A 60,534-nucleotide genomic window follows, 5' to 3' on the forward strand; every position below is an offset into this window, starting at 1 on the left:
AAAAACACAGATTTAAAGCATCTTTAGGCAGATTGAAGCAGGCGATGCAAAAGAAGCTCAAACTAAAAGTGACAGAACAACATGAATGCACTGTAAGTGTCAGTGCTGTCGTAAAAACCCACACTGAATTGCACAATGTCATCCAGGCCTTTTTCACATGAATAAAAACAACTCTGAGTCACTGAATTACAGGAAAAACCCTCTGAAAGCAGGATTCATCGTGTGGAAGCAAAAGAAAAGCAGCAAAGAGAGAAACGAGGCACCTTCTCAGGTCAAATGTAGTTGATTGGTCGGAAAACACACACAGCTACACTTAAGACTTATTATCTGAAACAATGATGTGTGAACACAGAAACCAGCAGTAATCATGGAACAGCTTGTGGCTGAGATTCCTACATAACAACAAAATGTTCACCAACATCTGCAGTTACATCTTATGTTAGCCAGAGAATGGACTGGAATGAAAGATGTGCCCAGTGGGAGAATTAAATTACAGGTCAGGTTCAATGGAAGACCATCAAAGAGCTGAAATCAGTTCCGATCAGCCAGTGGTAAACAACTGATGGGATGTTGTAGAGGTGGCTCCATCCAGGATGATGACCACTAAATGTAATAATGTGCTGACCTCAGGGATTGTAGAAACCAGTCCATTATTAAGCATCCTAACTTGGTCTCAGATGAAATCCACCACAGTGAACTTTTAAGGAGGAGTGGAGAGTTCGTGCCACATTATTGGATTATTGGACATGAATGACCAAGAACAATAGGGCTGGTAGTCAATGTTGTGACAAGCCCGTATGAAAACAACTTATCTCCATTCGGCCCCTGAGATGAACAGCCTGCTGTCAAGGTCTGTTTTTTCTCCAAAATCTTCTATGGACGGTGTGTTGATTCGACGCTCTGACCTTTCCCTCACTTTCCATGAACACCTGGGATCCTCGTCTAACGAACTCTCGAGGTCATCTCTACGGCAACGCCATCCCACATCATCGGCACTGAGACAAACTTGTGAGAGACTGCGGCAGTGTCTCGGAAAACAGGCACACGCTCACATGATCACTCCCACACTTTCACACACAACCCGTTTTTTTTCACCGTCTCCTCCGGCCCCAACCCCTCCTCCTTCCCTGCAGATGGCAGCAGGACGCGAAGCGCCATAAGGGCAGCAATATGAACTACCCATCCTAAAAATCCATCCTCCTGGTGCTCGTGTGCTGCTGTATTGAATTGAATGTTATTTTTGTTGGTTTTTGTCGCAATGTTTGCTGAGGAGTTTTTTCATGCCAAACTCCGCCCCTTTCTGCAAGGGCCTAGTTTGGGTGTGTCTTTTTTACTTCATCCTCTTACCCATTGTTCCATATTTCTCATCTAAGAAACAGCGCACCACCCTGCTGCTGGCTGCTCCACAGTTCTCCAGTTGCTGTCCCCCCATGTTATATGTGATTGTCTTGGTCGGGATGTAACTAAAACTGAATTCCCCCTCTGGGATTAATGAAGTATAATCAATCAATAATCGATCAATCAAATGTCATTTTGACATGACAATTTTGAGGATTTATATCTATTTCACCTGTGTGTCTATTACTGTATTTAATCTCGTATTTTCTTTTAACTGTGAGAACTTTTGTTTGATCTTAAATAGGTCAAATTTGTGTGTGTTTTTTTCAGCATTTCTAAAAGTCGCATAGAGGGCTGGACTCCAACAGCTCCTCTTATTTCATCCATCAAGATATTTAATTGGAAATTGATTTTTTTTTTTTTAACAGATAGTTAATATTAGATGGTAGAACAGCTGCTGTGGAAATCCTGCATTGTAGTCCAAGTTTTTAGACATTTACATTATAGCAGAGGTAAACAACTTCTATCACAGCGGGGCCACAAACATGTGTTTGTTTGATCGGAGGGCCACATGATCATTATACATGTCAGCATTTAGAATAATAAGCGATCTGAGCATTAATACAAGAGTTTTTATAGTAATTTTGTGTTTTTCGCTAATTCTGTGTATGTTTGTTGTTGTCTTGCTCGTTGTGAGGGATTTTGTGCATTTCTGTTCTCCTTTTGTGTATTTTTCCTGAAATATCTATCTTTTTTGGAGTCACATTGTGTATTTGTGCTGTTATTTTACCTTTTTTTGAGTAGTTTTTGTGTTTTTCTGTTGACGTTAACTTGTTTGTTAGTACTGTGGGTTAACAGAGTTTCTTTTTTGTGTTTTTCTTGTCTTTTGTTGTGATTTTTGATATTTTTCTGAGTCATTTTGTGTAGTACTGTTGTTGATGTTTTGTTCATTATTGTAGTAGTTTTGTGTGTTTTCCAGTATTTTCTGTGTTTTTCTTTTGTCTTTGACTGTATTTTGCTGCAATATTGTAATTCTTTGTGTTTTTTAATGTATTCTGCTCTGGTTTTGTGTGTTTTTCTGTTGTTTTGTATATTTCTTTTGGGGCCCGAATAAAATTAGATCAAGGGCCGAATGTGGCCCCCGGGCCGCCAGTTGCCTACAGCTTCCACTCTTCTCTGAAGGATTTCTATAAGAGTGTTTTTGTGAGAATCTGTGCCCATTCATTCTGTAGAGCACTAATGATGTCAGGCACTGATGTTGGATGAGAAGACCTGGTTCCAGTTTATCCCAAAGGTGCTGGATGGGTTTGAGGTCCTTTATAGTCCCAGCTTCAGGTTGGAATAACAAAGCCCCTCCCCCAATCTGAGCATCACATTGTGCAAAATGTCCTGGTTTGTTCTTTACTGTATATAAGAACCTCAAAACATGAAGAACAGGTGTGTCCAAATACTTCTGTCTATGTAGCATAGTTTGATTAGCTGTGATTAGAACATTAAAACATTTAGGGAAGTATGTGTCCACCTTATCCATGGAGACGCTACTTCCTGATTATGGGTGCAACTTCCTGTACGTGTTTAAAACAGATACACACATAGAATGCAATCACAGACATACAGAAGCTTTGTAGGTTGAACAGTCTTTACAACGGAACCAAACACACACACACACGTTGTGCACACTCAAAACTACAGCAGTGATCCCAGGAATAAGGTGGATACATTTTTGCACCTTTCCATCTTAACCAAACGTATTAAACATGATTAAAGGTTTATTTTTTACACTCTGTAAGATTAAAAACTTATAAAGGGAAAGTTTGAAACTGTGCCGCACTGTGTCCTGATGTCACGTTTTAATGTTTCACATTGAAATTTGTGTCTAATCATCAAAATGTTTTCTTTGCTTTAAATATACATATATATATATATATACTGGTACCTGTACCTGTACGTGTACCAGGGTTGGTGTCAATTAAAATCATAATTGAGTAATTGATAATTAATTACAATTATGGTGCAACTATAATTGTATTTTTTAAAAATTTGTTGCTGTTATAACCGTAATTAAATTGTAATTGAGTTTAGATAATTGACTTTGTAGTTGTATTTGCCGGGAAAAGTCAATAAAAATTGTCATTTATTATCTAACGCAAAACTGGGGAACCATGTTACAGTTCCATGTACAGTTCTACACACATGTAGTTAACAATTTTTAAAATATGTTTCATATCAAGCTTTCAAACAGTTTATCATTTTTTTTAAAAAAAATGGAAATCAAGGGTAAACTGACACAAAATAGGCTCAGACGCCCACACCAAAAATATTAAAATCATATATTTTCTTTGATTAGGAAGCCTAACAAGGTAACAATAGATAGGAAATAAGAAATGATATGATAAATAATAGTTTTTAGTGTATTTTACAGCTGATTTAGGACTCGTTATCGTCAAAGATGCTAACAGAAAGCTAACACAAGAGGAAGGTTCACTTTTATTAGGTTATTTATTTCAGGTTCAGTAATTGTGATTGAAATTTAGTAATTGAAAACGTAATTGTAATTGGCTTTCTGAGGATTAAAGATTAATTGTAATTGGAATAATGCTGGTCACTGTAATCGTAATTGAATTGTAATTGAACATGGGTAATTGTAACTGACCCCAACCCTGACGTGTACGGAGGTAAATCTGTGCCATCTGATTCTGAATCTAAATCTTTTGCACTTAATTTTGATACAAAAAAAATATCTTTGATTAAAATTTAGATTCTTTTTTTTCTTTTTTGTTTGGCTTTGCTTTGTGTGAAAAATACATGATTCTGTGAGTTTTTGTGTCCTTTTGTCTCATTTTCCATTGTCATGTTTCCGTGTTATCGCTGTGTCGATTGTCTTTGGTTGTGTTTTTGGTCGTTTGTCAGCATTTCATTGGTTTCCTGACCCTTGAATGTCATTACTGTAACAGGAGGGTTTGACTTTGTGCACACTGATGCTCCTTTTGTATTAAATATCAATGATTAAAATGTAATCAGGCCTTTAGAGCGACACGGACACTGCACAAACCCTGAATCCTGAAGGTTGTTTTAACGTCTGTATTCTACATAAATATCTATCATCTCTGTTGATAAACGTATCACTATATGATCAGTAATAAGTACAGATGCTGGAACTATGTCGCTATCATCCATCCACAGAAGGAAATGATGGAGAACCTGGCTGTGATGATGGCTGCGGTCCAGGATAGAGGAATTCCTTCATGCAAAGTGCTCTGACCAGGGTCACGTCATGGGTCCACATGCACAAAGTGAGGGTTCAGTTTGCAGATGGAGCTGTCACTCAATGAAGATGTCTTCAGTGGGACAGGAGTAGCCAATGTGCTCCTTGTAATACAGCTGGAACGCCCTCCTGTGGTTAACAAAGGTAAAACAAACAGAAGAGGAAATTAATGTGTTAATTGTGTAATTTAAAAAAATCTGTTGCTGTCCCAATCATAGTTAAATTGTAATTGAGTTTAAGTAATTGACTTTGTAATTGAAATTGCCATAAAAAATTCTTTAAAAATTGTCAATTATGATTTAACGCAAAACTGGTGAACCCTGTTACATTTTACCATTTAACCATTTAAAACTTATATTTTCATTGATTATGAAGCCAAACAACATAACCAATAGATAGGAAACAAATTTGATAATGGACATTTGTTTTTACTGTATTTTGCAGCGCAAAGACATGTTAACAGAAAGCTGACACAAGAGGCAGAGGATTAGGTTATTTATTTCAGGCTCAGTAATTGTGATTTATTGTAAAGAACAGAATTGTAATTGACTTTTGGAGGATAAAAAAAAGTAATTGTAATTGTAGTTGGATAGTGTTCAATCACAGGTATCTTGTGCTGAACAAGAACATTTTTACTTTTAACTTAAAACATCTAGAAATAATTTAATATTTAGACATTTACAGCTGTGTTTCCATCAATAAACTGTCAAAAATTCAATACAATTTGACCTAAACCCCCACCTTCAGACACTAACCCAACCTGGCAACGCAACGGCTTTCCTCTCTTCGCTGTTTTGTGACTTTTCTCACGTCTTATTTCCACCATAAAGGGAAATTAAAAGACGTTTATTTATTATTTACAGTTTCTTTTTAAGTAAGTAAGTAAGTAAGTAATATTTATTTATATAGCACCTTTTACAGACAGGAGTCACAAAGTGCTTCACAATGCATACAGTGCATACAATACAATACAAATTACAGTTGCAGTCACAAAAATATGATGGTCATAAAACAACCCTTTATCACTGGAATTTTTAAAATGCTTTCTGAAACAGATAGGTTTTCAGTTGGCTCTTAAAAGCATCAACGGAATCAAGCAGACGCAGCGAAAACGGAAGATCGTTCCAGAGCGTTGGCGCGACCGCCTGGAAGGAGCGATCTCCTCTGGTCTTGTAACGGGTACGGGGGACCATGAGCAGGTTCTGATCCTGGGACCTCAGCCTCCGGGAGGGGGTATAAGGACACAACAAGTCTCTAATGTAGGAGGGAGCCTGACCATGCAAGGCTCTGAAGGTCAGCACCAGAATTTTAAAATTGAAACGGAAAGTGACTGGAAGCCAATGAAGGGCTTTTAGAATGGGAGTAATATGGGCCCTTTTGTTTGTGCGAGTCAGTAACCTCGCTGCAGAGTTTTGTACCTGCAAAGTGAAAATAACTAGACTATGCCTAATTTTAAACAAAAAGATACTTGTCATTTTCATCAAGTAATAAAAATGTAATGCTCACATGAGGAAAAACCTAATAGTTTCTTTTTTGGAGGGTTTCCAATGAAAACTGCGTTTGTTACGAGGAAGGTGGGACAATCCTTCGTTAACACCATCATAAATAATCCGAAGAAAAGTACGGAGCAGGCCTTACCCAACAGACTCAGCCAGAGGATGAAGTGTCGTCTGTGACATCACCACGTGGCAGGCAAAGCGCTGCTGGTCGGGATGTTTGGTGATAAACCCAAAATACCTGCACAGACACATGCAAACATCATTTTTCTTATCAACTCCAGTTACCCAAAGATACACACATTTTATTGACACTTGAGTAAAAAGATGCACATGTAGGATAAAGATGGAACCATCTTCAGAAATGTTCAGGTCAGGGTTCAAACTGGAGTCACACTCACACAATGTGTATATTTTGGTCTAAGGCCCTGTACTGTATGTCATGCACTGGTATTTCACCAATTCCATCCCAACAGACAAACGTTGGTCAGTCTTACTTGCTGTGTTTGGGATGGCAGCCACAGAACGAGATGTTTTTCAGTTGGAAGAAATTGAAACACTGGTCGCCCTGAAATCACAGAAAAACATCAACATGTAAATTTGATTGATTAACGTCTTGTTTAGTCATTAACTCTTTCATATTTCAAAACTGTGAGTCACAACATACCGGCTTATGCAGTATATAAATCCTGCAATAACACCGCACTGTGCTATCTACTGACACCTACTGGGTACAAGGTCAACTGCATTATCCATCCTAACCTTCATTTATACAGGGGGCCGGACTATAAAAGTGCGTTCACACCGAATGCGACTCTAACGACTAGATTACATTCAAAATCAATGTAAATAAAGCAATGTCAAGCGACCTCCCTTCAAATGACACGACTCGTGCGATCTGAGTCACTGGAAGTTGCTCTAAGTTGAAAATGTTCAACTTTTCAAGCGACTTCAAGTGACGCTGTGTCGTGACATCCAATCAGCAATGAGCTTTTCCCTACATCACTCCCCCAGTTGTCAATGGGGTAGATGAAGCGAAGAAAAAACACGACTATGGTCAAGCGACTCATCACGGACGATTTAAGCTACTACAGTCGCTGAAGTCACGTTTGGTGTGAACGCAGCTTTAGAGGCTAGATTAAAACAATAAAAAACACACATAAATAACCAACAATGACAATTTATCACCAGTTTGAGCCATTGGGACTAAATTATGTCAAATGCAGACTAAAGAAAAAAAGCTAGATAACTGGGTTTGCACGACAGTAAACAACTGTCATCAGCGTAAAGATGTAAACAAGCATCTAGAATATTTTTGACCCACATCATTGATGTAAACTGATAAAAGCATGGGTGATAAAACCTTTGCACCTGATGATGGACTTGGACTTGATTTATATAGCGCTTTATCTCCACACTGAAGCAGTCTCAAAGTGCTGTACATATCAGCTCATTCACCCAATCACTCTCACACTCACACACCAATGGAACAGGACTGCCATGCAAGGCGCTAGTCGACCACTGGGAGCAACTTAGGGTTCAGTGTCTTGCCCAAGGACACTTCGAAACATAGGTACTGGGATCGAACCCCAAACCTCTCGATCAGAAGACGATCCTCTACCTGAGCCACGGTCGCCCCATTGATGGAGACAATCCCCACTGACTGAAGGGAAAAAGCAGGCCACACCCTGGACATGTAGCCAGTCTATCATACACACCAAACGATGCAGTTTACCATATTTAGTACTGACAGTACAAATAAATGCTTCCAATACCTTTAATGGGATTTACTTTCCAACAGTGGAAAAAAAAATGTCACAGTTTGTGTGTTTCAATATCCCTAAAATTTGTCAATCATTTGTCCGGAGAACTCTGAGGTAAAAATGGAACTCTTTGAATGGTCAAAAGTATCACTGATGAAACGAGGTGAATACATCCAAACGTCCTTTTCACATTTTCTATGACATTCTATGACTAACTCTATGTTTGCTTCAGAGTGATATAAGGACCAGTCAAACTATAAGTTATGTATAGATGTTAAAAGGGAGTTTTCTCTCCCCACTGTAGCTGATGCATGTTCATGTGGACTTGTTGGGTTTTCATTTTGACTATTGTTGTAATTTACGCCATATGAATTGGATTGAATATACATGAATGAATATTAGATATATACAGTAGACTAAATGTTTTAAACATGTTAGTGTTGATTTTTTATGGATTTTCTTTCAGTATAGAGCAGCTGGCTGCTGTCTGGCCTTGACATGTATGATCTATTACTACTACTATAGCGAGCTTGATCTTTGCACAACGAGAAAGCAATGCCAACCATTGCACCACCAAGCTGCCCAATCTCTTTATTTCTAAACCTGTTATTCTTTTAGAATTATTGCAGAATAACTCTGTCCCCCAAACAATGTTTTCTTTGATTTTGGGACTTGATCTTCATGTCATTGTGTGTAGAATTTGTGCTTCCCTGTCTTTTCTACCACAGAGCAGAAACAACCCTTTACATATAAGCCCATGTGAAGTTAACAATAGTTTACTAGTTTATTTATTTCTGTCCTTTCTATGTGTAAATAATGTGTGTAGTTTCCATACCCTGTTTGCAGACTGACACTGGTCCTGGACGCTGATCTTCACACCCTTCAGGCTGACCTCCAGCAGACAGGTGGAGGGAGGCTGACCTGATGAGCGCCTGTTACATGCCACCTGGCAACACAAAACCAAGTCAGAAATCACATTTGTAGAACATCTGGGTGATAGCACGCTAAGAAATAGTCCCAAATGAAATCTACTTTTTTGAGCTTTTAACCTTGTTACAATGTTAATTCCTTAGTCCTTAGTCAGACTTTTGGACTTTTGTGACATCATAAATGTCTGAACTGCCTCCTCCAGGAAGTGCCTGCTGCCGGCTGAGCCTCCACAGTGAACATACACGCCCACTCTCTCGAAGCTACAGGAATGCGAGCTACATACACAAAATGTGTTCTCTGCATTTAACCCCTCCCCGAGGAGCAGTGGGCGGCAACGGTGTAGAACCAAGAGAGCAGTTCCATTTTTAGCATCCGTTATATCGCCTCGTACCGTCTTTCACTTGATATGATGTGTTTGTGACACAATGCGACGCAGCGGTTGGACAAAACAAGTGATTATTACCTCAAATGCACTATTCCAGTAACAGAGAAGAAAATGATTTAACAGCTTATCACTCCGGTGAATGAAGCAGCTGAATTACTCTCTGCTGCTGCTACGATAAACACACACAGCCTGAAGCACTGACAGACTCACAATCACAATAGCCACTTAAATATTCATGTGTTTTACTGTAATGTGCCGTTTTTTTGGCTGAAAACAATAACAACAGTGTGTGGATATCAAAAAGAAAATCGCTTTGGTGATCACTTATCTCCCTCGCAATAGCAAAGCAGTCAGTGTCTACAGACACGCCTACTCATGAATATGCATAAGTAGGCTCCAAAACAGCCCGTTTTTAGAACTGCTCAGAAAGTCACTTTTTAGAGGACAAAAACTGGCGAGTTTGGGAAAATAAACCTCAAATACTAAGTTGTTGGAATTCTTAAAACAATTGGAGATGAGTGAAAAATAGCTAGAAGTTAAAGATAGTATATACTGTGGTATTTAAGATGGTATTTTACTTTTTGTACCTCAAGTGGACATTTAATAAAAATTGTGATTTGTAGTTCAGGCATCAAAAAGGCAGAATATGACCATAAAGATACCTTTTTTGTCTTGTTTTGCAGGAATTTTTAGTTTTATTTCTAAAAATTCTGATTTAAATATGTGCATCTGTACCTTCTGCATAGCTGCGCACAGCACGTCATTCCCTGTGTGAATAGGAACTTGAACAGACCCCAAGAACCGCACCAGGAACTGGTCCCCTGATCCTTCTTTGTAGACTGAAATAAACAAAAAACCCAAAGGCACGGTTCAGGAATGGACTGCTAATGTCTGATGTCTGATCAGCCTCAGCTCACCCTGGGTCAGCTCCTTGGACACCCTGACAGCATAGAAGGCGGGGAAGATGCCTGTAGCTCCGGTCCTCATGTTGTAGCCCTGACACCACAGGTCCTCAGACTGCTTCAGCATCAGCACCGGGTCGTCTGTCTCCAGGTGCAGCTCGTCTGCATGACGAGGGACGAACCTGGAATGGAACACAGACTTCAGTCTCAGGTCTGTGTGTGTGTGTGTGTGTGTGTGTGTGTGCGTGAGTGTGTGTGTGTGGGGGGTGGGGGGTTAGGTTTGTTCACCTGTAGGCAGCTCGGTGGCTCTGTTGACGCTCCACACCGTTCAGAACACAGGAGAACATCCCAAAGGAACCGGCTCCTGGAACACACAAATTAAATTATTTTTAGGCTGCCGGACTCAAAACGCCACTCATTTTGTTCTTCTTCTTCTTCTTCTTCTTCTTCTTCTTCTTCTTCTTCTTCTTCTTCTTCTTCTTCTTCTTCTTCTTCTTCTTCTTCTTCTTCTTCTTCTTCTTCTTCTTCTTCTTCTTCTTCTTCTTCTTCTTCTTCTTCTTCTTCTTCTTCTTCTTCTTCTTCTTCTTCTTCTTCTTTTTGTGTACACTATTTCAAATTGCCACTCCTTTGTTATACGTGAACGGATCGGGCTGAAATTTGGTAGTTATGATCTATAGATGTATAGGCATCGATGCTCGGAGCCCAATTTTTGTACACCTTCATGAGAACATTATGTATGAAATATATTTTATTGGCACATTTTACACTCAAATCATTGGCTTTAACACGCCATGTGCCAACAACTTCAAATAAAACAATAAACAACATACAATCTGCCTGTGGCTTTTAAACCAATTTTGACTTTAGTGCAACATGACTTTAACTGAAGTATATGCCTAGAACAACAAATAAATGCAGAAAGTTAGTACTTTCTTTTTAGATTTTTTTGAAAAAACACAAGCTGGTCGACATATCCAGGTTTGCCAGGTTCACTTCTTTGTGTAGTTACAATGTCTCCTGCAGTGGAAAACACTTTCCTGGTTAAATAAAGGTAAAAATAATAATAATATTTTTTTCAACACCCCTACAGTGTTGCATTCCTACCTTTTCAAACATTAGATTGAGTGTAATCTCACCAGTGGCACTGTAAGGGCTGCTGCTTCCTGCGAACAGATTGAGAAACTTTTTGCTCTTGGGCGCTCCGGCTCTTCCTCCATTGGACTCGCCGTCCTCTGATGCAGCGTTGGACTGTCCTTTATAGTGTTTAGGAATCCTCAGGCCCACCACCTCTCTCCTCCTCTTCACCTCCTCCTCCCTCCTCCTCTTTAGGTCCTCTTCCTTCCTTCTCTTTGCCTCCTCCTCTTTTTTTTTTCTTTTCTCTGCTTCTTTTCTCTCCTCTGTGCACAGAAAAACAATCAGCTCCTCATCTGAATACACAGAGGTGAAAGTACTCACGTTACTGTAATTGAGTTGCTTTCATGGGTACTTGTACTTTTTGGAGTATATTTCGAAATCAGTAATTTAACTTGTACTTAAGTACGTTTTAAAATAATTAAAATAATTACTTACATTTCTACACCCAACCATTACTGTGTAAATTATTGTTGTTTTTTTTTGTTTTGTTTTGTTTTTTGAAACTACAAAAAATTAAATGACCCGACAACAACAAAATGCATCACATCATAGCCGACCAATCAGATTAAACGTAATGCACTGCACCAAAATAGCATTAAATGGAGGTTATTTTAGAGTTTTGGAGTTCATAAATGTAGCTACAGCTTGATAAATGCTTTATTTTTAATTTAATGAATTAGTTATTTTATTTGTACAGTTTGACACACCTTTCATTTTATACAGATGCCTTTGTGGAAAATAAATAAAATTATTAATTATATTGTGCAAGATTTGGTCTCTTCCTTTTTAAATTTATACATGAAATGTTTACTGTATGTAAGGGAACCGTGGCAAAATGTATTACTAAAAATAAACAAGGGGAGTGAAAGTAACTAGTCACTTTCACTTTGAGTACTATTTAATTCAGCTACTTTTTACTTGAATATTTTATGTATGACTTACTTTTACTTGTACTTGGGTACAATTTCAATCAAGTAATAGTACTTGTTCTTGAGTTGGACATATCAGTACCGTATTTTTCGGACTATAAGGCGCACCGGTTCGTTTTTATTATTATTATTAAGACGCATTAAGCAAAATAAAATAGTCAGATAAGTCAAACTTTATTCAACTCATTAACAATAACTCTCAACATTGTTCCGGTTTAACACATAAAATACAGAACAATACACTCACTTTTTCAGTTCAGTATGTTGAAGCACAGTAGTTCATTTCACACATAAGGCGCACCAGATTATAAGGCGCACTGTCGATTTTTGAGAAAATTAAAGGATTTTAAGTGCGCCTTATAGTCAGAAAAATACGGTCTATACAACTCTGATTAATACTTTGCACTCTGTTGATTGGCCTTGAAAACTCATGGTTCTTCCTTGTTACATCAAGCCCTAGAAGAAGATTCTACAGATAAATTCAAACAATAAGATTAATTTATCCCCTAAAAAAGTTAAAACTTTGGTCCTCACCTCGTTTTCGTGCTTCCTCGCTCTTCCTTCTCTCCTCCTCGCACTCGGGGTCTTCGTCCTCATTGGCCGACTGGTAAACAGTCTCTGTGTCGCTGTCGTTCTTGTGCTCGTTGTATCCGTGCAGGCAGTCCTTCAGGTTCCCCAGCTCCAGCTGAGCATATTCATCCACCACCAGTGTGTATTTAACAGAGTCATAACTCAAGCCAGCGGCAGCTTCACACTCTGGCTCAGTCTGAGCAGACACTGAGTCTTCCAACGTGTCCCCCCCTGCACTAACCTCTGAAACTGTTTGTGGGGCCATTGTTTGGTTCTTACTATTATCAAGGAGGTCAGTCATAGCGTTGTGGATGAAGAGGGACGGGGTCGGATCTCCCTCCCCATCCTCCTCACTGATGTCAGGGTTGGTGAGGTGGGACAAGGAGGGGTGTTCAGGTCCTGGAGGAGGCCCTTCAGTGTCGGAGCTGATGGACATCCTGTTGGATCCACCTTCACTGCTGGATCGGGACAGGACTGGGGGGGCGTCCTGGCTCCTGTCGTGGTTTTGGCCTACAACACAAAATGTTAGGGAAACTTCCTCAGTGCTAAATCTCATATTTAAATAATAATGCATTGGATTTTATATAGTGCTTTTTCACAGACACTTAAATCGCTTTTACATTGATGTGCATTATTCTTTCACTCCACACACAGTGGTGGTAAGCTACTAATGTAGCCACAGCTGCCCTGGGGCAGACTGACAGTTACATGGCTGCCATAGTGAACCATCAGTCCATGGTTGGGGTAAATTACATTTTTCAGTTACAATTACGTTTTCAATAATCCATGTTCAATTACAATTCAATTATGATTACACTGACCAGCATTTTTTCCAAATACAATTAAATTAAAATTATCACTTGTCCTCAGAAAGTCAATTACAACTACTTTCTCAATTACTAAAGTTTAATTACAATTAATCACAATTACTGAGGCTGAAATGAATAACCTAATAAAAGTTAACTTTCCTCTTGTGTTAGCTTTCTGTTAGCATTTCTTATAATAACGGGTCTTAAATCAGCTGTAAAATACACTAAAAACAAATATCTATATGATCTATTTTCTTTCCTATTTATTGTTTACCTTGTTAGGCTTCATAATCAATTAAAATATGGGTTTTTATATTTTTGGTGTGGGCGTCTGAGCCTTTATTTGTGTCAGTATACCCCTAGATTTATATTATTTTAAATGGTAAAATGTGAGAAAGCTTGATATGAAACACATTTTAATAATTGTTAAATACATATGTGTAGAACTGTACCTATAGCTGTAACATGTTATCCCAGCTTAGTGTTAAATTATAATTGACAATTTTTTTAGAATTTTCATGGAAATTACAATTACAAAATCAATTATCAGGACTCAGTTACAATTTCATTACGATTACGACAGCAAGATATTTTTAAAAATACCCCATAATTGTAATCAATTGCAACTATAATTGACCCCTACCCTGACACTCACTCACACACCACATTCATACAAGGCAATGTAGCTGAAGTGCCTTGCCCAAGGACACAACAACAATGACTTAGAGCAGGATTCAAACCCCCAATCCTTTGGATGACCAACTCTACCACTGAGCCACGGTCGCCCCATGTTTGATATTAAGAGCAACAAAATAGGCTTCTGCCAGAATACTGTTTGAAATAAGTCAGCCCTTACTTTTCTCAGCATCTAACAAAAACCACACTAAGTAAATGGATACGTCTTCTGTCTGCTTTTACCTCAGCCAGACTCTATAATAGAGATTTTACACGAAATGACACATGCGTATAAAACACTGTGTATGACTTTGGCTGCATCATCTGACCTGCTTTTATGGATGTCCTGGATTATCCTTCTATTTGTTTTCTATACATATTTTTACTGTGGGCTTCAAAGTGATACATTTTCAACTATACTCATACTTACAAAGCAATTCAGGGGCAGGGATTACTAATTTGCCCAGACTAGAAACTACTTTGTATGTACCAGTATATCTTATGATGCAATTTAACAAGCATTTGTTCCTGTAAAAAAGATTACATTTAAAAAAAACTTGATCCTATTTAACTGACATAAATTCAGCTTTAAATTCCACTCGTTTTAAATTTATAGATTAAGCATTAGGGAACCAATGTTCGAGACACATTTAGGGGTTTAGGAGAGCCCACTGTTCCACAAATGAAAAAGCATCTGAAGAGGGTTATGATATGAAGAGGTGGTACATAATGCAAAGGGGGTACACGGGACAAAATGGTATAAAACATGTACTTTTACTATATTTTATCTTTATTCAGGGTTCAGGGAGGGTGGGGGTGGGAGTTGTTTCTTACCTTGGTCCTTATTCTTCTCCTGCTTCCTCATGATGACAGGTGTGCGTGGGACCACCATGGCAGGTACCAGGACTTCCTGAATAGATGGTGCATTGTTGATCTTGTGTCCGCCTCCTCCTCCTCCTGCTTTGTTTCCTCCTTTGGCCGCTCCTCTTCCTTTCCCATCAGCCACTTTGCCCTTTGGTCTGTTGGCTTCTCTTGGCCTCTGATGTCCATTCTTGTCTCTGTCCTTCAGTCTGGAGTCCTCACACAGTCGTCCTTTTCTTTCCATCGCCCCATCCTTCCCTCTGAGGTCAACCTGACTCCTGTCTCTCATGGCTGAGGCTCCTTGTCCTCCTCCTCCTCTTCCAGCAGCTGCTGCTCGACGCTGACTCTTCGGTGTGCTGGAGGACTGAAGGGCCCCGGACGTGGGCCGCTCTCGTGGTTTGGCTCTTGTTTCAGCAGCAGAGGCAGGCGCCTGAGAGCTGGATCTGAAACCGTTGCCTGTTGGAGGTTTCGGTGCCGGCCGGCGCTGTGAGCCCTGCCGGACTTTGCCCTCTGCCTTTGGTTGGCCATCTGATGGAGCAAGATCTCCTTGTTACACACACATAAACAAAAGCATGGGATTATGTGTTAGGTAACCAGATGTACAACACTCAGACGGATTATTAGGAAGCCTGCAGAAAGCAGCTACGATCAGAGGTGACAAGTGACGAAGTACAAATACTTCATTACTTTACTTAAGTAGTTTTTTTCCGGTATCTGTCCTTTACTTGAGTATTTATTAAATGAGCTAGTTACTTTGAAGACCTTTGAAGATGACGTCACGCATTTTATTTAGGCAGTGGCTATCCGTACGTAGCCGTATCAATATACCGACATTCTATTCGTACATAGCGCCCCTCATTGGCCAGTTTAGGTGACGTGAAAGGTCACGTGATTAAGACGCTACGTACTTGTACTTCTGTTTGCTATTAATAGGTAGATTCATAAACTTTGTGATGGACTAACCCTAACAATAAATTACGTTACAGACTAACTAACCCAAGCCCTAACTGAAGTGGATTTGAATTTCTTGCATTTTTTCTTCTGATTTGAATGTACCAAATAGTCCTGTAACGTCATAAGCCACGTACGAAAAGCACCGGGGGTTGTCCGTACGGCTACAGGGGTTACTTGAGAGAGAGGAAAATTAACAAATGAAAGCATTAGAAAAAGGGCAAAAACTCAATCACTAAGAAAAAAATAATTGCGCGTTTCTCATTTTCGAACTCTATCAAGGTATTGATACCGTGAAGCCACCCATCGAATTTAGTTATCCTATCTTAAACAGTTTCTGAGAAAAGCTGTCCCATTTAACTTGGACGGACGGACGGATGGAACACAAACCTATATCCTCCTTCACACTTTGTGGCGGGGGATAAAAAATATGGGGTTTTATAATGTTTTTAGTTAAAAATGATAATCATACTAAATATTACCAGCAACTCACAAAACGACAACAAAAACACAAAATAAGAGAAAAATATGCTGAATAATAAAAAGAACAAATAACAAAATAAACAAAATGACACCAAAATCCCGCTAAATGAGAGAAAAATACACAAGATCACAACAAAACGTACAGAAATAACAGAAGCATACAAAACAACATAAGAAAGAACCAAACGAGACCAAAAACACACACACTGAGAGAGAATAATTTAAATAATACCAACAACACACAAAAATGACAACAAAAACACAAAATAAGAGAAAAATATACTGAATAATGAAAAGAACGGAAAGAACAACAAGGGGGTAAGGGGGTACTTAGATTCAGAAATTAGAGTAAGGGAGTACTCCAGCCAAAAAAGATTGAAAACCACTGGTTTAAAGCATCCCTAGAACCTTCAGAATAAAAAAGCAAACAGGTTCCGTTTCTTTTTGCTTAATCAACACTTATCCATGAGCATTTGAGGATTAATTACTTCAAAGCTTTCAAATTTACCACAAACATGCAGACCTCAGATAAATATGTTTCTTTGGAGAGTAAAAACAAACAGCAGAATGCTCAAGGTATGATTTACTATTAATGTTGATATAAAACTAAAAAGTAAAATTACAAAGACTCATCGACCTTTGACCAGCCAATCCAGTTACATCATCATCACTAATCTTGGGTTACCCTTGAGTTAATCTTCATACAACCAATCCGGTTCATTCTTAAGGTTTTGTTGTTGTTCTTGTTTGTCCGTTTTATACTTAAAGACTCAGTCGATGAAAAGAAAAGTGATTATTTATTCACAGATGTTTTTTATTCCTTATAAACAACAAAAGTATTTACATGTTCTGAGAGGCAGTGCAGCGATTAGTATAACCTCATAGTCTTATAACAAAAACATTTTTTTTCTGTACTGTTGTCTTGACCAATATCTATTATTATCTCCAGCCACAAAGTGTGGGAGGGGGATATAGGTTTGAGCTCCATTCGTTTGTCTGTGTGTCCGTCTGAGTTAAAGGGGACAGTTTTTCTCAGAAACTGTTTAAGATAGGACAACCAAATTTGGTGTGTGGCTTCAGGGTATCAATACCTTGATGGAGTTAGAAAATGAGAAATGCATACTTATTGTTTCCGGAGTTATTGCCTTTGTTCCTTTTCTCTTTACTCTGAAGTATCTTCAAAGAGGACAGCATTCCTTAGAAATCGTTTAAGATAAGATAACCAAATTTGGTGTGTGGCTTCAGGGTATCAATACCTTGATGGAGTTCGAAAATGAGAAGTGCGCAAATATTGTTTCCACAGTTATTGCCCTTGTGCCGTTTCTTTTACTTTGTTCGAGATATTTTCAAATGGTATAGCTTTTCTTAGAACCGTTTAAGATAGTTAATAATTTTATATTCTGATGTGATAATATTTTCTTATGTACTGTATACATCTAAGTTCTTAGATTTAAGACATTTAGGAAAAGATTGTGAGTTATAATGACAATGAATCTGGTGGGGGATGTTGATGAATCTGAATCAGAATCAGAATCAGAATCAGAATCAACTTTATTGACCAAGAGTGTATGAATACACACGAGGAATTTGTTTTGGTGACCTGTGCTCTCTCAGATAGTGTAACATTAAATAATAACAATCAACTAGAATAAAGAAAAATAAATTAAAAAAAAGAAGTATAAACATAAATATAAGAGTAGTTAGACTTTTTTCCGTCGCCCTTTCCGGCATGCAAAAGGACAAAAAAAAAAAAAAAAAAAAAAGGATTTCTCCTGAAGTCCACTGTCATCTCCACAGTTTTGAGCGGGTTCAGTTCCAGATGGTTCTGACTGCACCAGAGAGCCAGCTGTTCCACCTCCCGTCTGAAGGCAGACTCGTCCCCATCCCTGATGAGACCGATGACGGTGGTGTCATCTGCAAACTTCAGGAGTTTCACAGAGGGGTCCCCTGAGGTGCAGTCATTGGTGTAGAGGGAGAATAGAAGTGGGGAGAGAACACACCCCTGAGGGGCGCCAGTGCTGAGTGACCGGGTGCTAGATGTGATGCCTCCCAGCCTTACTTGCTGCTTCCTGTCAGTCAGGAAGTTGGTGATCCACTGACAGGTGGAGGCCGGCACTGTGAGCTGGGTGAGTTTCTGGTGAAGGATGTCCGGGATGATGGTGTTGAACGCAGAGCTGAAATCCACAAACAGGATCCTAGCGTAGGTCCCTGGGGAGTCGAGGTGATGCAGGATGTAGTTCAGTCCAATGTTGACTGCATCCTCGACAGACCTGTTTGCCCTGCAGGGGGTCCAGCAGGGGCCTTGTGATGTCCTTCAGGTGGCTCAATACCAGCCTCTCAAAGGACTTCATGACTACGGACGTCAGGGCAATGGGTCGATAGTCATTAAGTCCTGTGATGGCAGGTTTCTTTGGGACTGGGATGATGCTGGAGCTTTTGAAGCAGGAAGGTACTTCACACAGCTCCAGTGATGTGTTGAAGATCTGTGTGAAGATGGGGGCCAGCTGCACAGCACAGGCTTTCAGGCAGGAGGGATGCGTATGTCTTATTGTTTTATTTTTTTCCCCATTAATGTTTCTTTTCTGTATTTATATTTAGCTTTCTTGTTTGCTTGCTCTTTGTGGCTTTGGCTGCTGTAGCGTGTGAATTTCTCCACTGTGTGTGATAAATGAAAAGATAATCTAATCAAATATAATTCTCGCATGTACAAACTCCTGACTACCATTTAGTGCAGCGTTTGCAGGTGCTCCTTGTGCTTGTATGTATTTTTATATTTTAATTTTAATAACCCTTTAACCAAATCATCTAATGTGAGCTGTGTAGGAATAAGCAGGTAGAGAAGTTGAATAGGTGAATATTCTGAGAACAGAGCAAAAGCTGAGTTGCCAGATTGGATTGTTTATCATCCTCTGGAGGTTTGAAAATAGTTTTGTTGGTTTTCATAAGTACTGATGCACAGTCATTAGTTGTATCCGTCAGATTTGAACAAAAACGCTCAATAAATTGATTTGTGCAGCGCTTTAATTACTACTGATTTAACCCAAAGTGCATTTCATTATGTGCCACACTCACACTCTAATGGTGACGAAGCTGCCTTGCAATGCGCTAATCTACCATCAGGACTAATTTAGGTAGCGGACGCGTTTTGTTCCCCCGAGTCTGAATATGTGGATTGTTTTCAGCTAGAGGCCGAACTGCGCCCGCAGGAGGCCGTGGAAGTTTTGTGTTTTCCTGCACTGGGGTAACGTTGGCCAATGGGAGAAAGTAGTATCAAAGTCGCTCCCTTTTGCTCATACTCCTCTGAGGTTACCCCTGGTGCGGGAAATTACCAAACTTCCACGGCCTCGAGAGGACCAGACCTTTCCGCTGACACCTCGTTTCACTAGATCCGAGCTTTTTTGGATTTTTTTTGAGGCAATTGAGTGTTTTGCCTCTAGTAGGCGCAGTCCAGACTGAACATTTTTTTTTTTTTATTAACTTGCTGCACTATACTGCATATTTTCACTTCAATGAAATGCAGCATCAACAAGATTAACTTGTGAAGAAAGAACAGCTTAGTCTGTGAAAGGGTCTGATAATGTTACCAGTCAGGAAAATACAGAAAAGGTTTGGGTTTGGACTTTAAAACACAGTCCAATAAGGCCCCTTTTCTCCTGAGAATGTATTGTATTAAAGTCTTGTTTATATTATGTGCTCACCTTTGATGTGTGGGGAGGAAGAGCGCGAGTCTTTCCAGCTGTCCTTTTTCCCTAAAGAGTTGTTGTTGATGGAGTCCTGCACAACACAAAGAGAAGAGCATCTGGTTAAATATGAAACTCAAAAACATCATCAAACAAGAACAAAGACATCAACTTCCATCTATGCATTTATGATTCATCCAGATCACATAATGCAAAAGTGAAAGTTTGGAGGGAGACTATCTTAATTCTGCAAATAAAGGCCGATTCATGACAGTGATTTCCAACATTTATGAGAAAATAAATTGTACAAGTTGCATAAACTAAAACTAGCTGAGAAAACAACAGTCATTTAAAAAGTGATAAGGAATCATCCAAACTTCTACGGACTCACAAACAGACTCTAATAAATCAGTGTTTCTCAAATGGGGGTACGTCTACCCCTAGGAGTACGCATTGGCACTACAGGGGGTACTTGTGTGAGAGAGAGAGAGAGGAGATTTAACAAATAGAGTGTCATTCTTGTTCCCACGCCATGCGTAAGACGACCAGAAATGATAAAAACTATAGAAAAAAATCTATTCAGGAGCCAGTAATTCAGTGTTTTTCAACCTTGGGGTCGGGAGCCCATGTGGGGTCTCCTGAAATTTCTGAAAAATGAAAATAAATGTTTCAATTTTTATATTAAAACAAAACACAATCTTAATCACCAGTATTTATATACTTTCACTTTGCAAAATATAAATCTAATTAAACTAAAATGCAGTATATCTGCGCTCAAACATGATCAAAAACTAACTCTAGAAAAGAACTTCTTTGGGGTCACCAGAAATGTTTTATTCTGGTTAAATACTGTTTCTTTCCACTTATTTACAAAATGAGATTCTTTATAATATGTGTTATCACTCGTTCATTCCATCATTGTGCTCTATAGCTTTTAAATCATTTTTTTAAGCAAAATGTTGTAGTTTGACAAAAAGGGGAGTCAGAAATAAGAGAAAGGTTGTATTGAGCCAAAATAGTTTGAGAACCACTGTAATAGATCATAAAAAAGCCAAAACTGCAACCTTATATCAAAGATCAATGATGTCCAGAAAAAGGAATCCAACATACAGAATTCATTTTCTACTGTATTTTACTGTGGGATCATATTCGATGGAGCACATATTGATTGTGTCTGAGCTGTGTTTCAGACACAATGACCTTCATCATATCCCTGTCAGCACCTGGCCTCCGTTCATCAGGTTACGCATGGATTTCTAACCTGCGAAAGTGAGTTTTCCTTCATTCTGCATCAAAAAGCTCAGACATTTCATAAGTTTTGAACACTAAACTTCTTGTATTTAATCCTCAGATCACAGCAGCTTTGTTTGGCCTATCAATTTGGCAGCTTTGAGGCTGTTTGGGTCATTTTCTTGTAAATTAGTTGCCAGTTTCTCCCAAATAAAACACACAGAAGCAAACACTCTCACACAAACACATTCACGTAGAGCACTGTGGAAGAGAGACGACAGCACTATTGATGTTTTACGTCCGTGTCTGTGTACTTGGTGAGTTGCTCATCTTTCTTTTTTAGCTCATTAGAAAGGCGACGAATCTCTTCCTGTAGATTGGTTATTTTCTTGTTTAGCGCTTAGTTACAAAATGTCTATCTCTGACAGTGACTGAAAAGCAGCTGTCACTACCGAATCCTTTCACCAAGCGGATCCTTTCAGATCCTTTCAACTTATGCACGTAGACTATGTCACTTCCTTCACTCGTAATCCTTACTACAGAGCTGCTGGGATGTGATTATTGAATGTAAACCGACCATACGACATTTGTTAAATATTTTGATAGTACACATTTAAATATGTGACTGTTTTGTGGTATTTTTATTTGTTTATAAAAAAAAAAAAAAATGGATAAAAACACAATACACAACACTGACAATCAAAAACCAAGCAGAAAATAAGATAAAAACCAAAATAAATCGGACTTCACTCAAGAGATACATTTCTAATAATAGCAGAGTATCAACCTTTTTAATAGTTCACGAACTGCCGTAAAATAGGCCGACCGGATGGGGATGCGATCTGGAAGGACCATAGATGTGGCCATCTTGGTTGCCAGGTGTGCATATGCATAATACTTCAAGGTCACTGACAGAGGAGCTAGACTTCCCTGTGATACAGTATATGATTAGATCACGTTTGTGCCAGACACCTTTAGGTGAGGAGGGTCCAGCATGAAGATACACAGATTCAGACACAGACAAAGGCCGACACAAATAGCGACACACAGAGAGAACAGAAGAGAAACACAGACGTCTTACTCTGCCCACAGCGCGTGGGCTTAGTCTACTAAACTTTGCTTGTGAATAAACCTCAATCAAAAATAAATATTTTCAATCAAAGAAAAAAAGTGTTGAAATGCAAAAAAACATTTCAGACCCAAATAATTGCCTTTGATTGAAAATGTTTTATTTTTTGATTGAATAATAAAGAGTCAAGACACAAATGTACTACCCATAATGTGGCCCAAATACAAAAAAAGTCCAGTAAAGATCTATTATATGTATAAATATGAGGTGCCAGCAACACATTTAGAAGAACAGGTGAAATAAGGGATTGGAGACGACAGTATTGAAGCGTTTCCATTAGCTGGCACTGGTTTTATTTCATGCCTTGTGCAAACAGTGGTTTTAAAACATAACCTTTGATACCTACTTATCCTGATCATGGTTAGGAATAATGCTGTGGATATTGTGGTATGCGGAGGTGAAATGCTGCTTTTTTCGGACAGATTGGGTCTCCCGGAGTGACCGAAATCATCAATTAGTCTGGTTACAAACTATGACACTACAGCCAATATGACTCTTCCAAGCAAAATAGTTGCAAACGTGTCCCACAAATGGAATTGTTAATTTATCTCCTGCTGCTCTAGAAGGACTTTTAAAGAATATAAACTAACAAAACTTCTACTATGTATGATCTTTGATGGACCAATTCACTACCGGTGCAGTTTCAAATGATAGCAGTGGCCAATATGGGTGGTTCTTGTGTCCCTGGTGGTCTTTCCACATACAAATTTACAAATCAGAACACATGAGAACAGTATATGCAGCAAAAGTCACAAATATTCCTTCATTGAGAAGATTCTTAAAGGAGAAGTAGCATTTATTTTGGGATTTTTTTTGTTTTTGCTTATTTTCATATATAATAAAATAAATAATTGCATTGTTTTTCTTTTAATTTCATGTAATTTAAAGGAAGAAATACTATATCGGGATATATATTGTTATGGGGATATAAATCTACTTATATCGTGATATGTCATTTTCTCCATATCACACAGCACTAGTTAGGAAGAAGAAGTACGTTTTTCAGGATTGTGTGGAATTGAACTCTGATCTTTTCACATTTTTTTTCCACTGAGTAAAAGTCAGAAACTATTTCCTTGTGAAAGCCTCTGCTATGCTTTGGTGTCATCATCTATAGATAATGTAGCGTGGACAGCAGCAGCAGCAGGAAACCTATAGACTCCATAGACCCCTGCTCGTTCTCGATCCCTCGCATGCACGAGCTCCACACTGAATGCGCGTCACCGCTGACAGAGTTAAAACATATATAATGGTAAAGTTGAGACAACAAAGTTTCTACACAATACAAGCGATGAGCTGAGCTCCTCTTCTGCAGCAGCTGTGCTCATGCATGTGAGTGAGACGGAGCACAGAGGGGAGGGGGTAAAGGCGGAGCCGTCGGGGAAGCTACATTCAAAATCATGCTAGCTTTTGGAAATCGCCTACCCTACCTTTAATCACAAGGCTGCCCACGTTTATATGTTAAAGTGTCCCCTGTGTTGCTCACAATGGTGGATTAGGGATTTGCATGGCAGCTCTGTGGCATTGGTGCGGTAGTGAACCGTGGTGATAATAGTTTGATATTTGACATATTGAAATTTTAATCTTGAAAATTGCACCTTTAAAGGGACAGGCCCCTGATAATGGCATTATTTGTTAATGGCCTTCTATACTAAGAGCTGTGAAAGTTGTGAGAGGAAGTCCTGGACCCAGGAGAGGTGATGTGATGTCAATTAAAATGAGAAAGCTATTGAGATAATAACCTTGAAATGTGCTTATTCAAGGCAATACGTCAATGATAATGATGATTTTCAGAGTAATTTTAATTTTGTATTAATAGGTTTGACATGTTAAGGGTTGACACCTTGTAAATAGCAGTGGATAGAGATGTCTATGTTGAAAAACAAAGAAGTTACTGAATATTGAAATGAGCCGTATTACACTTATTCGACGGTCCCTAACTCCGCCTATAGTTGGACAGACATTCAGGTACTGTATTTGCACTCCCAGCTGCATCGTCATCTTTTGTTATGTGAAGTTTATCAAAACTGTGAAACATCAGCCTTAATCTGCTCCTCAACATATCCTGAAACTGTAAGAATTTGAGGCTTTAACACAGAGCTATTGAAGGTAATTGACGCAAAAACAGGTCAAATATCAAATATCTTCACTCTGGTTCTGAACCACAGTGTGAACGGGTGTGTGGCTAATACTGTAAAATAGGTTTACGGTTACAGTGCAAGATAAATCAAGTCAATTTACCATTTAACTTTTACTTTTAATTAGTAGACAAATTGTTTATTTAATTTTGGAATAAATGTTTTTTCATAAATCAGAGCCATTTCTATGTCTATATGTAGACTTTGCAAATGCAAAGAGCCCCATATGCCACTAAAGGTGTATTCATACTGCCGGGGCCCCAAAGCTGAGTTCTTGGCCTCGTTTGAAGAGAATTATATTTACCTGATCTACCCGCCTGAAAATCAAAGTAAGACATAAAAATAAAATAAAATGCAATCATAAGTTGTTGCTCGTGTGTTCATGTTTTCAATTTTTTAAACAAGCATGCTTTTACACTAAATATCTTGTTTTATTATTGACATATAGAGGATTGTTGTTTTCCTTGTATTTCATTCTTTATCAATAATATTAATACGTGGCTCAATGTATATTTTGAAATGACTCTAACTGGTTTAGCAGGTCAAGTGTGACAGAAGCAGGTTGTGGACGACTGAATAGATTATTGTTAATATCTAAATTACATGGAGAAATGTATTCTCTTTTTTGAGCTTGTGCTGCTTTAAAGATTTCCTGTTATCATGTTACTCATAATTCTGTTTGCATTGATCCATTGAGTCAAACTCATCCAGTAACTGAATAATATTGAGTCAGGAGAACATCTGTGTGGAGTTTGCGTGCTCTCACAGAGTGTGTGGAGAGTATTTAAAAGTCCAGTATTATGCTATTTTTCACTAGTCTCCAAGTGTTCTAAAAATCCCAACAAAACATAGTATTTGAGGTTTATTTTCCCAAACTCGCTTGTTTTCCGGAGTTTTAGATCTCGGAAAAGTCACTTGCAGTCCGCTCCTGTGTGTTTATCACAGCAGTAGGAGAGTAAATGAATAACAGTCGTTTTCTTCTCCTCCTCACCTCTTCTGACCACAGAAATAATCCATTTAAGGTGATAGTCCATTGTTTTGCCCAAACCGCTGCATCGCATTGGGTCACAAACACGTCAGATCATCCTATAAAGCAGGGGATTAGGATCGTTTTCAGGCTTCTGCAGAGCTTGATGAGGAGTTGATCATTTGAATCAGGTGTGTTGGAAGAGGGAAACATCTAAAACATGCTGGATAGTGGCCCTCGAGGACCGGAATTGGACACCCCTGCTATAAAGGCAATACGAGGTGTTATAACAGCTACTAAAAGTGAAACTGATAGTGAGCTCGGGTTGGGCATCGTTTGGATTTTAATGATTCTGATTCACTGGTGATTGTTTTCCGGAGTTTTACTGGGCGTGATTAGCTCCTATCTCCCTTCTGCTTCGCGGTCCAAACTGAAACCTTAGCCACCCACCCACACATGCACACGCACGCACACGCACACGCACACGCACACAGACTGCAGTCACTACAGTTGCGTTCTGAACGCACCTTATACAAACCCAGCATAAACGAACAGAGCAAGCCGCGGAAACAAACTAGTGTGGGCATTTAGGAATCGAAATGTAAATATCTTCATAACGGTTCAAGAACTGGACATTAGGAACCGGTTCTCGGTGCCCAACCCTATAGTGAGCACTCACGCTGCTCTTCAGATTTTCTATATACTGAACGTAAAAATATTAACTGTGATATTTACTATAATATCAACCTGCCTTTGCTGTTTGTTTTACCTGTGAGATAGTTTGAGAGGGAGGAGCTCACGTTCTTATGTAGGGTAGGAGGAGCCAGGATTGTCAGGAGGAGGAGTTTCCACCTTATGGGTCATAAGGGGGGGAAAATCCCACTCGTCCGTTTGTAGCTGACTTTTTACAAAATGTGGAGTAACAAGGGAGGGAGGAAACATAACTTTTTGCGACTTTGGCCCGCTGAATGTGGCTTAAGGGATGTATATTACTGAAGCAAACCATTATAAAGTGATTTTTTCCATAATACTGCCCCTTTAATATCCTGCTAGCATTAGCAATGGCTATGTTTGGTTCATCCTCTGTGTGTGTGTGTGCATGTGTGTGTGTGTGTGTGTGTGTGTGTGTGTTTCTCTCCTGTTTCTGTTCATGAACAGGGTCAGTTTTAAGATGGAAGGATGGATGAATGTTAACAACAAACCAGTCCCAGTGTCCTTGAGCAAGTCATTCAACTCCCAACCTCCCAACAGCTTTTTTGCCAGGCCATGTGATTAACATTGATTGATACTTATTGATCATCTAAATATAAACATGTACAGAGAGTCCAGATAGAAAAACAAGCAAGCAGGAAGCTGCCATTTTCAGAGCTGACACACACACACACACACACACACACACACACACACACACAGAGATAAACAACAAACCACCGCTGTCTCATCCTGTGGATCCTCCCAGGAAACAAACACAGTAACCCAGTTATTCAGGAGCCAGCTGCTCAGGACCCACCCATGATCAGGCCCACACTCTAGCCCAGACCAGGCTCTCCATCTGCCCACAGCTGCTTGCCCTCCTGCTCATCCTACCTGGGTGCCGGGCGCTGGCATCTGTGGGAACAGAGCCAAGGTGGTCGGCCGCTTTGGTCGATATTTATCCATCGCTGCACTGCTTGATCCCTCACTGACAGGCAACAGCTTCCTCCTCCACCCTCCTCCTCCTCCACCTCCTCCTCCTCCTGCTCCTCCTCCTCCACCACCTCCTCTTGTCCTCTTTTATTCAGGTGGCGTTAGTGCTCTTTTGCTCGGACAAGGTGGCTTCCACCATCCTCTTCCTCCACCTCATCTTCCTCCTCTCAGCATCGATCAGCTCGGATCACAGGCTCTGGACACGCCCCTTCCCTGCGTGTCTGCGCTGTGATTGGCCAGCCACAGTGTCATATCATTTTCATCATCAGCAGCATCAGCATCAGCAGCAGCATCATCGTCTTCCTGGCAGGAGGAGCAGAGCAGACAGATGGTGGGGTGAGAGGGAGGCGGGAGGGGGGGTCGAGTACCGATGGACTGAATTAGGGATGGAAGAGAGGAGAGGAAGAAGAAGAGATAGAAGAGGGAGGGAGGGAGGGAGGCAGGGAGGGAGGCAGAGCTAGCCGCTGAGAGCAGAATATGACATCATCAGCCGGTGTGTGTGTGTGTGTGTGTATTTTACCCCCTTTCTCTTATATCTGAATACAAGTATCCCCTTATGTCCAACTACAACATTTTGCTCAGAATTCTGTAAAAAACCACTATAGACCTAATGATGGAATTAATGAGTGATAACACACATTGTCAAGATATTAAAGGGGTTTTTTTTTCACGAAAAAGACAATAATCCCCCAAATAAAATACTAATCTTCATATCCAGGTTCCCTTTAAAAACATAATGTTTAATCGATATAGTGCACATATAAATGTGTAAATATACAAATACAATAGTCAAGACTGTACATGTATTTATCTGTATTATATTTTATTGGAATATGTTTTATTCCTAATTTAATTAATTGTCTTATGTATGTTTTCTTTTTCTTTTCTTTCTTTTAATATTTCTTCTTTTCATCTGTAATATTTCTTGAGCCTCTGACAGAATGTATAATTTCACCCTGGGACCAATACTGTTTTTCTGATTCTGATGATTTATTGATGAAATTAGTTTTTATAAATGTACTTTTGTTCTCAAAAATAAGGTTCCTCCTCTTGCTTTGTAGAATATTAATCAAATATGCATTTATTTATTTATTAATCATTTATAAAGGACATTATGATTTTACTGTGCTGTGTGAAAAGCCAAGACCTATTTGTACTTGAAGGGACTTTAAATCAACTAAATACCCAAAAAGGTTGTAAAACACAAAGTCAATATTGGTTTATACATCATGTGATTAAGCCCCGCCCCCTCTCTGGCCACCCCTTGTTTAAGTCCAGTTCTGTTACAGTGCCACAGGTTGTTGTTGAACCTTAACGTCGCTTTCTCATAAATGTCAACTATGTCGTGTTTAATACATTCTGATTTAGTGATGTAAACTTCTATGAAGAAAATAAAAGCACATTCAAAAGGTTTTGGTAACAATTGTTTCTGCAGTTTTATTTAAAATAAACTCTTTTTTTTTGTACAAAACAAATAAATATCCATGAACCCCGTGCCATCAGATTGATCTTGGGCCCTGCTGAGAGCCCATTGGTTTACTTTCAGATAATAACTTCCCAGTTGTCCACAGAGGGGGCTTCACAAAGTCCAATGCCTGCTTTGGCTTTCCTAACTCAAAGACCATGAGTGTGTTTGTTTATTTCTTTATTTTCCCCCCATAATGTTAGTTTGACAAAAGAAAACAATGTTTACACTTAGTTAAAAAATCTTTTAGGCCTTTCATTAAATTGATGAGCTTCGATGATGGTTTTTATCATAATTCAGACTTGAAACAAAAAAAGAAAAAGAAAAAAAGGAAAAGAAAAGAGAGAAAAAAAGGGGGGGGGGGGAGAGGAAAAGAAAAAAAGAAAAAACAAAGAGAGTAATAATTATTTAAAAAGAAACAAATTGATCTTTTTTCTTAAGGAAATAAAGCGTATGGACACTTGGGTTTGAGCCCATTACTTCCAGTAAAGGCCAAATAATAAATTCTTTGTTTATTAGCCCTATGAGATGACTGTTGTATTTGATACTAAACACGACAATTATCCTGTGAAAAAAATGCGCTATACAAATAAATTCACCTTGCTTTATACATATTATATTAAAAACTAATTTAAATAACTGTTTTTGTTCCAAAGTCTGTCTCAATTCAGAATTATCTTTTAATAAATACTTATTTATTACTATCAGTATAGTCAAATTAAGGTTGAGGTCACCTATTATGCAAACTAAAGGCACGTCTTTGTGAACTCCCCAATGATCTGACCTTCATTCACACAGAGACGCTGGACATGATCTTTAGAAACAAATTCTGATAAATAGATGGGAACAATAACACGCTGGGGTTTACTTCTCTACATTAATGTTACACAAGCAGTGGGGGTTTATATGCCACTTAGAAAAATGGCAAAAACACTTCATGAGCAATTCATCAGCGATCGGTAGTTTTCCTCTTCTAAGAGTCAGTGTGCAAGATTTAGAGCAACATTTGTTTTCAATCCCATGAAACCATCCATTAATGACATTTGTGTAGTACTTCAAAGTATATAATGTACAACTCAACCACAGATGGAAAGTTAAGGCATTTTAAAAACGTTACTTTCCCCTAAAGAAACTGCTGCTAGCAAAAATATTAACTTTCTTAATACATTCACATCAGACTTTTACATATTAACACATCGAGCTGTCAGGAAAACAAGCAAATAATCAAAAAGCTCCTCCTGAAAAACACATTATTGAAGGAAACTTAACACAGGAGCCACATTTTTGCCAATTTTACAAATTCACAACATTTTATTTATTTTTTTTGGGGGGGGGAGGACGAGGACATTTGCAGTTTATTTGTCCAAATTACTGTAAAGCTTTTGTGTTTTTTTCTTTTTGGTTTTTAAAAAAAAGTATATTGCTTTTATGTTTAAGGTTGGTATCGTGGTGTCTGAAATCATGTCGGATCGCATGGAAACTTGACTTTTGTGAAACAGGGAAATTCAGGTCATTGTATTAGAGCAGTGGTTCTCTTCAGGCTCCACCATCAACCCTAAAAATAGGCCGTTACCCAAACTGTCAAGAAACTAAAACCAATGAATAAAATATTAGAATTAAAAGAAAAACTAAACTAAAAAAAAAAAAAAAAAACTCTCGAAGGAAATTTCAGTGCTGAATTGATGTCTCTGATCCTGGAGAGCCTCTGTCCTGCATGTTTTAGATCAGGACTGTCAAACTCCTTTTAGTTCAGGGGCCATATATGGAGCAATTTGATCTTAAGTGGGCCACAAATTTAAGTTCAACATTTTTCTGCTTTAGTTTGCACTTCTACGTGTACATAAAATACAAAATATGTAAGAAATTGACAATATCCAATTAATAAGTAATACATATCAGTGCCAACAGGATCTTCATTTTAAATTTCATCATTTTTTGGACCAATTTCTGTTTATTTAAGGAAAATATGAAATAATTTGAGGGTGTGATATAAGTACCGGCAAAATTGTGAGTTTCATTCACACAATGATTCGTGTTTTTTTGTTTGGGCCGAATTGGATTCTACAAAGGGCCGGATTTGGTCCCCGGGCCTTGAGTTTGACACGTTTTAAATGATAAAGGGTAGCTCATCATCAGGCTTTCTGCAAAGCTGCATGATGACATCATCAATAGATTCAGGTGTGTTGGAACAAAGATCCATCGAAAACATGCAGGAGTTATTTTTTTCTGTAATTCCACATGCCTACGTACAAATAAAAACAGGCCCGACCCACCAGTTGAGAACCTCTGCGTTTGAAGGGGGTATGAATGAGTTTTAGTGGACAAACATCACAAACAGGCTGTATGTGATGAAGAGGTTAAAATGCCCAATTTAATTGTAATATGATGGATAAACTACAGCGTCTAATAACTGGTAAATTGGCACCTGTGGGTTGTGTTAAATATTTTGGTCTCGTCACTAACTGAAGGTGAAGAAGTATCTGCAGGAACTGCTTTAATATTTTGGCTTCATCGCAACAGTGCGAGTGTCTTAACATTTGGACTGGTTTGGGTGGAGGAAGCAGACTCAACACTTAGAAAATGGCTTTATCTTTTGGAACATTTGAAACTCCAGTATCAGAGGACTATTTTTACAGTGGTCTGCAGAGAATCCGGTTAAAGTGCTTAAAGGGTTTTATTCTACATGCAATGTAAATGAGAGTAAATTGCTTATAGGCTGCTTCCCCGTCCAGATGGATGCATGTTGTCTGTGTCTTGACGCTGTCCATGAGTTCACAGGAGGGATCCACGTGCGTCTTTACGTGTCCTGAAAGGAGGATCGTTTCAAAGTCTTCCTGAAAGAAAGAACAGGAAACATCTTCAAACAACAGTAGATTTAATAAAAGGTACCTGGAGTGAAAATGTATACAACAAAAAATGTGTTTAGTGTATTACCAATAAACACAAATATGTGTTTTTTTAATAAAAAAAACAAAAACAAAAAACACATTAAAAGGGCTTTTTAGAACAATTTTATACTGTCGGGAATCAACTAAGAAGAGTCGACATTTTGGACAGGATATGACGCACTTGCATTCATCGGCCCAGCCTATCGCTTTAAATAAATGCTGCATTGTGGGAGGTAGAGGCCCAACAGGTCTGTTTACATTGTAGGAAGTGAAGTTTTTAAGTGTGTATCCCGTTCCAATATTATGAAGCCAATGTCTGGATAACTCTGACTTTGTGTCGTTATTGAGCTTAGAGACGCAAAGGAAATGTTTTTGTGGGGGTTTTCTCGTTGTTATAACAACCATTAGCTTTACACTCCACCATTGTTCAGAAACTGTAGACCAATGGAACACTGTTACCTAGCAACAGCTAACAGAAATCAACGAAAGTGCATCACATCCTGTGCAAAATGGCGACTCTAAATAGTTGATGCCCGACGGTAAAAAAATCTTTCTAAAAAACCCTTTTAATTGTTACTGCTTTTTAATAAAAAGGTACACATTGTTTATTGGTAATACATTAAACCCATTTTTTGTTATATACTTTTTCACTAAAGGTACCCTTTAAACAACAGGGATTTTTATTAAAAATCCAGCTGCACAATTTATCAACGTGTTTTACCATTTTTAGCTTTTTTTTCTCTCATAAGGGACAGCACGTGTGAGTGAGTTCTGGAGCATGGCTTGTTTTGGGACAGGTCTGGGTTGAAGCACACAGTTCTTAGGAAACACTAGCTAAAGCAGCAACTTCTAAAACAGTTATTTGCAAAATAAGCTTTAAAACAAAGGTTTTCTTTACATCACGTATGATAAAAATCTGTGTGCAGCATTCATACTACTCACTATTGTGCACGTGTTGGTCTGATCAGAGGACTTTACATACTGTATGCAGAGACTGTATTTATCACCTTGGATCACTGTGGTTCTCCTGTTTTTTCCTCCAGCTCCATCCTATCGTCCTCCTGCTCCACGCCTTCCTCCATTCTCTCCTCTCCTCCCACCTCCTCCCTCTCTCCCTCACAAGCTGCTGGGCTGCAGCTTGGTCGTCCTCCTCTCTGTCTCTGTCCACGACGCGCCTTACGAGAAAGTCCTTTTCTCCACGGCCCCAGACAGGATGAGGCGGAGAAGGAGATGGTGTGGGTGGGAGCGGCGCAAGACGCACTCGGGGACGGAAACGAAGGGGGACAGGAGGATGACGGGGAGGAGGGTTTGGAGATGGACCACGGGCTGCTGTCGGCCATGGAAGGAATAGGGTGAGGAGGGACTGCTGAGGTGCACGGTCGATTGTGGGGGGGTGAGGCAGCGGTTGATGCGTCTTCTTGAACTTGTTTTAAAGCCACGGTGAAGGCGGGACTTGCGGTGGAGGAATCAGGAGCCGTGGAGCAGCCGGCAACCTCGCAGTCAGCGGAGTCTCTGGTAGGAGACTCTGTGGAAACATCAGCAATGTATGAGAAACATCTCCACATTGTGATTAGGAAGTTCAACAATTGACAACCTTTGGCCCTTATTTAAAAAACAGTTGTAAATCTGAGTTCACATTGTGTCGTACGACATGGACCAACGTGTGATTCATGAAATATTCATATCTGATCAATCCCAGCATACCAATGATCGGGTGTTGATAAATGCGGCAGCTGAATTTGATCGTAATCAACAATCAAATATTCCTGCTTCGGAGGCCCCGCCCACTGAGGTCAAACAAACATTGGCACAGAAATAAACGTTTCCAAGATGAAAATCATCATCTTCACAGCTAAGGTGAAGAAAGACAAAGATGTGCTTTTTGGTGGTGCAAAAACTGGAATTTAAAGCTGATATCCGGAGTTTCTGAGAAACATTGATATAGGTCTATGGGTGAGGTAAGAGCCAAAATCATATTTACCGTATTTTTCGGACTATAAGGCGCACCGGACTATAAGGCGCACCGGTTTGTTGTTGTTATTATTATTATTAATATTATTAAGGCTCATTAAGCGAAACAAAACAGTCAGATAAGTCAAACTTTATTCAACTCATTTACAATAACTCAACATCGTTCAGGTTTAACACATAAAATACAGAACATTACACCCACTTTTTCAGTTCAGTATGTTGCGGCTTCATAGTTTACCAAAGTTGTACTAAAACATTTTGACATATTAATTTCATACATAAGGCGCACCTGATTATAAGGCGCACTGTCGATTTTTGAGAAAATTAAAGAATTTTAAGTGCGCCTTATAGTCCGAAAAATACGGTAACTGTTTGCTGTTGTGACGCGCGACCTTGTTTCCGTGCACAGTTCTACATTCACTTTGATTGACAGTCTCAAAAACAGGAAGTTGAAGCTTATTGGCTGGGCGCAAACAGCGATCGTTTCAATTTGTATGAGGTCTATAGGACAAAGGAGGGACTTATATACATTAATGTATATGAATGACCACCGGCAATAGACCACAGTAAAAAACTAGTTAGGTATTTTTTTGCATTTCAAAAGAATGGAACAGATTTCTCAGAAACTCCGGATATCAGCTTTAAGGAGCTTGTTTTAAACGCTCTGTGGAAGAAAATAACGCAGGAAGTGAACAGTGTTTCCGTGTAGGAACTGACTCTGGTTGAGGTTCGAGTTAAATTCTCAATCACTAACTTAACCAATGTCTAATGATGGTTTAAATTAATTAACTTTCATTCATCCACAGCCATACTTAAATGTACGGAAGAGGATTAGGGCTACTGTAAAACAAAAAACAAAAAAAGAAAAACAGAGCCAGTAGTGGAAGGAAAAAAAAAACAAAAAACAAAAAAAAAAATCACAAATGTAATCTTAATACATTTTTTAAATCTTAATTTATTTTCTTTTAGTCTTGATTTTTTTTTTTATTGTTTAATTATTATTATTCTTTTAATTTAACTTTTTTTCAACTCCTGTTTTCATCTGTAACGATTTCGGGACGGATGCAAGCTCCTCCCACACAAAACACAGGTGCAGCAGGACTGGGGAAAAAAAAGCTAAGATCAAAAAAAAATAATTTAAGACAAAAAAAAAAAATACTAATAAAATGACAAAAATAATCAAGACCAAAAATTTAAAAAAAAAAAATGTTTTTCCTTTCACTACTGGCGGCTCTTTTTTTTCCAGTATCTCTGTTTTATTTTTTCCCAGTGGCCCTTATCCTCTTCTGTATAAATGACAACTGAGGCTTGTTTAAAACTCTAATTTCACACTGAGATTTTGCTGAATGCAGCACAAATCCACTCACTCAGGTTTGCGTACACGAGGTCAGATCTGACGTGAGATCTGATCGTAGCGTACGATCACGTCAATTGAAAAATACTGGAGCTTGTATGAATTTGGTCAAACACACGTAATACACTCAGATCTAAACGTACGAACGGTTGATAAAAGAGGACCATTAGTTGATGAGTTTCAGGCAAAGATAAACTGACATTACTGTAAATACAACACAAACACAGTGGCATACAAGGATGCACATGGTGACGTGTCCTACCAGCTCCACTGCTCGTCTGGGACTCATCGGTCATTGGTGGCTCCGCCTCCTCCTGGATTGTGGGTACTGATGCCAGCAGGCCTAAAGGACAACAAACAAATAAAAGGTTGTCCATGTTGTCATGTGTCACAGCTTTTAGCAACCAGGACTTCAACACAGACTTTGAAATGATTGATTGAGGTTATAAATACATTGTTCTAATAATAATAATAATAATAAATTTCAGGTGTGAGTGGAGTGGAGCCACTGTGCCATTGGTCTAATCTTTACTTTAATGTCTCGTGCATGTCTATTTTGATGCTGAGAAGAACTGAAGTAAAGCAGCAGCTTATAAGTAAAGCAGATAATGATTATAAGAGGCTGGAGGAGCGGGTTAAGGCAAACTTAGCTGTGCCAGTTTACTACATGTTGTTTAATAAGGCTTTTTCTAATTGGATTATTTATTTAGGACAATAATATTTATCTTAACTAATGTTATTTTATTACATATTTACATTATATATTTCAGCAGCCACAGAAAGTCATAGAGTTTTCCTGCTGTGTAAAATCACAGAATGATTTGACAACATCACGTCACATCTACATCCCACAAATAACACAATGGACTACAAAAACAGATAAAACAGCAAAGACACCAATAAATATACACAAAAGGACAACACGACAATAACAGTAACTTACTGAGTCCTCTGTAGTGCGACAGCTGCTGGTAAACCTGCTTCATCCTCTCGATGTTGAGCCGGCTTCCCTCAGCATGGTTGATCATTGGTTTGGGGTAATGGACGCCCACCACACAGTTGGCTGCCTTCTGGATCGCCTCGGGGGCATTCCACGGCTCATAAATGTAGCGGTTGGGGTAATCCTTTAGGATGGGGATGTAACGTCTGCAGGAGACAGTAACACCTATCAACTGAATGTTGCCCCAGGAACCAAAATGAGTTCAAGCCCTTTACACAGATCAGTTTAAGACTTTAAAGGTCCAGTATTATGCTATTTTTCACCCATCTCCTTTTGTTCTAGGAACCCCAACAACATAGTATTTGAGGTTTATTTCCCAAAACTCGCCTGTTTTCTGAAGATTTAGTCCTCTGAAAAGCCACTTTCAGACCACTCCTAAAAACAGTATGTATTTGGGCCTTCATGCATATTCATGAGTAGGCGTGTCTGTAAATGCAGACTACGCTTCGCTCTTGGAGAGGGTGTGGCTTGCACTAATATTATACTGTGTCTGCGTTTGGTGTATGGGAGTTTTTTTTCTATCCACACACTGCACATTACAGTAAAACACATGGATATTTAAACGGCTATTGTGACTCCAAAAAAACGCTGCTTCAGGGTGTGTGAGGCAACAGCACCACAGCAAGGTGATAATCATTTATTTTGTTCTAGCACTGCGTAGCATTGGGTCACAAACACGTCACATCATGTCAAAGGCAAGACAAGGCGATATAATGGCTACTAAAAATGTAACTGATTGTGAGCACTCACGCTGTGCTTTGGATTACCTACATACTGGATAATCTATATACTGAACGTAAATATATTAACTGTGGATAAAGGGCAGTGGTGGCCTAGTGGTTAATGGAGCGGGCATGTAATCGAAGGGTCACGGTTCGAATCTCCCTGGGCCATCACTGTGGGATGTTGAGCAGGGAGCTCACATTCTTATGTAGGGTAGGACGAGCCAGGATTGTCAGGAGGAGGAGTTTCCGTCTTATGAGTAATAAGGCAAGAAAAATCCAACTCGCCCATTTGGAACTGACTTTTTACTAAATGTAAAGTAACAAAAGAGGGAGGAAACAAAACTTTTTCAACTTTGGTCCTCTGAATGAAGTTAAAGGAATGTATATCACTGTAGCAAAAGCAAATATGAAGTCAATTTTTCACAATACTACACCTTTAATAAACTTTGAGGAGGTGTACAATATTTTTCTGAAGGTTTCCTACAAAGGGATGTGCTGAAATGTCTCCTCACAGCTATAAATGCTGCAGACTGTTTGTACCGGTGTTAGTGGTATGCGTTACCTGATGTAGTCTCCTGTGGGGTCAGTTCTCCTTCCGAAGCCCACCGGACAGTAGCAGTGGAAGAACTGCTGGAAAAAAGCGCTGCAGGACAACCACATCCAGCTTCCAGCATTTACGCTCCAATCAGCATCGAGGAGCAGCTCCTCAAAGACCTGTGTCACAAATGTAACCCTTTAGGAGACTATAGCAGTAATATGCTCCCTCTCCTCTGTCTCCTTGCTCTTGACTTTCTTTTATTTTCTTTTTTCTACACAAAGTTGTATTTTTAACAGTGAAAACATCCCCAAATGGCTTTTGTAATGAAACCAAAGATAGTACCATAGAATGGTAGGAAGCAGGCCATTATTTGACATTGTGCACTGTAAAAAAAAAATAGATTTTGGTTTGTAGTGATATCATTTTTCCTTACAGGATTATAGTTTACTCACCTATCTTAGTTATACAGAAAAAATACTAAATCTGGGTTAAATTTACGTTTTCCAGTAAATCCTGTTAAGTACATCTGAAAGTGACCGTTTCATAATACTCAGTGGGCAGTTTTCCCAGCATGCTTTGTGGTTTTGTCATTTCAAACTGGATATTGACAAAAATTGAGGCAAATTACTTTTACATTTTGTTAATCATCAAAATATTGTTATTTTGTGTCTGAGTTTCATCCTTGCATCATGTTTTCTGTTTAGTGGTGTCAGCGTGAATCTTATTGTGACCAGTGTACAAACGATCAACACTTCACGCTTAACAAAGGGGGCAGGTAAATGGTGACAGTACAGTAAAACGACACCAATGTTAAAAAAAAAAGGCAAGTGGAAATTAATGAACTGTAGAAGACTAACATATTTAACCCACAATATAAGGGATACATTTAACGAAAACTATGTAGTACATTTTAACAAATGTTTTGGGTAATTTATATATGAGAATCTAAATAGGAAAATATTCAGTAAAAGTTATTCCAACAGATTGAGTACAAATTCCTTTCTTACTGTAATTGAGTCATTTCTACAGGTAGTGTTTTTTTTTTACAGTGTGGGCTGTTTTATTAAGCAACCCTTCATGGCATTAGTGTGACATTAGAGTCATTAGTGTCAGGCTCAGATATGCCTCCCCCACCTTCATGCCACTCTCCCAGCTGATCCACAGGTCTCCTCTGGTGAGGAAGCAGGCCACGGCGTGCCGGGCCAGGTGGTGAATCCAGCCCTCCTGACGCAGCTGAGTCATAATGGCGTCAATCCAGGGGAAGCCTGTGCGACCCTCGGCCCACTTAGCAAGTGCTTCTGGGTTCTGGTCCCATGGGATCTGGAGACAAACGGATTAGTTCAAGAAGTGCATGAGTTTAGGAGTCTGTATATGCTAGAATTGTGCCAATACATTGATTATTAGATTAATCGCGATTTGACATGTGACAATTTGCTAACCAATAATGAATGTTAAATATCTATTTTTCATACTAACTAAATGACAGGAACACGACCGCTGCACGTGGAATGAAAGTTATAGCCGCGCATGCTGCCCGGACACCTGGAGGTGATAACATGATAAATAATCACTGGGTTCTTTTATCAATCCACCTTTTATTTAAAAACTGCTGCTTTGATTGTAAATAGAAAATGCTTAGTTTATTGTGGGATTTATGCAGCTCTTGAAGTATTAATTTTTACTGAATAAGCTAGCTTTTCTGTGTTTAGATTGAATTAGCTAAATAAGCTAATATTTTAGTTATTTTATATGATTACTGTTTTACTGATTTGACACATACACCTGGTTTAAAGGCATGACATAGCCACAAAGTGAGGAAACAAGAAACCGTGAATGGGGGAAGAGATGCATTGTGCATTGAAAATTGTGTTAATCATTAATAGCGTAATAATTGTTGATTAATCGATTCGTGGCACCCTGAATCGTCATCAAATAGTGTCGTGAGGTTCTTCAGATGGTACACCCCTAGTATATACCAGTGGGGGTCAAGTTCGGTCCTGGAGCGCTCCTGTCCTCTTGTTTCAGACGTCTCCCTGCTCCAACACACCTGAATCTAATGATGGTGTCATCATGCAGCTCTACAGAAAGCCTGATACCAAGATACCATTTACTGTTAGCTGTGGTGGACAAAGTGAGTGTCTAAAACATGCAGGACAGGGGCTCTCCAGGACCAGACTTGGCTACCCAGGACTATGCATCAAAATAAATGTATCGTTATATGTCCCTCATTATCTTCAGTTTGTAATATTAGCATTAAAAGATTTCAGGAGTTATTGAAGGTGAAGAGATGATATGAAAAGTGTTGGTAGCTCACCTGAACACAGATGGGGTTTCCTTCCATACGGTCAAAGTTGGGGTTGTTGGTGGCAGCCGTGTAGAAGAACTCTCTCCATAAAAGCTGACCAAACAGGGACAGAGGAGGATTGGAACGCTTACGCAGCTGTAGGACATAGAGAAGATGACATTTGGCCTTAGATCAGCACAGAGGGATACAATGATTTATGGACAGAACAAATAAAGAGTGCAGGATGAGGTTTCTCAGGACTTCACCTAAAATCACACCGACAGGTTTCCAGCCTTTAAAATAATTGGGTTTTTTTTGTTTTTTTTTTTAGAGGAATTAAGCCAAGAAAAACTTGAGACAAAAAAGACAGGATAGTGGGTGTATTTGTCATGGTTTTGGACAAACAGGCAGATGTTTAATACTCAGAAGAAGGAGTGGAATAAAAAAAAATATATATGTAGAGCTGTAGTTTTCATGACAACTATGAACGTTTTTCTTGCAAAAAATATATTAATAAATGTATTGAATAGCTGCGATTCATTTTCTTTCAATATATGGATTATTGCAGCGCGATGTCGGTATTGTGAACCACATAGTTATCTTAGAATGTGATGACTATTAAAAATAAATAAATATAAAATCACAAATAACGTCATCAGTAGGTAAAAGCAGTTTTTCTGGCAAAAGTCTGAAAGTCAGACCTGGACCCACAATCCTCATGAATTGTACTTCAAGGTATAAAATCTTGCAAAAACTACTTTGATTCTAGTGTTTGTTTGTTTTTTATGTATACCAATACATGAAACATATTTCATCTTACATATATTTAAGCTACAAGTACCCTGTGATGATACCATTAAAGCATGCAGGTCAGTTTAACACTAGCGCATCACCTACCTTCATGTAGAGCTCTCGGAGATTGTAGTAAAGAATCCGACAGGACAGGCAGCCAAACCGTAGGTACGGACTGAGGCCTGTGGGACTGGCATACAGTGAGCATGTGTTGCTACGTGGATGTTCCAGGTTTGCCACCCACACCTGTGATAGAGAACATCAGATAACTTTCATCAACATATAGGGTTGGGAAAAAATACCAGTATGACAATGTGTCGCAATACCCTATTCCCCTCAATAGCATTTCAGTTTTCAATGTTGTGATATTTATTTCAAATGCATTATGACCTCTGCTTTACATAGTGCCACTGTTTTCCTTTTTTAACTTAGTGCTCCTGTAGATGTGAGAGGGGCATTAACCTCTTAAGCCCCAGCCACGTTTCTATGGAAATCACATACCCATAACAAAAAATGTTTATCTAAGATTCTACATTTCTAATTTTTGTTCAGAATGAAGTAGGGTTCTTAGTGGTTACAGATTATGTGAGATTTTGGAAATATATGATACTGAGTGACAATAAATCATGTTTTACATACAGAAATCTGTAGTCTACCTAAAAAAACCCTTGCAATTTACAACAAATATAAAGCCAATTCTCAGCAGGGAAGATAGTCTTATGTTTGACCACTAGGTGTTGCAATTTGGCTTGAAATAAACATCCATTTTTATAGAGGCAACATTTGATGAGAAACAACAAAGGTAAGACATTTTGTCATCATTGCTGACTTTTGCCGTTGTGTAATTTCTTATTTTGTGGTGGCGTTTTGGGACATAACATACCCGACCGGTATATCAGTAGATTCAGCTCGGCCTGTAGTTTCACGTAGGCTCATGTTATAAAGCTTTGTGTTTATTTTATGAAACATAAAACTGAAATAAGCGGAGTTTGCTGAGTTGTCGACTTTTCCCTCTTTGAACATAATTTCCTAGTGTGCGTGCTGTGGTCTTTTGTTCTGAATGTGGGTTGGCTCCAGTTTTAGCCAAGTTTCTTAGGGTTACGGAGAAGTATAGAATGTGTGATTACATTCATTATTTACAACATTTAGACCCATGAGAGTCACAAAAGCTGAAGCAACCCCCATGGGCGGGTCCGGTGGGGCTGAAGAGGTTAAGTAAGTAAGTAAACAAAGGAAAGGAAGGAAGGAATACGTCCCATAACAAGCGAGAACAACATATGAACACATCAAACTCTCTCAGACCTTAAGGCAGATGTTTAGAAGTCCTTTGGCCTCCAAATGAAAGGAGGGACGAACAAAACTGAGCTTGACAGACTATGCAGTTTGCAAAACACACCACAAACATGCAAACTCACGTAGCAAGACATCAAATTGCAATACTCTACGGGGTTATGTGTCATATTGGGGTGGTACATGTTGTATGCTGAGGTCGATGCCAATACCCAGCAATGATATCCGGGCAAATATTCTATCCATAAGACATCTTAAAACTTGCAATAATCCACCGTACATCAAATCAATGATAATCATTTACATAGAAAGATGTGTGATGCGTTACCTTTTTGTCCAGATGTTTGTTGAGTCTGTCCAGAGCCTCTGATTCACCTCCTCGCCAAACAGCTGGAGGTAAACCCACTGTCCTGAAACCTGGACACAAATTCACAAAATGAGCAGAGTGGTCAGGCATAAAAGGTAGTGTTTGTTTCCTCTAGAATGTACACAGCTGTTTCCCTATGGCTGTAGAGTTTGTAAATTGATTTTACAGGATTTATGGAGGAATAAAATGTAAAAAGGCCTAAACCTAAAACCTTCACACTTACCCAGTTCCTCCAGTGATGGTATACTGTACAGTTGGTCGTGGTTGTCGGAGATCTTTGTATGACACTTGTCCATCTGTTGCTGTGTGATGGGAGGCATGGGTCGTCGTGGCAACTCCAGTCTACTCACAATGGTCTGAAAGCGTTTGAAGGTTAGAGGAGGGCTGTTGTTGTTCATCTCAATAATCCTGTGAGCAGAGACACAAAAAAACGGAGCCATGAACGGGGCTCATCCAGCATCATCATTCGGATTACATTTGCAGCATTATTGGAAGCCGCGGTCATTGCCAAAAGGAGCCGAACTCTCTGAACTCTCTCAGATGGATTCCACCGTGGTGAACTTTAAGAGGAGTGGAGAGTTTGTTTCATAGAAAATGACCACACTATTGGATTATTGATCAAATTGACCAGAAACGGTAGGACTGGCAGTCATGTTTTGGCCAGCCCGTCTGAAAACAACCTCTCTTATCTCATTCAGCACCCCCCTCGTGATGAACAGCCTGTCAAGGTCTGTTTTTTTCTCTCTCCAAACTCTCCATGGATGGAATGTTGGATCGACGCTCTCTCAAACAAACACTTTCACTCCTACATCCCATACATAACCTGTTTCTTCACTCTGGCCCCAATTCCTCCTCTCTCCCTGCAGAGGCAGCAAGAGGCTGACCTGCATACTACCCATCCTAAAGACCCAATCCCTGTGCTAGCGTGCTGTTGTATTGAATTGAATGTTGTGTTTGTTGGTTTTTGTCGCAATGTTTACTGAAGAGTTTTTTCATGATCCCAAACTACTCCCCTCTCTACAAAGTTTGGTTTTTGCCTTTTTTTTCCCCTCTTCTTCTTACCCATTGTTTCATATTTCTCATCTATGAATGGAGCACTGCTCTCCAGTACTCCTGTACCTGTCCCCCCATGTGATATGTTATTGTCTTTCATGTTTCTTGGTCGGGATGTAAGTGAAACTGAATTGCCCCTTTGGGACAAATAATGTATTCTGAATCTGAATATCATTAGAAATACAAATACAAAGCTCGATCAAAAGATCATATAGTACATGCACGGTATAATACTAGAGGTTGAATCAGGTAACTTTCTTTAAAAGTCCTTGCAGGGCAGCCAGGAGTAGAAAAAACTTGGTTGATTGGCAGACTTAGGGCTGCACAATTAATCAAATTTGAATCGTGATAACGATTTTGGTTGCCAAGATTAAATTAACCTGATCGTCAGCAATATTTACATTTAAAATACAGGTTCTGTACTCTGTAATAGTGTATTTATTCATTTAGCCTTTGGTACATTTTCAATTCTTGGGATAATTTTTTTTAAATGTAATTTAATTTTAAAGCTTAATTTTGCATTGTAAACATATTGTTTGTTTAAAAGTAGTGCAATAAAAACACAAATTTGTCCTTAATATAACAAATAATTGTGATAACAATATTGATCAAAAAAATCATTTTAGCCATAATTGTGCAGCCCTAGGCAGACTTGTTGGTCACCATCTTGCTACCCTCAGACACCGGTAGTAACGATGGCCATTGCATTAGCTATGTTGGTGACCCTATAAGTCACAATTCTCTAGTAGGGCCCTATAATTTCCACGTTTATGAACTTATTTGCATTGTGTTTTGTGTTCAAAGGCTTTTCACTTTTCTTGTCATTTGAAAGAATAAAAGTAAGAACAAGTGAAATCCTGAGTCTGGTCAAGTCCTTCCTTTTTAAAGTGTGAGAAGCCATGACGTTATAAAGACACTTGACACATATATTATTATTGCAATATACAACTACACAAAAATAATTACATGTTAATTTACTACTTTGTATGCACTCAATTCATAATACAGAGGCAAACTCTATACCTAAAAACAATTCTTTAAAAAAAAACAAAAAAAAAAACAATTATACATATAAAAAAAAAAAAGAGAGAGAGAACCCAATATTTTGCTGTTCTCGCGGTTGCGCATGCAAGAATTAAGGCTGTAGGACAACATTAAAACAGAGTAACAGGGAGAGGGAAATGGATCGCTTTCTTGTGTGTTCGCCCGTGATATTGTACATGATATGAGGGATAACACGTTATAAAGGCTATTTTGCACAATAGGTGTGCCTTCAGATTTGTACTTGTCCTTTGGTGTGCTTTGGGCACAAAAAGTTTGGGAACCACGGTTATAAAGGACCAGAGTTTGCTTGTTTGCTCCTCACCAGACTTCAAGTGACCTGTTACGGCTCATGCCTCCTGGCCTCTCAGCCTGCCCTTCCTCTTCTCTCCTAACACACCTGGCTCGCATCAGTAATCAGGTAGGAGAGGGAGGAGGAGCTGTATAAAGGGTTGAGAGGACCAGAAAGAGGGAGGCACAACAACTGACCAGCAGCAGACATGGGGAGAGTTCTTCAGCTCCCCACTGGACATCTTTGTAAGTTTGTTATTTTAGTTTGGACTGGAGATTTCTGGTAGTCCTGTTTTCGTGTTCCTGTAGATTAGAGGGTGGACGTTGGGACGACGGCCCTGTATAGGGCTGGCCCAGTGTCCTCCCTACTTTTGTTCAGTTTGGCCAGGGTCTCCAGTCCCTTTTAGTTTGTTCTGTTGGTACTTTTATAATTTTGTTAATAAATACTTTTGATAACCTTTGATTTCTGTTTGGTGTCCTATTTATGTTGCGGCCCCTCAAGCCTTGACATCACATCCTAGAGGGGGTCGTAACATGACCTTTCACATGTTGAAAAAAGACCTGATTAAGAGGTATGTGTGAAAGCACCCTAAAACATCATAGGTTCTAAGACAGTAAAATATTCTGGCCCCTGGTGGTGAAATAACTGATAGATCCTCGAGTCTGGCCTGCACTGACATCCCCACAGCAACCTGGGAGCTGCAGTCATTTTCTAGAGAGTTTGCAGTGTCATCATGGAAATAGTCTTCAATTCCACCTTATACAACTCATCTATATCTGTGAGGACACTCAATCTGTGGTTGGTGGATTTGCATCCTGGGCAGGCTCAGATTGGCCAAATGTACACGGTAAGCCGGGAACACGTCTACACGGAGCACACGCACTCACTCACTCATACACACACCACAGCTAAGCTCCCTCACACCGTGTGGCTCCACGCAGGCTGCTGATGTTGTCGTCCTTATGTAAGGCAGTGCTGTAACACTACAGGCTGGCTGAGAGGCTGCAGCAGCAGAAAGCCCTTTGGTACCAGCTGGTCGCTGCACATGCACCATGATGTGACCTGCACCAACCTTTGTCACCCACAAGATGGTGCTGTAGCGTGTCAGCTCTGTATCGCAGCTGCTGTTTTTGCAGGTCTCAGCAAAAGTTTCTGACGATGCTTTGACTTTAATGTCATGTAATTTCAAGTTAATTTAATATGATTTAGGAAATACAGCGACCGCTAAATGCAGACAAACACGCTTTGTTCAAGATGAGGTCTAGTTATAACATAATGCAGGACAAAAAGAGTATTATTATCAAACCTGTCCAGGTTGTAGAGGGTGTGTGAGTTTCTGACAACTGTCTCCACTCCAAACTCCTGAGCCATCTTGATGATGGCGGCGTCGCGTTCTTTCCCATAAGGCTCGGGGTCGGACTCAAAGGTGAGCCGGGTCACTCTCCACTCCTGCGGTGCAGCGAGAGAGAGAGAAAAAACAGAAATTAGGGTAATATATAATTTAAACTATATAATATAAAAACTGGTGTTGGGCAAATAATTACATTTTTTATCTAGTTAATTGCATTGCATTCTGTGACACAATGTTACCTGCAATAGCAAAACTAATCTCAAAAGTAAAAGTTATTGTCGTAAAAGTGCAAAGTGCAACTAAGGGCATATGTTACGAAGCGAGATTACATCTGATCGAGCTAACTTCCAGGATTTAATGAGTGTGTGCTGGACTACGAAGCTGACAAACGTCTTATGGAGCTAAATCACCATGGTAACTTATGCTGAATGACTAGCCTGGTCGGGAGTAGGTTTTGCTCTGACTAGGATCTTAGCAAGTGATAAAGTCCCGCCTCCTAACCAATCAGTTCTCTTAGAAAGTGAGTTGTCCAACAAAAAGGTGACGTGTGAACACATCACTCTGTGGATCTGATCTGACAGCTAACAGGAGAGAGAATATTTAGACATCGATGCAATCCTTTCATTTACCGATGACATCCTTAGGAAAGATATGGATTTATATCTGATGGACTGATCTACAGTCAGCTGATGAAGCCTGTGTCTTCGTATGCGCGGACTTGTGAAGTCATTCATTCATACGCTATAGTGAGGCTGACCACATCACCATACTACAGACTGTGAAACAATGTGCACTCATCCCAGTGTGTGTGATAAATAGGTCTACTTGAATAGAAAAACGTGTGTGCTGTGATAAAGTTTAACTGATCAGAGCGCTGTCCGTTTATCATCCAATGGATTAATATCATAAATAATCTCATGCTTTTACGCATTAACTGTCACCAAACTTGTTATTGTTTTGTGTTATTGTGAACAGGTCTCTGTGGAAAATGATATGGTTTATCTAAACTAGGTTAACTACATAAAAACCGTAATTTGATTAAAACTAACCTCAGAGAATAATGTTAAAAGCACACATTCAAAGTTATTTTGTTCAAACTCAAAAGCTTAGTGTGTGGAGTTTAGGTGAAAGTGCCCAATCAGCAGTCGTCTACACAACATTTCACTGCTTATTTAATGCATGACACTAAATTTATCTATGCACACTTCTAAAGCATGATTTTTAGTATATACTAACTGAGCCTGATGCATGCATCTCATTGCTTTTTAAAGTTATATCCAACAATCCTCTGTGACTATAAAAAGTTGCAGAATTATTTTTTTCATTGCTTTGATTATGGGACGATTTTACACACAAGATCAAAGGATCTGTAAACTTCTACATTTATATGTCCAATTTACGATCCGTGCACTGTGTGAACAAACAAACAGCCGCAGTTATTCATCGTATCTCTGACAAAGTGACACTTTGCATCTCTGTTTAAGCGTGCTAGCAGCCCATTGTAATCAAGCTAGACTTGGTTACAATGAAGGTTGATACTTTTGCTTTTTTCTATGTGTCATTGAAATTTCTCCAAAGCATAAAAAAACACAAGCTCCAAAAGCTAGGAAAAAAAAGCAATAAATAATCCAAAATATGACTATAAAACGTTGCAGACTGACGTCTGTGTTGTAACGCATGCGTGTGTGTACCTGTGCCTGAGCATTCAATCATAACATCCTCACTTGTAAGCAATAACTCTTCCTCTATAGACAAGTGAAACTGAACACAAGAAAAGCCTGAGTGTCTCTGTAAGAGTGCTTATGATGTGTGTGTGAACACACTTGATATCACGTCAATCTAATATTCTAGGGCAAAGTGTTTCAGGTCAAACTTTCCAGAACCTGTAGACTAGATAATTGAACCCTTAAACTGCCTTTTCCTGCTGCACAATGTAAGACTATGATAATGCTACAATCAGGGTTCCCACACATTTTTCACAAGAATTTTTCAAATTTTTCCAAAACTTTACCAAATTTCCATGATTTAGTTCTGAACCACTAAAATCTATTCAAAACCATTAGAGCGTAAAAATGAGCAGACCATTCCAGTGTTCTAGTCTACATCCAGTATGTTGAATATATAATGCAACACAGATGTGATCAATATCAATAGAAAATAAGTGCAACAGTACATTCAATAATTTCACTGAACTCCATTAGAAAAAAAAATATATATCACTCTTATTAAATTATTGTTATTTATAATTTACAAAAATTCAAAGTACTTTGCACATTTTGTGTTTGTTTGACAGTTTTATATCAGGTTTTTTCCCCTATAGTTTTATTGACCTTTTTCATTTGTTAAAAAAAATAATGTTTAAAATAAAATTACTGGCATTCGGCTTTTTCTTCTCCTGGTCCTTATTTTTAATAAGACAGAAAATACTTGTCAATAATTATTGATATTGACTGATATGAAACACTTATATCATATTTATCAGGCTTATCGCCCAGCCCTAATTGAATGCACATTTTTCGTGCATTTCTAAAAGTTTGATACATCGTTCCAACCACTGAGCAGCATCCAAACTAACTTATATGGAAAGTGAATTTGCATAAATTTGTGAGATCTCACCATTTCTGCTCAATGGTGCTGCTGTTATGCAGCACTTTCACTTTGAGATAACGCTCAACATATTTGGGGTTTAATATATCTTAAACATTAAATTAAAATAGGCTATATTTCCAAAACTTTTCCCAAAAAGTTAAATTATTCCATGACTTTTCGAGACTGGAAAATTGTTTTTTTCAAATTCCATGACTTTTCCAGGAATTTCATGACTGTGGGGAATGTGTATAATACCTCCAACCTTAGCTCTTTGTGTTAGCAATACAACAGCACTAAATTGAGCATAATAGGTAAAAGCACAAGAGCAAATGGTAAGAATGGGATTTTAGGGAGTGCTAATTAGGGCTGCATGATAATCACAATTATTTATCATGTTAGGAAAAAAATCTGTGGTTTTATTCCACAACTTTTAAAGTAACCATATGTGTAGAGTTTACAGTGCAAATTGAAGCTTTAAATAACAATTATACTAAAAACATAATAAAAAAAAAAAATAATAATAACCCAAGAATTTAAAATGTACCAAAGGCTAACTGAATAAATGCAGAATTACAGAGTACAGAGCCCATATTTTAAATGTAAATATTGCAGACGATCAGGTTAATTTAATCATGGCAACCAAAATTGTGATCAAGTATAAAAATTTGATTAATTGTGCAGCCCCAGTGCTAATCCAAAAAGTTCACTACTAACTAATGATGACCGGAACACTTGTGTAATACCAAAACCAATAGAACATTTTCTTCTGTAATTTATTTTCAAACTGTACAAATCAGCCTTAATCTGGCATCATCTTGTTACAGCAGCAATTCGATGGCAGGCACAGATACAGTACCTGCCATCTGCTTGTATATCTCTGCTTGTGTATGTTTTAATACAGAGGGACAGTTGTTTAAATAGAAACACAGCAACACAACACAGCAACCAGGAAACATTTCCTAGTTCTAAACTACAGGGAATACCCTCCATGTTTAGACATGGGTCGTTACTATTCATGACAGGTAGACTAGTCCCAAAATAAAAAGCAACATGCAGGAGAACAGACCTTAAAGAGGCGAGGAAACACATCTGTGGGCTGCCCTCTGATGACAAACAATCTGGAGTTAAGTTTCTTCAAACTGCTGTCCAAGTCCTCCAGTGCCTCAAGCAGAAACCTGCACAGAAAAACAGCCATTAGAAATTTAATTAAAACTTTTTTTTTTTTTTTTTAAATACAGTGTCAGACACTTTAGATTTTCGGGCAAAAAACATATACATTTAAGCTGATACAAAATTGATTAAGACAACTGATACATAAAACGTTATTAAAATGAAATGAATAAAAATTTTACTTTGACAGAGACATAAAAACATGCTATATATAATACTAAAAAAAAAAACATGGTCTTGTTTTGTCGGAGCTTTCCAAGATTGGAAACTTTCTTTAGTTCAACAGAAGCTTGTGTCCCTTCTTTTTCCCAGCTGAACATTCTTTCAGTTTATGATATCTATCAGATATCGGTTTTATCAACAAATACGTCTTAATGTCTTAAAATTAAATTTACACATTAATTTATATGGAATGCTAAAAGTCATGCAACTGCGAGCTTGTCATCATTACAATTTTTTTTTAAAGAAACTGTAGTGATATTTAATTCATGAAATGTAGTTTTTTTTCCCCCCCTTTTTGACAACTAATGTATAGTTTTCATATTTCTGTGTTGAAAATGTTGTTATGTTTGTTTATTGGTGAATTTTCTTCTTACATCAGGATGAACATTAGTGGATGTATTTGTTTATTTTTATTTATTTTTTCTCATAGAAATGTGAGGTCCCTTGTATAAGCCTGATTAATTCTTGGCCTATCTCAACACATTTTTATGTTTCTTATTAAATTTTATGCATACCCTTATTGTGTGTGTGAAACTAATAAACTAAACTAAGATTGCAGTACTTTGACTGAAAGTGTAATTTAGCAAAACGTAGAAATATAAACGGGAAAGTCGTGAAGTTATTCATCATGATCTTATTCGTTTTCTAATATGTCAACCATTGGCTTTTTCAATATTTCTAGTTTTTACCAAGTGAATGATTAAATTGTTTATGATTTCTAGGAAATGTAAGAGTCTTGTTTTTCATGTCTTTTTATTTACTTGGTAATTTGGAATAAATACATCATTTAATTTATAATAATAGTAATAATCCTAATATTAAAATCATCAAAATATAATTACATAGATAGATAGATAGATAGATAAATAGATTGATTTCAGGGGTCCATATAAACCACACAAATAAACATAAAAAGGTCTAACATTTGTTGTGTGAAGTCATCATGTTTAGAAATGTAAGCCTCAATCTAAAAATTGCGTGTTATTTTGTCTACTTTAGTCATTGCGCATCAGTACGTATACGGCTAATGCTAACGTGCTAGCTAAACTAGCAAAACAGCAAACAGGCCCGAGCCTAAACTACACAAACGCAGCGTTTATTACAAGACTAGAAACAATGGTAGGTTACAAAAAAAGCATCCTGGTGCCAAGAAAAAATGGTAAAATGAGCCGAGGCGTGTCCTTCATGTCGTACCTCCATCGGTTGATGCCCACGTTGGCGGCCCCTGCGAACCACGGGTCTAGGATATAAACACAGCGCACTGTGTCTGCTCCATTCAGGGCCTCTTGAAGCGTAGGATTATCGTGCAGCCGCAGACCTTTGCGAAACCAGTGCACTGAATTAACCACCATGTCGGATCCTTATTTCATTGTCGTGTCTAAAATCCAAAGTATCGGCTCCGCAAAAAGCAAGAAGAGTAGGGTCGTGAGCGTGCAAAGCCACACGTAAACTTTAGTTCACTGTCAGACCTTAGTCAGAGGGGCGTGGTAAAGATTTATGTCAGCCTGTTTTTGCTCGCTGATTGGCTGAACAGTATTGCGTCAAGCTGAATTATAAAAGCAGAGCTTTGTCATTGGAGGAATTTGGCGCTGGATGCGACCGAAGGGGAGGAACCGTGTCACGTTTCTGTGAGGCTGAGTCAGGTGGAAACTGGACACGCCTATGAGTTTTAACCAAGCGAAATCACGTTTCACGTCAAAAAATATTGTACACTATTTTTTTTTTTACATAAAGCAAAACTATTTACATTACATTGCACAGTAATTTGTACATTATAAATCCCTTAAAATGTTAAATACTGCAACGAAGTTGTAGACATGTAGTCATAGAGTGACATAATAAATTGGGAAAGTGATGTGATTTCACTTGGGAGAAGGCAGTGTTAATTATGCATTGCTCTTTCACTCCACACATGGTGGTAAGCTACTGTTGTAGCCATAGCTGCCCTCGGGCTGACTGCCATACAACATCAGTCCCTCAGATCAACACATTCATATTAGGAAATGTGGGCGAAGTGCCTTGCATAGAGCTGGAGTTGAACCGTCAACCAGTTAGTAGACGACCTACTCTACCACAGCCGCCCGTGTTGCCTCGAATTACAATTCTGAATAGAAAGAAATGAGTGATGTTCATTTTTAAAGTAAGCAGAGGTTATTGGCCCAAATCTTTAATTACAAATAAAAACAGATTTTATATAACTGCACCTAAATGGTTTATTAAAAAAAAAAAAAAAAAAAAAAAGCACCAAATGCAGGTTTGGTCTGAAAAACATCTAGAGCAAGTTTTTGTGATACACTGAAAGTAGTCTAGTGTAATTTTGTTTTTAAACTTGTTGACAAAGCAAGACCAAACATTGTTTAAGTCCATTTTCATACATCAAAAAAAACTTGCAGATTTTTCTGAATTGAAGTTTTTAAAAAAAAAAAAAAAAAAAAAAAAAGTAGGTAACAAAAAGAGGCAATGCATTGTTTTAAACATTTATTGAAACTTGCAGGTTGCAGGCAGGAAAATTGATCACAACGCCCTGTAAAAGAAAGTTAAAAAAAATAATAAGCCAATAAGGGGCAGGAGCAAAGTTTCTCAAGCTGACCACTTACCAGACAAAGCCTCAGTATTTCACATATTGCTGATCAGTTTGAGTGGGAACGTATTGGCGTCCATACAGCACATCGTACAGGGGCTCAGTTGGGTTGTAGCGGGTCTGGTAGTACAGCACCCTGCCATGGCTATATTGAGACTTGCTTTTGAAGTCATAGACAGGTTCCAGATCAGATGTGTCAGTGAAAAATGGCTCATCTTCCGTGGGGGCTTCAACAACACCCTGGTCTCCAAGCTGGGTCAGGGGAACATGGCGAGAAGTCCCACCAACAGAATAAGGGCCACCATACACAACTTTTCCAGGAGTCTGCTGGCCAGAGGAGCCATCACCTTGACCAGAGATCCATTGACCATCATGCCAGTACTGCTTCACTGGACTAGAATGTGGATCTTCTGCTTATGAAGAGAAAACGGTCAGCATGAACTCAACACAAAGCCTACAAGTATAGTCCTCAAAGCCTTACGGTCAGCAAGAGGATAACAGACAGCAACTCCAACCAGCAGGCAAGCAATGAAAGCCCTAAGATTTAAAGTAAAAGTTAAAAATATCTAAAGTTATGCAACAGCAGGTTTACTACAAGCAGCACTTTAAAAGCCTGCTGAAGTTTTAGAGACACACACTCACCTCATTTTGCAGCAATTGAATCTCCTGATGAAAGGTAAAACCTATAAAATAAATGTTCAATTAGCCACAAGTGACAGTGCAGAACTGATGCTTCACTGAGTATTCACCTTTAGAGACCAGGCAGAAGCTCCTCTGTACTTTCTCAACCTGCTGGCACTGCTTTTATATGACCCCAACTGCACTGGGAGCTGAACTGGGAGCTGCTGATTACAAAGTGGAAACAGTCATAGTGACTACCTGATGCAGAGCTGCACTTGATTACACTGCTGTCACTTCTATGCCCCATTGTTCACAAACATTGTTTTTCATCCTTTTCTCTGTTCGCATGAACCTGTTCCTAAATTATTGCTTGTTTAAATGAAAGTCAAATGAAAGTAAACAGATCAAAAGCCATTGTTTCCAACTATGGTTGTAACAAATACATGAACAACTAAACCTGTGTAATAATTTGTAACATTTTATACAAGCAAACAACAATGTCTTTGAAATTGATAAACTAATATTTGGTACTAAAAAAGAGAGAGTGTGTTTGCCAGAGAGGTCATCATGACCATTTCGGTCACCCTGACCATTTGGGATGGGACTGCTTGTTGTTCGGGTGTTTGGTTAGTTTTTATCAGTGATTGTCAACTTTAGCAAAGGGATCCAGTATTTTAAGTCCAAACTCCAAAAAACCCAAGTGTTGTGCACGGTGCATGGTGTCACCAAAATTTACAAAGAAGGCCATGACCAGAATCACACAGATTAAATAACCATATCTGTATCTACAAAAATTAGTTTCAGGTGCTTATCAGATCCTCTGTGTTTTTGGCGGATGGGAGTTGGCCGTCGTATATGTTCCTTTCCAAGTGATGATGTGCGATGTCCCAAAATAAATAAAATATTGCTTTAGTTTATGGGTGTTTTCATGTGACAGGAATTTTCCAGTGCGATTCATTGATCATGCCTAAGTATATAGTATGTAGTATATATGTTACTCACTGAACATTTGCTAAGGTGGTCAAAACAAGAAAAGTTTATCAGATGTCAGAATTTAAAGCTAAACTGTACCAAGCTCTGGATATTGTATGACGTGATTTGATCTTAAGGGAAATTTAATTTGAACAAGAAATGTAGTTGGACTATGATTTACCGTGATGGTACAGTTTAACATAGTGGTTTAATGTTGGTTTTTATGAAGATTTTGAAACAATGGTTATAAAATGTAAGGCTCTTGAAGCCTGAAAATGAAAGATCTGTGCACAGCATTGAACCAAACAGGTTCTTGCTCATAAATATAGATGTCATTTTTAAATCAGACACTACACACACACTTAGGCATTGGGTTGAAAGAGATTAGAGTTAAAATGATAACTGATTTGAAGCAACTTTCTATCGGAAAGATTGAATATACAGCTATACACTGAAAAAATAAAAATCAGGCCAAGTTTATAGTAGAGAACACATATTTGCACCTTTTAACCAGTGACGTGCAGTCAGGGTAGGCAAGGTAGGCAGTGCCTACCCAAGGGTGAATTCATATTTTGATTATTTGTTTTAATTATAATATAATTATAAATTATTTATTTTTCCATTTCCAATAGCCTACAGTACCTATAAGTTTGAAAGTGTCTGCATTTTGTGCTTTTCATAGCCCAAATTACTAAACATCGCTATTTCATGGTACGACAGAGACGCTGCACAGTCTCTCTCTGTTGTAAGGCAGGAGGAGGCCACACCCCCTCCCAAAAGCCCATTGCTGCTCTGCCTCTGTTCCCATAGCATGTTTTTATGTGTTTGCGCATGCGCAGTCAGTTCCCTAAGATGAAAACCATTTACGTAAAAAGGCAGCTGTCTACGCTGCCTTTGGATGTAACTGTGCTATGCTAAATGCTATCCGTAAGTTCACAGTGCATTAGTGAATTGATATCTTCTGACCGCTGCTGCTACGTTCTCTTGCTAGTGGGTGGGATAACACTACAGTCAGGATGACAGCGCAAGAGATGATAAAGAAACTTTCTTTTAAGGAAAAACGACAGCTTTTAAAAGATGGGAGACCAACACCCGAGCTACCAGATCTTCAGCACAGGTAAGGTCAGAAAATTGTTCGTGTTTTTCTCAGTGAGTGGTACAAAACGAAGGATTGACTTTGTGGCTCACTGAGCCTGTTCTGAGTTGTCATTTTCTCCGTGTTTCCAACACAAACAACGGATGCACTGCCGTGTCATGACATATCTTGTTGGGAGAGTGTGGAGGTTGCTATTAAATGTTTGTTTCTTTAATGGTGTTTTACGATGTTGATTTTGTTAGATGGCTAAATACTTTATGTGGATCTTGGTTTTTTTTTCTTCGTATGAATTTTATATTTTGATAAGCGCATTGAGATGACTTGTAAATTGCGCTATACAAATAAAGTTGAATTGAATTAACACTTGCCAGCAGCAACATGAAATTGTCATTGGTAGTCTGGATTTGCAACACCCTGCCTACCCAACCCTAGTGGTCACGGCAGTCACTGCTTTTAACCATAGGGTTCAATGCTATAATTATAACAGCAAAAATTGTAAGCTTGTTTTATTTTTTAATGTAGAGTTTTATCTGTATGGGAGGAAAGCATATCTGCCAGTATACCAAAAAATAAGTTCAAGTTTATTTAAAGAGTTGTAACAAAGAGAACCTTGCCACTGCTTTAAAAGCTTTGCCATTTCTAAATTTAATTTATGATTAATTCCAAGCCACTTGGTATAGTAATGACCAATGCAATGTTTTGTGATATGTAGTGAAAACAAAAAATCCTGGGGCTTAACTCATGTTTGATCCCATCACCCACCCTTGACTCCCAATTGTCATTGTTAGGCTATCATTTTGTGGCTGCCTCCAGTACAGCTTACCTTCAAGTTGTAGACATGATACTTCCAGGTCACCCAGAATTCAACCAAGCTTGAGAATGTTGACATTTTTTGTATTAACTTTACTTACGGACACATTGCATTCCTGAAAGAGATGCAGTTTTTCTAACTACAGTGGATTAGTTTTAGCCATGGTTAATAAATTACATCCTTATGAGGAAGTCAACTGTTTAGCAGCATTAAACACTTAGTAAACATAACCTTGATGAAGTAACAATGAGATTTACATTAAAGTATTCAAAATTAAAGGGTTTCACAATTTATTGTACAGTTAGTCAATTATCTGGATCCTAAAGACCTCAGGAGAGATTTAGTAAATGGTGAACTAACAATTATGACAGACAGAAGATGTTAATATTTTACATATTGCTGGGTATCAGTTTGAGTGGGAGCGTATTGCCCTCCATAATACACATCATACAGAGGCTCAGTTGGGTTGTAGCGGGTCTGGTAGTACACCACTCTCCCAGTCTGGTAACGAGACTTGCTCTTGTAGTCGTAGACTGGCTCCAGGTTAGACAAGTCAGTGAAGAATGGCTCATCTTCAGGGGGTGCTTCAACAACACCCTGCTCTCCAAGCTGGGTCAGGGGAACATGGTAAGACCCCACAGCACCATAAGGGCCACCATACAACACCTTGTGTCCAGGAGCCTGTTGGGACTGGGGGTCACTGCCCTGGTCTGCTTCGTTGTACCAATACCGAGAGACTGCTGGAGCAGCAGATTCTGGGGATGACAGGATGGTCAGCAAGTATTACATACTGCAGAGCCTACAATAGTAGAATCATAAAATCCTTACGCGGCTTTGCAGGATAGCACACAGCAACTCCAATCAGCAGGCAAGCAATGAAAACCCTTTAACAGTTGAAGTTACATTATGATATTTTAGAAGACTCACTCAAAAATATACTTTGAGGATGTGTTGGATGTTTTTAAGCCCAGACTCACCTCATTTTGTGATTCCAGGTGCCTTGACACTGATGAAAGGTAAACCTACAAGATGAATATTTACATGAACTCAAGCAACAGTAAATAGACCAGAAACTCTCCTATAAGGTCACTGACTACCTACATACCTTAATAAACCAGGCAGATACTCCTCTGTACATTCCAGACCTCCTGGGACTGCTTTTAAATGATACTGGCTACACTGGGCACTGCACTGGGAGCTGCTGATTACAAAGTGAAAACAGCTGTAGGTAGAAACTAGATTAGAAGCATAAAATGTGAAAAGATAGAAGATAAATAATGTGCATGATAAGACAGTTAAAAGTTATGTATTATGACATGTGCAACATTTTCCCAACCAGTGTCTCTATAGTTGTTTACTATTTATTTATTATTATTATTTTAGCGTTGTTCTTATTCTTTTCTTTTTATCCATCATCGTAGTTATTCAGGTTTTTTTTTTTTAGACTTTTAAAGTGTCTACTCGTTAATGTTATTTTAAGTTTTTGTATTGTTTTTATTTTAAGAGTCATCTAATATCATACGTGTGTGTGTATCGGGGTGTCACGAATTATTAAAAAAAATGTAACAAAGTAGATTATCTTGGGTTCTTGTACTTTTATGAGTATTTTTTTTTATGTGCAATTATATTCATATTATATATATTACTAGTCATTACAAGTCAAACTATGTAATGAAAATTTGAGCTTTTTCAACTCTTAAGCCCTTCATCCACAGCCATTTTTCAACCAATTTTGACCATTCAACCTTTAACGAGGTCAGCTACTACCTTCAACCCATTTCAACCTTTTTCAACATTTTTAACCAATTTAAACTTTTTTCAACCTTTTTAACCCACTTCAGCCTTTTCCAACCTTATTGCTAATGCTCAGCTATTGCTATGTTAATGCTTAGCTAATGCTAGGTTAGTGTTAATGCTAGGTTAATGCCAATGCTAGACTAACGCTATTGCTAGGTAAATGCTAATGCAAGGCTGATGCTTATGCAAGGCTGATGCTAATGCTATTGCTAAAGTTAATGCTAGCTAATGCTATTGCTGGGCTGATGCTAACGCTAGGTTAGTACTGTTGCTATAGTTAATGCTAGCTAATGCTAACTAATGCTAATGCTAAGCTAATGCAGTGCGACGTGGGCAGGCACCTGCTTCCTCGCTTGCAATTTCTTCAGGAAATGCAAATATTCTAGCTGAGTTTATTATTGCTAAGATTTATTCTTTGTGCTCTAATTCATTCATACTGACGTTGTTTATTGCTTGTTCTCTCTCTAGATCAGACAGGGCAACAAGTGGCTCGTGGGCCACCAGCGGCCCTTAGTCTATATCTGTACAGCCCCCAAAACACACACATAGACATAAAGACTCCCAAAACACACAAAGTAAAATAAAAATAAAAACAAAATGACAACAAAAAAACACACAAAACCACAACCAAATACATGCAGCTACTTAAAAATACACAACATAACTCAAAACACATGAAACTACAATAAAAGCACACATAATGACATAAATACTCAAAAAGACAATGAGAAAAATACACAAAAGGACCGTAAAAATAGAAAAAATACTACCTTTAATATTTCCTGTATCAATGCTCAGATTTGACATTCTTCTATATTCTGACATGACAATGTGGGTCTCAGATCAGAAGGTCACATTTTTTGTGAAGCGCTATAGTGAATGAATCTCCCTCAGGTTGTTGCTGACTCCTTTTCTTTTTGTTTTTTGGCAGATGTCAACCAGCTTTAAGGTGCATCACCTTAAAGCCGTCATCATACCGTGTTGGAGTATAAACCAGAGTAACTGCCCTAAAGACTACAGATTGAAATTAGGTGATAAAAAAACATTTGTTTTTATAACTTAATGTATTTTCACGCTGTTATTAAATATAAATTAAATTAAATTTAACCCCTCTAATAATATACTGAAAATAACAATTTGTAATGAATCGAACAAAATTATCCCAAATTCTTAGCATTAGGCCTGTCTCTGAATAAGTTTACATGTTTTCCTTTAAATGTTCTTCTTTTATTCTTCCTTATCGCTGTAGCCACTTCTTGCTGTACTGCATACAGGCAGAGGTGTAAAGAGTACTGATATATCCTACTCAAGTACAAGTGCAAGTAAGTCATACATACAATACTCACGTACAAACATTGACAAACAACAGCATTAAAATACATTTTAATAACTGTGTTGCACTGTTGTGTTAGGTGTGTACTGTGAAGGGCAGCTCGTACATCTGCCATGACCGCGCGCTCGAGCTCTGCCGCCAGGAGACAACCAGTCATACCGGCTGTGTGTGTCTCTGCTCATGTATTGGTTGAGGTTACAAGGGGCAGGGTCAATCAGCATATGTGCGAAATGTTTAATTTCAACATTTAGATTTAGATTTAACATTTTAGATTTATATTTAGATTTAATATTTAGACATAGATTTAACATATAACAATGAGATTTAGATTTAAAATTTAGATTTAGATTTAAAATTTAGATTCAGATTAAATATTTAGATATAGATTTAACATTTAGATACAACATTTACCATTTATATTTAAATATTTAGATTTAATGCATTTTTTTACCTCTATATATGTGGTTAAATGTTGTGTTAAATGTAGGAAAATGTGCTAAATATGAGAAAAGTGAGATAAATAATGAAAATGTGTTTATACTAAATTTTTACACTTGGCACCCCATATCTTTTAAAATGTACTTAAGTACAAGAACAATTACTGATTTAGAAAGTACTCATAAAAGCAACTCAATTACAGTGACGTGAGTACTCGTAATCCATGACTTTCACCTCTGCTTTCCAGTATTTCCATTATCCCTTTTTTATTGCTGTGACTCACCTGTCCAGTGTCTCATGACAGCTGTTCAAATTAGACTGATGTGATGCAGCTGCATTCATCAGCAAAGCAGGAAAACATAAAAGCTGCTTCACCCTGCAGAGTGTGGTATAGAGGTGTCCTTCTGGGAACAAGTTGTACTCAACTACTGTAGGTAAGCATAGCTTAGAAAATGTAATGCTTTAATAAAGTGGACAGCTTAAAGTTAACTAACTATTGTTTTTCTATTTCTGTGATTCATCTTAAAGGGACAAGTTACAAAACTCTATCTTCCATTTGTTTTATGTGTTCCAGAATGAAGTAAGTATTGGTGGTAACTCACATTTCCATCCGATAGTGGTAAAGTTGATAACTCTGCTTTCCTCAATAGGCTGCTGTGGTTGTCATGTTTGTTGATTGGGAGCGTAACCTGCACTCCACTGGTGCAAAAACGTAAGTATGTCTGGTGTTTATCCTGGAACTGCTATCCTGAGTCTAACATCTGTTTCTGTGCCCCCCTCAGAAGGAGGATCGGTTGATTCTGGTCCAAACTCCATGTGGAACTACTGGTTCAAAGGATTGGGCAATTCTGATACTGGGAGCAGTGGTTCCTCTGGCCTAAATAAGCTTACTGACCCAACGTCTGGTTATGGTGTTGACCCCTACACTGGAGGGGACCTGTACGATGGTGGCTACGGAGCTGCTCAGTACCAGTACCCTGACGTGGTCCAGTCTGGGATTCCGACTGGTAATGTTGTGGTGGCCCAGCCTGACGAAGGCCAGTTCTTCACTGACGTGTCTGACATGGACCCAGTTTATTCATTCAACTCAAAGTCTCAATACAAGCGTGGCCGGGTGATGTACACGCAGACACGATACACCCCGACCGAGCCACTGGACTCGGCTGTGCCGC

At 38.6% G+C, this 60,534-nt stretch overlaps 3 protein-coding genes across 4 annotated transcripts; all 3 read right to left on the reverse strand.

Annotated features, from left to right (window-relative positions):
* Positions 1-3,900: 3,900 nt before the first annotated feature.
* Positions 3,901-27,357, reverse strand: mapk8ip1a (mitogen-activated protein kinase 8 interacting protein 1a). 2 transcript variants are annotated; one of them, XM_028448636.1, is made up of 12 exons: positions 27,223-27,357; positions 20,190-20,265; positions 15,031-15,585; positions 12,677-13,222; positions 11,216-11,476; positions 10,368-10,443; positions 10,095-10,261; positions 9,913-10,016; positions 8,698-8,808; positions 6,597-6,667; positions 6,242-6,340; positions 3,901-4,732 (listed from the first exon to the last, which is right to left on the reverse strand). In XM_028448636.1, the coding sequence occupies exons 1-12, from the start codon at positions 27,292-27,294 to the stop codon at positions 4,660-4,662; spliced, it is 2,211 nt and encodes a 736-aa protein (XP_028304437.1). In that variant the 5' UTR covers positions 27,295-27,357; the 3' UTR covers positions 3,901-4,659. The 2 variants fall into 2 exon arrangements, with proteins under 2 accessions (XP_028304437.1, XP_028304436.1); XM_028448635.1 differs by having other exon boundaries at positions 15,031-15,603.
* A 1,375-nt stretch (positions 27,358-28,732) lies between these two features.
* On the reverse strand, positions 28,733-51,188 carry cry2 (cryptochrome circadian regulator 2). The gene is made up of 13 exons (XM_028448637.1): positions 50,908-51,188; positions 49,388-49,496; positions 45,688-45,830; positions 42,219-42,403; positions 41,957-42,045; positions 40,444-40,584; positions 39,577-39,702; positions 38,397-38,582; positions 37,287-37,438; positions 35,943-36,145; positions 35,262-35,342; positions 32,682-33,199; positions 28,733-31,620 (listed from the first exon to the last, which is right to left on the reverse strand). The coding sequence occupies exons 1-12, from the start codon at positions 51,063-51,065 to the stop codon at positions 32,688-32,690; spliced, it is 2,085 nt and encodes a 694-aa protein (XP_028304438.1). The 5' UTR covers positions 51,066-51,188; the 3' UTR covers positions 28,733-31,620; positions 32,682-32,687.
* Positions 51,189-52,317: 1,129 nt separating this feature from the next.
* LOC114464293 (uncharacterized) lies at positions 52,318-59,081 on the reverse strand. The gene is made up of 4 exons (XM_028448340.1): positions 59,012-59,081; positions 56,246-56,549; positions 52,776-52,831; positions 52,318-52,704 (listed from the first exon to the last, which is right to left on the reverse strand). The coding sequence occupies exons 1-4, from the start codon at positions 59,079-59,081 to the stop codon at positions 52,322-52,324; spliced, it is 813 nt and encodes a 270-aa protein (XP_028304141.1). The 3' UTR covers positions 52,318-52,321.
* Positions 59,082-60,534: the final 1,453 nt, after the last annotated feature.

This window comes from Gouania willdenowi, chromosome 6 (assembly GCF_900634775.1).
Source record: "Gouania willdenowi chromosome 6, fGouWil2.1, whole genome shotgun sequence".
Taxonomy (NCBI): Eukaryota; Metazoa; Chordata; class Actinopteri; order Blenniiformes; family Gobiesocidae; genus Gouania; species Gouania willdenowi.

Excerpts from the sequence above, each read along its gene's own strand:
- LOC114464293 (XM_028448340.1), bottom strand. The coding sequence starts at position 59,081 with ATGACTGGTTGTCTCCTGGCGGCAGAGCTCGAGCGCGCGGTCATGGCA. Across the intron at positions 56,550-59,011 it reads TGTACGAGCTGCCCTTCACA|AATCTGCTGCTCCAGCAGTC; the intron begins GTACACACCTAA and ends TGTCATCCCCAG. Across the intron at positions 52,832-56,245 it reads TACAACCCAACTGAGCCTCT|GGCTTTCATTGCTTGCCTGC; the intron begins GTATGATGTGTA and ends TTTAAATCTTAG.
- mapk8ip1a (XM_028448635.1), bottom strand. The coding sequence starts at position 27,294 with ATGGATAAATATCGACCAAAGCGGCCGACCACCTTGGCTCTGTTCCCA. Across the intron at positions 15,604-20,189 it reads TTCCTCCCCACACATCAAAG|GAGATCTTGCTCCATCAGAT; the intron begins GTGAGCACATAA and ends GTGTGTAACAAG. Across the intron at positions 4,733-6,241 it reads CCTCTGGCTGAGTCTGTTGG|GAGGGCGTTCCAGCTGTATT; the intron begins GTAAGGCCTGCT and ends TGTTAACCACAG.
- cry2 (XM_028448637.1), bottom strand. The coding sequence starts at position 51,065 with ATGGTGGTTAATTCAGTGCACTGGTTTCGCAAAGGTCTGCGGCTGCAC. Across the intron at positions 45,831-49,387 it reads TGTTTCCTCGCCTCTTTAAG|GAGTGGAGAGTGACCCGGCT; the intron begins GTCTGTTCTCCT and ends GCTGCACCGCAG. Across the intron at positions 42,046-42,218 it reads ACCATCACTGGAGGAACTGG|GTTTCAGGACAGTGGGTTTA; the intron begins GTAAGTGTGAAG and ends ATTTGTGTCCAG.